Here is a 60,948-nt window from a genome sequence, read left to right on the forward strand (position 1 = left end):
TTAATGCACCGCTCTGTATTGCACTTTGTCTCCCTCCGGTGGACAGAAACAGCAATGCAATGGGCTTTGCGCTCGCTTTAATGCACCGCTCTGTATTGCACTTTGTCTCCCTCCGGTGGACAGAAACAGCAATGCAATGGGCTTTGCGCTCGCTTTAATACACCGCTCTGTATTACACTTTGTCTCCCTCCGGTGGACAGAAACAGCAATGCAATGGGCTTTGCGCTCGCTTTAATACACTGCTCTGTATTACACTTTGTCTCCCTCCGGTGGACAGAAACAGCAATGCAATGGGCTTTGCGCTCGCTTTAATACACCGCTCTGTATTACACTTTGTCTCCCTCCGGTGGACAGAAAGAGCAATGCAGTGGGCCTTGTGCTCGCTTTAATGCACCGCTCTGTATTACACTTTGTCTCCCTCCGGTGGACAGAAAGAGCAATGCAGTGGGCTTTGCGCTCGCTTTAATACACCGCTCTGTATTACACTTTGTCTCCCTCCGGTGGACAGAAAGAGCAATGCAGTGGGCCTTGTGCTCGCTTTAATGCACCGCTCTGTATTACACTTTGTCTCCCTCCGGTGGACAGAAACAGCAATGCAATGGGCTTTGCGCTCGCTTTAATATACCGCTCTGTATTACACTTTGTCTCCCTCCGGTGGACAGAAACAGCAATGCAATGGGCCTTGTGCTCGCTTTAATGCACCGCTCTGTATTACACTTTGTCTCCCTCCGGTGGACAGAAAGAGCAATGCAGTGGGCCTTGTGCTCGCTTTAATGCACCGCCTCAGGGGCTCAGCCCTGTCTCCGGTACTTGGGATGAGGCCCCGCCCTTCCTCTGGTCCCGCCCCCAAAACCACCTGTGGCTATCACTGCCCCCCTGGATCGCTGCAGTGCCCACCAGGGGACGGTAGTGCCCACTTTGGGAATCACTGGTGTAGATGCACCCTAACCCAATCTGCAAAACAGAGAGTGGAGTTAGAACCTGGCTACCTGGTTATGGAGTGGGAGCTCTGGTGGCACAAACTTGCGGACGAAAAGGTGCCAGGTTAGAATCCTGGGAGCGGAATGAACGCCCGCTGTTAGCCCCAGCTCCTGCCAACCTAGCAGTTCGAAAACATGCAAATGGTAGTAGATCAATAGGTACCGCTATGGCAGGAAGGTAACGGTTCTCCATGCAGTCATGCCGGCCACATGACCTTGGAGGTGTCTACGGAAAATGCCGGCTCTTTGACTTAGAAATGGAGATGAGCACCAACCCCCAGAGTCGGTCACGACTGGACTTAACGTCAGGGGAAACCTTTACCTTTACCCTTACCTGGTTGTGTGACAAGAAATACCTGATATTCCCTCTTCTATACAAGATACAGAGGCCCTCCTCCTCCTCTTCTTTACAAAAATGGTATGGTTTGAGCTACTTAAGATTCCACTTTTGGAAAAATGAGACTATTTTTTACAGTATAATTGTACCCACATAACTCATGTTACAAAATATGAGGGCTAGTGGTAGCTAGTATGGCAAATATGTTTTCCTTGCTGAAAATTGTAAACAGAACCATAAATCAATATGAATAAGATGCAAAAAGTATATTCATTTTCTATTTATATGGGAGATTTACTTTTTCACAACTAGCAGACAGCAGATAGGGCATGTTCTATCAGTTTACGTGAATTAGGCTTATTTTCTTCAGCTATGACATGGATGTTCCACCCAGACATTATTTATTGCTTCATTCGTGGTCCAAAGAGTTTGTTCTCTATTTAGCCCCAGGCTATCTAGGCTGAGTTATTTTCTTAATGGAACCGGTTACAGTTGCCACTTTATTAATTCCTTAGGCTTTAAACAATTTCACAGCTAGGAAAACATCTCTGTGCTCCTGGTATATAAGCAAGTGTATAGTTTACTCCTGGAACGGTGGTGTAAATGTTCTTAAATGTGTCACAAGAGCTGGGATGCATGTTGTTGGGAATCTATTGAGCGGTTAGACTCAAAATAACTGTTAGGGTGATTTCACCAAAAATATAGCAAAGTGCCAGAAGCACACTTCACAACCAGCAGAAACTTACTTGTGGTGAGCTGTCATAAGCCTCTGTTACTCAGGATGTCACAGGATTGCAGAGCCAAAATATAAGTTCAAAAGTATTTATTGAAGTGAAAGAAATACATTCTGGATAGGAAAGTTCTTGCAGCTAACTAACTTTCTAACTCTCATATTCTAAGGAAGGCAAAAGATAAAGGTATCAGAAGAATATGCATGCAGCTACATCCTCACAGGAGGAGGCAAAAGGCAGAAGAGGAAGGAAAAAGGAGCTCTCACTTATCCAACATAAACGGGCCGGCAGAATGTTGGATAAGCGAATATGTTGGATAATAAGGAGGCATTAAGGAAAAGCCTATTAAACATCAAATTAGGTTATGATTTTACAAATTAAGCATCAAAACATGTTATACAACAAATTTGACAGAAAAAGTAGTTCAATACGCAGTAATGCTATGTAGTAATTACTGTATTTACGAATTTAGCACCAAAATATCACGATGTATTGAAAACATTGACTACAAAACTGCGTTGGATAATCCAGAATGTTGGATAAGCGAGTGTTGGATAAGTGAGACTCTACTGTATACAACTGAAGGACCGATTTGATCAATACAAGAGAAATGCAGCCATAGAAATTAGAGAAAAAGAGTTTTCTTTTGTCTTGTAAAGATATTGACCATATGATTTAAAATGTGTATGGGTGGCTTTTGGAACTAAAGGCCTTTGACAAAGTCCCCCACGACCTTCTGGCAAACAAACTAGTAAAATGTGGGCTAGACAAAACTACAGTTAGGTGGATCTGTAATTGGCTAAGCGAACGAACCCAAAGGGTGCTCACCAATGCGTCGTCTTCATCTTGGAAAGAAGTGACAAGTGGAGTGCCGCAGGGCTCCGTCCTGGGCCCGGTTCTGTTCAACATCTTTATTAACGACTTAGACGAAGGGATAGAAGGCACGATCATCAAGTTTGCAGACGACACAAAACTGGGAGGGATAGCTAACACTCCAGAAGACAGGAGCAGAATTCAAAACGATCTTGACAGACTAGAGAGATGGGCCAAAACTAACAAAATGAAGTTCAACAGGGACAAATGCAAGATACTTCACTTCGGCAGAAAAAATGGAATGCAAAGATACAGAATGGGGGACGCCTGGCTTGACAGCAGTGTGTGCGAAAAAGACCTTGGAGTCCTCGTGGACAACAAGTTAAACATGAGCCAACAATGTGATGCGGCTGCTAAAAAAGCCAATGGGATTTTGGCCTGCATCAATAGGGGTATAGCGTCTAGATCCAGGGAAGTTATGTTCCCCCTCTATTCTGCCTTGGTCAGACCACACTTGGAATACTGTGTCCAATTTTGGGCACCACAGTTGAAGGGAGATGTTGACAAGCTGGAAAGCGTCCAGAGGAGGGCAACTAAAATGATTAAGGGTCTGGAGAACAAGCCCTATGAGGAGCGGCTTAAAGAGCTGGGCATGTTTAGCCTGCAGAAGAGAAGGCTGAGAGGAGACATGATAGCCATGTACAAATATGTGAAGGGAAGTCATAGGGAGGAGGGAGCAAGCTTGTTTTCTGCTGCCCTGCAGACTAGGACGCGGAACAATGGCTTCAAACTACAGGAAAGGAGATTCCACCTGAACATCAGGAAGAACTTCCTCACTGTGAGAGCTGTTCGACAGTGGAACTCTCTCCCCTGGGCCGTGGTGGAGGCTCCTTCTTTGGAGACTTTTAAGCAGAGGCTGGATGGCCATCTGTCGGGGGTGCTCTGAATGCGATTTCCTGCTTCTTAGCAGGGGGTTGGACTGGATGGCCCATGTGGTCTCTTCCAACTCTACTATTCTATGATTCTATGATTCTATGATTCTAAAGACAAAAGGTAAGCCTGTAAAAGAGTACATGGTTAGGTGGGCATAACATTTTGTGCATGATGTCCATATCGATGTATGGGGAAAATGTGTTTCAAATATATAAAAATTACATTGTGCAGTAATTTAAAAGAAAATGTGTATAAGATGATATATAGATGGCATCTAAGCCTAAATAAAGTGTTGAAGTTGTGCCAGACTATCTCAAACCAGTTTTGGAGATGTGAATCTAAGAAGGGTTTTTGCGCCATTTTACTGCTTGGAATATGAGAAAAGAGGATACAATTGAGAAAACTGTAAGTCCCATCATCGGTGATTTCTTGTGTTTGAGTATGATTGTCTTCCAAGTGTAGTGTCTTGGCTGTGGGTCCATAGGTGACTGTAGAGACCTATCTTGATTCTCATGTTCTTTCACAGTGAGGACATCAAATTCCAGATTGAAGGCAGCCCTGGTCAGGGTTGGCTTGATGCGCCTTCCTCTTGACACGTTTTTCCCTTTCGCCTTCCATTCGTGCCTCTTTGAATTCCACAACACTGTTGGTCACAGCTGACCTCCAGTTAGAATGCTTGAGGGCCAAGGCTTCCCAGTTCTCAGAGTCTATTAACAGTTTTTAACACTGGCTTTTGGCCCATCTTTAAATCTCCTTTCTTGTCCACCAATATTCCATTTTCCATTCTTAAGTTGGGAGTATAGTGTCTGCTTTGGGAGGTAGTAATTGGGCATTCGGACGTGCCAATCCAATGAAGTTGTTGGTAGAGGATCATCGCTTCAGTGCTGGTGGTCTTTGCTTCTTCCAGCATGCTATTTGTCTGCCTGTCTTCCCAAGAGATTTACAAAAGCAACGCTGATGGAATCATTCCAGAAGTTGAGTGTGACGTCTGTAGATGGTCCATATTTTGCAGGCGTATAACAGGGTTGGAAGGAGAATGACTTTATAAACAAGCACCTTGGTTTCTCTACGGATGTCCCAATCCTCAAACATTCTCTGCTTCATTCGTAAAAATGCTGCACTCTTGGAGCTCAAACAGTGTTGTATTTCAGTGTCAATGTTGACTTTTGTGGAGAGGTGGCTGTCAAGGTAGCGGAAATTGTCAACATTTTCTAACATTACACCATTAAGCTGTATTTCTGGCATTGCAGAAGGTTTGGCTGGTGCCTGCTGAAAGCGCAATTTGGTTTTCTTGATGTTCAGTGAGAGGCCAAGCTTTTCATATACTTCTGCAAAGGTGTTTAGAGTGGCTTGTGGAAGTTCAAGACAGGGCTGTTGGACACATCCCTTTCCCAGATCTTGGTACCTGAAGTTTTGGGTAGGAGACTTGAGAATAAATCTGTCAACAACTCTTGACTTCTACTAATGCAGGTGGCTGGACTAGATTCTGATATTGTGCCTATAATAATAATAATAATAATAATAACAACAATAATAATCACAAACCTGCAAAAGTATTGGAAAATGAGCACGCAAAGATACTGTGGGACTTCCGAATCCAGACTGACAAAGTTGTTCTGGAACACAACACACCAGACATCACAGTTGTGGAAAAGAAAAAGGTTTGGATCATTGATGTCGCCATCCCAGGTGACAGTCGCATTGACGAAAAACAACAGGAAAAACTCAGCCACTATCAGGACCTCAATATTGAACTTCAAAGACTCTGGCAGAAACCAGTGCAGGTGGTCCCGGTGGTGATCGGCACACTGGGTGCCGTGCCAAAAGATCTCAGCCGGCATTTGGAAACAATAGACATTGACAAAATTACGATCTGCCAACTGCAAAAGGCCACCCTACTGGGATCTGCACGCATCATCCGAAAATACATCACACAGACCTAGACACTTGGGAAGTGTTCGACTTGTGATTTTGTGATATGAAATCCAGCATATCTATCTTGTTTGCTGTGTCATAATAAAATAATAATAATAATAATAATAATAATAATAATAATAATAATAATAATAATAATAATTCTGCGGTTTTCTGGCATTGTGTATTTCTGCCGCTTCTGTGACTGTTCATTTGGGGTTTGATGATTCCGTAGCCCACTTGTCAATGGATGTCCAGAATCAGCAGCATCCACCGCGGTCCTTTTTATCCTGGGCGACGACCGAGCCAGTATAGACTTCGTTTGGGTTTGTTTCTCCATAATGCTAATGGGTTAGGTGCTCTTAGTTCTGCTCCTCAGCTGAGGCCTCTCTGGCTTGTTGGACCTACCGGTAGTTACACTACCGCCAGCACAGCCCTCAGTCATCATTGGAGAAGTTAAGCCCCCCCACCACGTCAAGGTGGCACCTGCGGGGTGAAATGATCAGCAAACGAGTGCAAAAAGTCAAGAACTGGACATCGCCTGGTAGTGATCAACTTCATGGATTTTGGCTCAAACATCTGATTAGTTTACATGGAAAAATGGCCCAACAATTCAATGAGATGCTGCAGAAAGGAAGTATCAGTGAATGGCTAACAACTGGAAGAACATACCTGATACAAAAGGATCCAGCAAAAGGAGCAGCACCAGGAAACTACAGGCCAATAACGTGTCTGCCCACTATGTTTAAACTACTGACTGGCATCATAGCTGACAGAATTCAAGACTATCTTGAAGAAAAAAACATCTTGCCAGATGAACAGAAAGGCAACAAACGGAAAAGCAGGGGCACAAAAGACCAGTTATTGATTGACAAAATGATTCTGGAGAACTGTAAGAGCCGAAAAGCTAATCTTCACATGACGTGGATTGACTACAAAAAGGCCTTTGACTCACTCCCACACAGCTGGATCATCAAGTGCCTGGACGCCATCGGGATTAGTAAAAACGTTGGCACCTTCATTGAAAACATGATGGAGCACTGGAAAACTGAACTGTTTGTTGGAAATGAAAGTTATGGACTTGTCAACATCAGGAGAGGAATTTTCTAGGGAGACTCATTGTCCCCTCTGCTTTTCATTATTGCCATGATCCCTCTGTCAACAATCTTACAAAAAACAAATCTCGGCTACCAAACATCTAAGAATTCTCACAAAATTTCACATTTGATGTACATGGATGACCTGAAGCTATATGGGAAAACGGAAACTGAAATCCAATCTCTGATCAACACTGTCCGAATTTTTAGCACTGATATCAACATGGAGTTTGGTTTGGACAAATGTTCGACAGTGGCATTGAAGAAGGGAAAAATCATTGAAAGTGAGGGCATAAATATGCCCAATGGCCAAACAATAAGGTGTCACCAGCCAGAGGCCTATAAATATCTGGGCATATTACAGCTGGACAACATCAAGCACGAACATGTGAAAACTGTGGTCAGTAAAGAATACACACAAAGGGTCAGAAAAATTCTCAAAAGCAAGCTCAATGGAGGCAACACCATCAAGGCCATAAACACCTGGGCCATACCTGTCATAAGATATACTGCTGGCATTATAAACTGGACACAGATGGAACTGGACAATTTGGACAGAAAAACAAGAAAACTCATGACCATTCATCATTCACTGCACCCTTGCAGTGATGTTGACCGGCTGTATCTGCCTAGAAGATCAGGGGTCAGAGGACTCTTACAAGTAAAACAATCAGTCAAAGAAGAAGAACATGCCCTTGACAAAATTACGATCTGCCAACTGCAAAAGGCCACCTTACTGGGATCTGCACGCATCATCCGAAAATACATCACACAGTCCTAGACACTTGGGAAGTGTTCGACTTGTGATTTTGTGAAACGAAATCCAGCATATCTATCTTGTTTGCTGTGTCATACAATGTCGTTGTGTCAATAATAATAATAATAATAACAATAATAATAATTTTATTCTTATACCCCACCCCATCTCCCCGTAGGGACTCGGGGCGGCTTACATGACAATATAAAAGCAAGCAGTAAAACGAATCAAACAACAATAAAACAAGTTATAAAAACACATACAATGTGATGGAACTTCATAAATGCAGACTCAGAAACACAATCCATAGAACTCTGCAATGTAATAAAAGTAATTCTGCAAATTACTTTTTAACAGTTACAAATGTGCTATTAGTAATTGCTGGTGCTGGGGTAGCAAAACTTCAAGAACAAAGGGCACCCTGAATCCAGCTGCTGAAATACACAGATTTTAGCCACATATTTGAAATATGATGGGCCCTCCAGATCATGTCCAACCCTGAGAGAACATGTTATAGCTGCGCAATGGAATCCTCCCTCCATTTGAAGAACAAGGAGGGAAGAAAAGGGGGCAAAGAAATGGGCAAAGAGAAAAATAACAGCCTTTGTAGTTTATTCAGCTTATTTTGGCAACCAGTCAAACCAAGATATTAATAACCATTTCAGTCATAGCTCTTTACATGGCGATTAATCAATCAGCAGCAAGCTTTCTTCAGCTTTGACAGTTCTTTTGAAAAGCCCGTTTAAAAAGGAACCAAGTCTTCTAATGTATATTAGGGAAAAACCAGTAAAATCCTATTTTAGACAGACAGACAAACAGACATACAGTAGAGTCTCATTTATCCAACACTCGCTTATCCAACGTTCTGGATTATCCAACACATTTTTGTAGTCAATGTTTTCAATATATCCTGATATTTTGGTGCTAAATTCGTAAATACAGTAATTGCTACATAGCATTACTGTGTATTGAACTACCTTTTTTCTGTCCAATTTGTTGTACAACATGATGTTTTGGTGCTTAATTGGTAAAATCAAAACCTAGTTTGGTGTTTAATAGGCTTTTCCTTAATCTCTCCTTATTATCCAACATATTCGCTTATCCAACATTCTGCCGGCCCGTTTACGTTGGATAAGTGAGACTCTACTGTATTCACAGCAGACCCAGGGACATTATTTATAACCAATAATTTATTGCTTTTTCTTACCATAGTATTAGTTGTAATACAAATATGTTTGTTAATTCTTTGTTGTTTAAAAGGTAGTCTACTGGACTCTACACAGATATATATTTACTGTATATACTCGAGTATAAGCCTAGTTTTTCAGCCCTTTTTTTAGGACTAAAAAGCCCCCCTCGGCTTATACTCGGGTGAGGATCCTGGTTGGCTTATATTTGGGTTAGTTTATACTCGAGATATATGGTACATATATTATTTTTCTCTATTATTATTGGTAATATCACATTTATTATTTTACTCTATTATTATTACATTTATTATTGCACTCTATTATTGTTGTTACTATTACATTTATTTGACTCTTTTTATTATTATTAATACATTTATTATTTCACTCTGATCTTATTATTACACTTATTATTCTACTCTATTTATTATTACATGCATTATTTTCCTGTATTTATTATTATTATTACATGTATTATTTTACTCTATTATTATTAAAAGGATACATAAGCACATTTACATTGAAGAAGATGAGAATAATGATTTGATCAGAGTTGGACAGGCTTATCTTAAATTAGAGCTTGATGTAAATATTCAAAAACATTTAACCTATTGATGCCTCAATGAATGTAATTTTTTGGGATCTATTTTTATTTCTGAAATTTCCCACTCTTGGCCTATACTTGAGTCAATGATTTCCCAGTTTTTTGTGGTAAAATTAGATGCCTCGGCTTATATTCGGGTCGGCTTATATTCGAGTATATACGGTACCTTCCTTGCCTAGTTTATCCATGCCTCACAACCTCTGAGGATGCCCGCCATAGATGTGGGCGAAACGTCAGGATACTTCTGGAACATGGCCACACAGCCCGAAAGACATACAACAACCTTACTGCTAACACATTACTTGTGCATTTCTTTTACTTCTTATGTTAATATACAAAAACAAAAATTTGCTTAAAATGGCTCAAAATGACCCCTCAAAAGCTACGGTCCAGGAGTAATAATCCAACACAACTTGTTGCAGTAGGAAAATAATGATATTATCAGTTGCTTCCTTATTTTGTTTTAATAGCTGCCCCGTAGATAATTTAGTGGCTTAGAACAAGAAGGCATGAAAGGAACAAATCAATTTTTTAAATTACACCACGCTAAAATTTTCTTACCCAACAAAATACAGAATTCTATCAATGCAAATGCTGACCTGGCTACAGGTGTGCAACCTAGGAGAAAGCAACAGCCATTGCCATACTAGACATTTGCCATATGCTAGAGCCGTAGTACTGAAAGTGGTGGTCCATGGATCAGTTCTGGTCTGTGAGCTATTTGGTTATTGGTCCGTGACAAGGTATTTATTTATCATGTCAGAAGCGAACCAAGGGTACAAGTTGTAATGTATTTGGGAACACAAACAAAGTTTTAAAAACTTTGCATTATACTAAATATCCTTTGAACCAGTAGCTGGCCACTTGGAGTGCCTCTGATGTTGCTATAAGAAGGTCCTCCACTGTGCATGTGGCAGGGTTAGGCTGCATTGTAATTGGTGGTTTGTGGTTTGCTCTTCTCCACGCTCGCATGTTGTGGATTCCAATTTGTAGCCCCATTTCTTAAGGTTGGCTCTGCATCTCATTGTGCCAGAGCAAAGTCTGTTCTGCGCCTTCCAAGTCGCCCAGTCTTCTGTGTGCCCAGGAGGGAGTCTCTCATCCGGTATCAGCCACTGATTGAGGTTCCAGGTTTTGGCCTGCCACTTTTGGACTCTTGCTTGCTGAGGTGTTCCTGTGAGTATCTCTGTAGATTTTAGAAAACTATTTTTTGATGATGTAAAGTGTTGGCATGCTGGCTGATATCCAAACAGGGATGGGCTGGAGATGTCAATGCCTTGGTCCTTTCATTGCTGGCTGCTACTTCCAGGTAGATGTCAGGTGGTGCAGTGCCAGCTAAACAGTATAATTTCTCCAGTGGTGTAGGGCATAGATATGTTGTGATAATGTGGCATGTCTTATTAAGAGCCACATCCACTGTTTAACGTGGTGAGATGTATTCCATACTGGGCATGTGTATTCAGTAGCAGAGTAGCAAGGGCAGGTGTCTTCACTGTGTCTGGTTGTGATTCCCAGGTTGTGCCAGTCAGTTTTCGTAAGATGTTATTTCTAGCGCCCACTTTTTGCTTGATAGTTGGCAAGGTTACAACATAGAAAGAAACAGTTGTAGGCAATGGTCGCAAATATGGTGACCATCCTGGCACATTAGCAAAGAATCCCTACAATTTCCTCCATCGGATAGCTTAAGACACACTGCACTAGAACACCTTTAGTATATTGACTGGTAATCCAGAAATCCAATGCTTATTCATTTCTATTAGCATTCAAGTGTGATTGAGCTTTGTTGCACTGAGGCTACCAATGGAATCCTAGCAAGCAGATACAGCTTTATATTCTGCCAGTGTGCAACTGGATCTCATTCTAAACGCACAGAGTGGTTGGAAACTTTTATTAGAGAAAACTCAGGAGTGATTTGAGAAACTGCACGTTGCTTCTGGTGGGAGAGAATTGGCCACCATGTGCAGGGACATTGCCCAGGCGAAGCCTGGATGTTTAATGTTTTACCATCCTTGTGGGAGGCTTCTCTCATGTCCCCGCATGGGGAGCTAGAGCTGACAGAGGGAGCTCATCTGCACTCTCCCTGGATTCAAACCGTCAACCTTCAGGTCAGCAACCTAACCCATCGGAGCCTCTGGTGGCCTAGGGGATAAAAGCCTTGTGACTTGAAGGTTGGGTTGCTGACCTGAAGGCTGCCAGGTTCGAATCCCACCCGGGGAGAGCGTGGATGAGCTCCTTCTATTAGCTCCAGCTCCATGCGGGGACCTGAGAGAAGCCTCCCACAAGGATGGTAAAAACATCAAAAGATCCGGGCATCCCCTGGGCAATGTCCTTGCAGACAGCTAATTCTCTCACTCCAGAAGCAACTCCAGTTGCTCCTGACACGAAAAAAACAACAACCCAACCTTCAAGTCAGCAGTCCTGCCGACACAAGGGTTTAACCCATTGCGCCACTGGGGGCTTATGCATATGAAAGAGATAAAGGCAGAGTGGGGGGAGAGAGACCGTTATGGTTTATATACATATAATTTTCCAAGACAAATGTACAAATCCTTCCAAATGCAGTAAAAAGTAAAAGGTCTTTTATTGAATTGGATTTCATAATCCACACTTCAGATCCTTCAGTCACTCTCGGAAGAGGGCTCACAGGGGCCTTTTGGAAGTATCAGCACACATCACTTTGATGTGACAGTCCTACTTCTGCTCATTCTTCAAAAAATGTCATGGTTGGCAAAGGTGAGACAGTGAAAAAGTGAAAGGGCTTGAAAATGGTTTAAGTTATCTTAACAGTAAGATAAAATTGAAGAACTGGAGTTTTTTTGATGCCACAGGTTCAGATACAACAGTGTCAGCAAGATATAGCATGATAACTAGTTCCAGGAATAGGTCTGATTAAACCGTATGCACATTAAATCATATGCATAAACTGTCTGTTTGTGAAGCTGATGTTGTTGTCTGTTTTCCGGGTTGTACGGCCATGTTCCAGAAGCATTCTCTCCTGACGTTTCGCCCACATCTGTGGCAGGCATCCTCAGAGGTTGTGAGGTATATTGGGAAAAACTAAGCAAGGAAAGTTTATATAAACCAGTGGAATGGGAGATAAATATACCTGAGATATATAAGCCTTCCTTGCTTAGTTTTTTTCCAACCTCATAACCTCTGAGGATGCCTGCCATAGATGTGGGCGAAACGTCAGGAGGGAATGCTTCTGGAACATGGCCGTACAGCCCGGAAAACACACAACAACTCTGTGATTCCAGCCATGAAAGCCTTCGACAACACATTTTTTTAATCCATAGTCCCTTCATGGAATGCAGTGTGGTCGGTGCCTGTTGTGACAGGCTAACGCTCCACATCCACACCCCACCCCTGAGATTTCATTAGTATTTAGACAGATAGAAAGTGAAGCGTCCGCCACACCTGGCCCAATTATGTTTTAATTGTACATGGCTTGATGGAAGTAAATGGGATTCTTAATCTTAAACTACACAGTACTTTGAGACGCCAAATACATTTGGAAGGAAGACTTACGCCAGTGACAGCCTATCTAATAATTTCACACTTCATGCTTATTATCGACTATTTCCTTTAGCTCTATTAAGCTTCCAGCCAAGCACTTATCTTACATTTTAACAGTACAGCAGAGCTTATAAGAAAGGCAGATACCATAATGAATTTAATTCAATAACAGCTTAATAAAAGTTTACAATACAGACGGATTAACAGAAGAACGTACTTCGTTTTCTTCATCATCATCATCTAATTATTAACAAACTAAAAAGGAAATGCAGGTTCATTAAAATAAACAGAATTTTGTGGTTGACTTCAGTGGAACCTGTACTGTATACGTAGTCGATTCATTATTTTTACTCTGATTTTCTCTCTAAGGAGATATGAAATGGCATATGAAATTAGCCAAAACTTAATGATAACACAGAAACAACAGGCAATTATAATCTAAAATGGTGTTATGAAAGTTTTAAATTTAGGTGGCAACCCATACTTGAACACATACTTGAGGAGAAGTCAAATACCAATTGAATTCACTGGGACACATCTCTCCTGTGCTTCAGTCAGCAAATGGCCCAGGAGCCAGGTGGCTAAAGTGTAAGAGGGGTCAAGTATTTAATTCAGTCCTGGTCAGTTACAGGGTACTTACTTACTTAGGCGATCCCTCGTAGTTCGAGGAGGATTGTCTTCCATCTCTGGTGTCTTGGGGGTGGGTTCTTTGGTGGCTGAAGAGACCTATTCTTGATCTGCATGTTTTCCCGCAGTGAGGACTTCGGTTTCCAGGTGGAAGGCGGTCTCGGTCGGGGTTGGCTTGACGGGCCTTCCTCTTGGCACGTTTCTCCCTTAAGCCCTCCCTTCTTGCATCTTCAAGCACTGCTGGTTGCAGCTGACCTCCAATTAGAGCGCTCAAGGGCCAGGGCTTCTCAATTGTCAGTGTCCATGCCACATTTTTTAAGGTCGGCTTTGAGCCCATTTTTAAATCTCTTTTCCTGCCCACCAACATTACGTTTCCCATTCTTGAGTTCAGAGTAGAGTAACTGCTTTGGGAGATGGTGATCGGGCATTCGGACAACATGGTCAGTCCAGCGGAGTTGATGGCATAGGAGCATCACTTCAATGCTGGTGGTCTTTGCTTCTTCCAGCACGCTGACATTTGTCCGCCTGTCTTCCCAAGAGATTTGCAGGATTTTTCTGAGGCAACGCTGATAGAAACGCTCCAGGAGTTGAGTGTGATGTCTGTAGACCATCCACATCTTGCAGGTGTAGAGCAGGGTTGGGAGGACAATCTATATATATAAAAGAGTGATGGCATCAGGGCAGCGGACAAAACAACAAAACTACAGGCCCCCCAACCTCAAAATTTGACAACACAACCCATCATTCACGGCTCTAGGTTGATACAACAAAAAGGAAAAGAAAAATAAAGTCCTAATTACAGGGAGAGGAATAATAGTTTTTATCCAATTGCTGCCAGTTTGAAGGCTAAGCTCCACCCACTTGGTCTCCTAGCAACCTACTCAGCCCAGGGGACAGGCACAGTTAGGCCTCATTTAGGCATCTTCCACAGATTATCAGATTTTAACTGGATTATATGGCAGTGTAGACTCAAGGCCCTTCCACACAGCTATATAACCTATTTAGAATCTTATATTATCTGCTTTGAACTGGATTATATTGACTCCACACTGCCATATAATCCACTTCAGTGTGCATACTAAACATAAAGACAACCATACAACAGACATTCAATACCACCACTACCTCAACAATTTCTCACCAACACCACCAGACAACGCCACAGCAACGTGTGGCCGGGAACAGCTAGTGGCTTTATAAACAAGCACCTTGGTATCTCTACGGATGTCCCGATCCTCAAAACTCTCTGCTTCATATGAAAAATGCTGCACTCGCAAAGCTCAGGCGGTGCTGTATTTCAGTGTCGATGTTGACTTTTGTGGAGAGGTGGCTGCCAAGGTAGCAGAAATGGTCAACATTTTCTAATGTGACACCATTAAGCTGTATTCCTGGCATTGCAGAGGGATTAGCTGGTGCCTGTTGGAAGAATACTTTGGTTTTCTCAATGTTCAATGAGAGGCCGAGCTTCTCGTATGCTTCTGCGAAGGTGTTTAGAGTGGCTTGTAGGTCTTCTTCTGAGTTCGCACAGACTACGTTGTCATCAGCCTATTGGAGTTCTATAATGGATGTTGTGGTGACCTTGGTTTTGGCTTTCAATCTGCTGAGGTTAAATAGCTTGCCATCTGTCCGATAGATGATTTCCACTCCGGTGGGAAGCTTCCCATCAACAAGGTGAAGTATCATAGCAATGAAGATGGAAAATAAGGTTGGGGCAATAACACATCCCTGTTTGACACCTGATTCTACCTTAAATGGGTCACTTTGGGAGCCATTGCTGTCCAAGACTGTTGTCATCATGGAGGAGCCGCAGGATGTTCACAAATTTGTCAGGGCACCCGATTTTTTGGAGGATGGTCCAGAGAGCGCTGCGATTCACTGTGTCGAATGCCTTTGCAAGGTCAATGAATGCCATGTACAGAGGTTGGTTTTGTTCCCTGCATTTTTCTTGGAGCTGTCATGCAGTGAAGATCATGTCCACTGTTCCTCTGGAGGGATGAAGAGGCTGTCTGGAAGGGCCCCGAGTTGTTTGAAAGAGGCTTTACTTTTCATCTACACATCTCTCTCTCTCTCTCTCTCAAATACTCACTTTTGCCTCTGATCCAACACGTTTTGTTGATTATTGAAACAATATGTAAAACCTGAAAAATATATTTGCCAGAGGCAAAAGGCTGGATGGAACTGTACATCACAAGCCTCTTTTAAAAGCAACTTTGACTCTTGGGTCCAAAAAGGTGTTTTTTCTCATTCTTACATTGGTCTTTGTGATGCTGTTGTTTGATATTTCAAACGTGAACTCTCTTTACTGTTTTCTAATATTCAGCCAGAAAAGAAATGATATGGATGTTTTTTTAGTACAGCAGGGATCTAATGAATCTGCAGGCGTCTCTGACAAAGCTTCTTTTTAATGAACTAATTAACAGCCTGTTAAAATTCAGTGAAAGTTTTCACCAGATTTTTTTTCAATGCAGTGTTTGCATTATAATAGATAACAATAACTGAAGCATATATATTGCTACATTTAATAATCATAATCATCAAAATTCAGTAGGGTGCCCCATCAAGAGTTGTTTATTAAAACTCCACATTTGTTTGCAGCTAGATCCAGGAGCAGCTTACGAATGAATCATATTTGGTCAATGCAGCATTAGATCTTTTCAACCCTGAGGGGGGAGAAAATGAATTATATTCTTCATTACTATTTCAAGGAAAAGTATGCCTACTGAAACTAATGGTAAATAACACCTGCTTGAAGCTGTTCCCCCTTCCCTGTACTTGTCTAAATATTTTTTTTCTTTTTAATTTTTAAGAAAACAAAAATATAAATACAATGGCAGTTAAAATATTCTCTGTGTGTATGTGTATGAAAGGACTGGGGGAAGCTTCACCTTCAGCAAATTTGCCCACAAGAAGCTATGGAAATCTTTCAAAATTGCTACTTGATTTCTGTGATTGAGGGCCTTGATGGAGTAGTGAGTTAAACCGCTAAGCTGCAGAACTTGCTGACTGGAAGATTGGTGGTTCAAATCTGTGGGACATGGTGAGTTCCTGTTGTTAGCCCCAGCTTCTGCCAACCTTGCAGTTCAAAAACATGTAAATGTGAGTAGATCAATAGGTACCGCTCCAGCGGGACGGTAAAGGCAGTCATGACCTTGGAGATGTCTACGGACTATGCTGGCTTTTCGGCTTAGAAATTGAGATGAGTGTATATCTATCAAAAGTTTGCCAAATGCACTTAATAAACATTATTATTAAAAAGGGAAAAAAAGAAATGGAGATGAGCAGCAATTCCCAGAGTCGGACACGACTAGACTTAATGTTAAGGAGAAACCTTTACCTTTACCTTCTGTGATTGTGTCCCACTTCTTACTATTCAACACAACATATCTACAATTGAATCTTTATATATCTATATACAGTCACTTAACCAACATAAACGGGCTGGCAGAACGTTGGATAAGCGAATATGTTGGATAATAAGGAGGGATTAAGGAAAAGCCTATTACACACCAAATTAGGTTATGATTTTACAAATTAAGCACCATAACATCATGTTTAACAACCAATTTGACAGAAAAAGTAGTTCAATACCCAGTAATGCTATGTAGTAATTACTGTATTTACGAATTTAGCACCAAAATATCACGATGTATTGAAAACATTGACTACAAAAATGCGTTGGATAATCCAGAACATTGGATAAGTGAGACTCTACTGTATCTCTATCTCTATCTCTATATCTATATATATTTACTAATCCAATAAGCAAGCCAAGCTGTCTTCAATTTCACTCACTCACACCCTATATCACAATCATCATTCAACATTCAATGGCCACTTATAAGATGTTTGTTCCTTTGTGATATTTGGGGTTCCCAAATATTGTCTCTTTGGGTGTGTTTTTCTCGGCATAAGCAATTATCCTTGTAAGTTGGAAATAGAAGGAAGGATTGGGCAAATCATTGGCTGGAATTATGTTTCACAATAATGGTCTTGTAATTGAGGCCGCTGCTACACTGTCATAGAAAATCCAGATTATCTGCTTTGAACTGGATTATATGGCAGTGTAGAATTATATATACCAGGTCAAAGCAGATAATGTAATAATCAGTGTAGGAAGAGCCTTAGAGTGATGGATCTGCATAACTCAGTAAGACTACACGGTTACCATTTAGTGTAGATCTAACAGGAAATTCTGGACTCGGTAGACAAAAAAAACCACACACACAAAAATAAATTTTCCAAACTTTTCTTTAATGGGATTTATCTACACTGCCATATAATGAAGATTATCAAAGTAGATAATCCAGATTATTTTGTTTGAACTGGATTATTTGAGTCTACACTGTCATATAATTCAGTTCAAAGCAGATAATCTGGATTTTCTATGGCAGTGTAGACTCTGACTTCAGTGGTTGCAAGGGACATCATTTCAGACTGCCATTAACATTTTCAAATGTTAAGGTGATCATTAGGGGGGCTGCTGCTTTTGTGGGATGTATATCTGAAATCCGATTTACAGCCAGAAATGATAAATTAGCCCATAATTCCACAACATATGCAAGTTTATCCAGTCAGTCTGGAAACTAGGAGCCCTCAGTGGCATAGTGGGTTAAAGCCTTGTGACTTGAAAGTTGGGTTGCTGACCTGAAGGCTGCCAGGTTCAAATCCAACCCGGGGAGAGTGAGGATGAGCTCCCTTTATCAGCTCCAGCTCCATGCGGGGACATGAGAGCAGCCTCCCACAAGGATGGTAAAAACATCCGGGCGTCCCCTGGGCAATGTCCTTGCAGATGGCCAATTCTCTCACTCCAGAAGCGACTTGCAGTTTCTCAAGTCGCTCCTGACACGAAAAAAAAGGTCTGGAAACTGTTAACTATGGATCAAAGGACCTGACTACAGATTTATAGCCTGTCCTTATGAAAAATCATGTTATGCAGTGAAAACAATACAGAATAGTCCACATTTTGGCTCTGTGATACTGTACTTGATGCTGAGGTTTAAAATATTCATTTTTTATGCAACAGAAGTTGGTTTTTCCAGGCTTGCATTTAGCCACTAGAGGGCATAGGATCCCCTCTAACCCATTGATAGTGTTTATTTCGGGAGCCTTGCAGGAAGATAAACAGTTTGTGTAGTAATTTGTGATGGTTGCAAGTTGCTCCCAAGCTATGCAAATGGCAGTGGAGACTCCCCTGTTTCTTGCAGTGTACATTTTGGGGGACCAACAGCTGAATAATTAAAATATAAACTGACATGTCCATTTGGCTCTAGCTGAATTGCTTGCTACCTTTTTGTGTTTTGTTGTTGTTGTTGTTGTGTACCTCAAAGTCATTTCTGACTTACAACAACCTTGCTGTAACCTTGAACTCTGGTCTCCAGGGTCATAATCCAACATTCAAATCACAACATCATGCTCATTCTTTATATTGTATAATAACATCATCTGGTAACACTAACACAAGCCTGATCTATACTGCCATATAAAATCCAGGTTATCTCCTTTGAATTGGATTATATGGCAGTGTAGACACATACAATCCTGTTCAAAGAAGATAATGTGGATTATCTGCTTTGATAATCTGAATTATATGGCAGTGTAGCTCCAGCCATAGACATACGTGCTCTCACATGCACACACAGGAAACATTTGCTAATTTTTCCATGTTTGGTTTTAGTTGGAATTGTTGGAGGAAGCAACCTTCTCAAGCCTCCTCTAGTTGATGTTTGTTTGTTTTATTAGTATGTCGTTTTGTATCATGAAGTATATGTCTATTTAGCTTGCTATTACCTCATCTCTATATACTTAAAGCAGTAGGAGGGGCTGCAGGTCATATGACTGACTCAGTGATGGTTTAAATATTTAGTTTTAAAAGGATGACAGAGAAGTCAGTTGAGCCTTGAGTCAGTTAGAGAAGTCAGTTGAGCCTTGAGTCAGTCAGAGAAGTCAGTTGAGCCTTGAGTCCGTTAGAGAAGTCACTTGAGCCTTGAGTCAGTTAGAGAAGTCACTTGAGCCTTGAGTCAGTTAGAGAAGTCACTTGAGCCTTGAGTCAGTTAGAGAAGTCACTTGAGCCATGTGCCTGTTAGAAGTCAGTGCTGAGCCATGAGTCAGTTTGAGTATATAAGTCTGTTAGAGTTCAGAGGCAGTGATAGGAGTTAGAACTGTTGAGGCTTGTGTTTTCTTTGAAAGTTTTTTTTCATGTCAGGAGTGACTTAAGAAACTGCAAATCACTAATGGTGTGAGATAATTGGCCGTCTGCAAGGACGTTGCCTAGAGGATGCCCTATGTTTTTACCATTCTTGTGAGAGGCTTCTCTCATGTCCTTCTCTCATGGAGCTGGAGCTGATAGAGGGAGCTCATCCGAGCTTTCCCCAGGTTGGATTCAAACCAGCAACCCATAAGGATGACTACATATTTCATTTTTCTACTGTAGAAAATACATCCAAGTAAAGTACATGTTAGAATAAGGCCAGGCATTCTGTTTTTAAAACAATAACATTCTCAAGATCGGCCTCAAATATATAACATATTCCATTAATTTTTTTTAAAAAAATACTACATTTTGTTTTGGTTTTTTTAATACTGGAAAGTGTCGTTCCCTAACATTGACAAATATTCCTTATTAGATCATAGCTGTGTGCCAGATATGAAGCTGCTGTAATGTGGTAAATGAAATCTCTGCTTCAAGTTAAGTTTAGTACCAAACTCACTGGGTGGCCGAAGGTAAGTAGATTGTTTCAACTGTTTTCTCTAACAAGCATCATAATCTGAGGTTTTAACTGCAGCCGATGTAGTTTATGCATAAATCCAGCAGCAGGAAAGAAATGAACACTTTTAAATTAAGCCCTTCCAAGTGCTGCAAAACTATCACATTGTAGTTAGGTTTGTGAATAGGACTGCTGAAAACAATGTTCATTTCTCCCATTAACAATAAAATAAAATACTTGATACAAATGCTATTCACAATGACCTCTATCAGAAACACTTTCAGTAAAAACTTAATTTGCCATAATAATCTCATAGCAATATACGAGGGTTGAATGAAAAGTAATGCCTCCACCTTCGTAACTCCTCAACAGATGGTAGTACTGGTATGCGGCAGATACTGGCTTGTTCAGTAGACTCTCCTCTACAGTTCCATTTGGCGAGAAGCCTTAGCATTGAATGGTTGTGTTGTTAAAGTGCCAAGTATGGAACCCTGCACAGATGGTTGGTCAATGTGACATAAGCAATGTGTAGTCGTTGAATTCTTGACAGCAGAAGGTGTCACCCCAAAGGAGAAAGGCGTCACCTTCATTCATGTAACGTAAGAGGAGTTCCTGACAAATTTCAAGTCTGTGCACTTTCATTTCTGGTGTCAGCATCCTGGGTACCCATTGTACACAGATCTTCCGATAGCCAAGCAAAGCTATAATGTAACCCAAACGTTCTTGTGAAATGCTGAGTGATATGATGATCATCCTGAATCAATCTGTGAACCTTTTGCTTGTGAAACTCTGTGGTTGCTGTCACAGGACGTCCAACTCTTTGTCACGCAAGTCAGATGTTCCCACCTCAATATCTTCAAACTTATTTGCCCAACGACACATAGCACTCACATCAACACAATCACCATAAACAGCTTCCATTCTCTGATGAATCACCTTTGGGATGACACCTTCTGCTGTCAAGAATTCAATGACTGCACGTTGCTTAAGTTGCACTGACCGACCGTCTGCGCAGGGTTCCATACTTCGTACTTTAACAACACAACCGTTCAATGCTAAGGCTTCCTGCCAAATGAAACTGTAGAGGAGAGTCTACTGAACAAGCCAGTACCTGCCGCATACCAGTACTGCCACCTGCTGAGGAGTTATGAAGGTGGAGGCATTACTTTTCATTCAACCCTTGTAGTAATGTTGTTAAACCACGATGACCCCCCCAAAGATTTATAGTTTACCGAAGGTTATATTATTATTATTATTATTATTATTATTATTATTATTATTATTTTATTATGACACAGCAAACAAGATAGATATGTTGGATTTCATATCACAAAATCACAAGTCGAACACTTCCCAAGAGTCTAGGACTGTGTGATGTATTTTCGGATGATGCGCACAGATCCCAGCAGGGTGGCCTTTTGCAGCTGGCAGATCGTAATTTTGTCAATGTCTATTGTTTCCAAATGCTGGCTGAGATCTTTTGGCACGGCACCCAGTGTGCCGATCACCACCGGGACCACCTGCACTGGTTTCTGCCAGAGTCTTTGAAGTTCAATCTTGAGGTCCTGATAATAATAATAATAATAATAATAATTATTATTATTATTATTATTATTATTTTAAATACTTTTTTGAACTTTTACTGATCCACAGCAGGAGAGATCAGGAATGGACCAGCAGCAGCTTCATGCCCCACCACCAAAAACTATTGTTCTAACCCTTTAAAAAACTATCAATTTTCCCTGACTTTCTCTATAATTCGTATCTTTCTGCGTACTGTATCTATTTCTTTTATATAATATGTATAAGCTTCCTTATAAAATGTAGCAAAATGTAGCCCAGAGACACTAATCCTTATGTAACCCCACTGAGGTATTTCCTGAAACAGGAAGGTTGGGCAAATCCCTCTGGCTGTTTCCCAGACAGGAAATCACCACAACCCGTTGTTTATGTATGCAGAGATAAACCCATACTAGCCCAGATAAGCCAGAAAATATTTGTCTAGTCACTTGAGATAGAGAGTTTGCTGATCGCAGAAACAGAGGCTAAGAGTATGTACATTTGTTAAACCTCTTTATTGGCAGCCCAACCCTTGATGGCCGAGATCATCACCTTTTGTCTCAAGAGCCTTGTGCCTTTGTTAATATGGAACTGGACAGTTAAGCTAATCAAGAGCTCATTATCATTTCTTTAACACTGTCTTTACAAGTGGTATTTCCTCTCAAGGAGATTTTCCACCAGCTGATTGGCTCACTGGCTGGTGAATCCCTGGCTGTCTTTTCTCCCGTGAAAGGGAATCCCCATCTGGAGCTGCCAACATTAGCAGAGCTCTCAGCCAATCAGAGAACAGATCCAGACCAGCCCCCTACTCTCAGCCAATCAGGGAAAAGTACGGGAGTTTTGAATAGCTGTCAAACTGTATAAGATTTCTTGCTTTCTCTGTTTGTTTTATGCTTGTGCACTTTGAAGCATTCACTTGTACTTGTATCCCTTTTGGCCAGATTGAATAGAACTCTGTGGCCTGTCTTCAACCTGGTGTTTCTCTGACTTTGTCCATTCAGCTTGTTTTGCGCTCAATGGGCATGGATCCTTTTATCCATGGTCCTTGTTATCCACAACAGTCACACACCACATTCGTTGAAAATAATGATAGTGAAAGTCAATGAGTATTACTCATAAACAATTCCAGTCCATATGCCTGCACTTCTACTTTTGATTCTCCTTCCCTCTTTGAGCAACAGCTCCCACCCACCTCTACTAAGCACTCATTCATTTCTCAAAATCAAATAGTATTGATTTTCTCTTTTCAGACTTTCTGTTTTTGGAAAGGGCTGAGGCTAGTCTGCGTTCACTTCAGGTCCAAAAGAAATGTGTAGCAAACCAGAATTTCTAATATGTATCCGAGGTGAACAAAGGCAAGAATCAATGAACGGATACACAAACAGTGCCTTTATATCACCCAGTATCGCATCCAACAAAATGGGTATATATCTATGAAAGCTCATGCGAAAATAAAAACCAATTCATTTTAAAGGAGCCCCAGTGGCGAAGTGCGTTAAAGCGCTGAGCTGCTGAATTTGCATATCGAAAGGTCCCAGGTTTAAATCCCGGGAGCGGCTTGAGCGCCCGCTGTTAGCTCCAGCCCCTGCCAACCTAGCAGTTCGAAAACATGCCAATGTGAGTAGATCAATAGGTACCGCTCCAGCGGGAAGGTAACAGCGCTCCATGCAGTCATGCCGGCCACATGACCTTGGAGGTGTCTATGGACAACGCCGGCTCTTCGACTTAGAAAGAGAGATGAGCACGAACCCCCAGAGTCAGACATGACTGGACTTAACGTCAGGGGAAAACTTTACCTTTACCTTGCCATCTTTCTTTACTTCTCTCTCCCTGCTTTCTTCCTCTTTGTACTGCAGAAGATCCAGGCTGGATCTGCACAGCCAAATATTTGCAGTTTGAATTACATTCTATGGTCATTGTAGACACATATAATGCAGTTCAAACTGCATTATTTGGTGGTGCAGATCCAGGCTAACATGGTTAGGTAAAAGTAAAGGATTTCCCCTGGCGTTAAGTCTAGTCATGTCTAACTCTAGGAGTTGATGCTCATCTCCATTTCTAAGCTGAAGAGCCAGCATTGTCCGTAGACACTTCCAAGGTCATGTGGCCGGCATGACTGCATGGAGCACTGTTACCTTCCCCCGGAGTGGTACCTATTGATCTACTCATATTTGCATGTTTTTGAACTGCTAGGTTGGCAGAAGTTGGGGCTAACAGCGAGAGCTCACCCCGCTCCCCAGATTTGAACCGCCAACCTTTTGGTCAGCAAGTTCAGCATCTCAGTGGTTTAATCTGCTGCGCCACTGGGGGCTCCACTAACATGGTTACTTCTCTGAAAAGTGCACTTTTTAGCATGTCTACACAGAAGTAAGCCCCACTGAACACAAATATTCCCAGATAAGAGTGCACAGGGCTACAGTTCAGATATATATTCAGTGAATAATATTAGATGGCAAATGAGCCAGATTCAGACTTATATGGCTTTTTGACAGTTGGTAAGCAGTCTTGTGCTTATTTCATTGCAGACAACAATAACTGTGCATAATCTAGATATACTTTCGTCCATCAAGGCAACCCAGTATCCTAATATGATTGACAGTTTCAGACAGGTTCTGGATCAATAAGAGCACCTTGAGGAGAATATTAAAGCTGAATAGAAAGAAATATACATTTTGTTCCCATGTCAACCACTCATACAGTAAGATTGATTTTTTCCTCTTCATGTCAAGAGTAATTTAGGCTTTCATGAGAAGATAATCTCAAACTTGTCTGCCTCTTTGGTCATACCAGTTCTAGGGATAAATTAACGATTGGAATCATTTCAAGAGGTGGACAACGAATAATTGCACTCATCCTAACAAACTGATTGTAAGCCTTTGAAGAGCCAATGTGATGCCTTTCCATTTCTATCTAATTGAGATCAATCCTGTTTTCTTCCATGTGCACACAGTTTGTGTGCGAAGGAAATTAATTCTGTCCTAGCAAATCTCTCCCAGTTCAAGGGGGCAAGAAATGGATTGAGCCTTCCTAAGTGCAACTCAGACAAGTAAAATGAAAATGACTTGGGTAAAAATCTTCACTCATGTTCAAGAATCAGGGATACATCAATGAAAGGGGAATGAACACAAGTCTCATGTTCCTGTCTGTACACTTCTCGTGTTTCTGGGGTTGGGAAGAGATCCAATCTGTGTCCCTACTGCTTATGATCATAATATTAGGAAATCGTAGGGAAAACATCTTGATAGTAAGAGCTGTTTGATAACAGAAACGAAGATGGTGGAATCTAATTATTTGGAAGTTTGTAAAAATGAGTTAGTGGCCATTTCTCTGGGATTCTTTGTCTGTGGATTCCAGCACTGGCAAAGGAAGGTTGGATGAAATGGACCTTCCAGCTTGATAACTATATACCGCATATACTCGAGTATAAGCCGACCCGAATATAAGCCAAGGCGCCCAATTTTACTACAAAAAAACTGGGATAACTTATAGACTTGAGTATAAGCCAAGGGTGGGAAATGCAGCAGCTACAGGTAAATTTCAAAATAAAAATAGATACCAAAAAATTTCATTAATCGAGGCATCAGTAGGTTAAATGTTTTTGAATATTTACCGTATTTCAAAGAAAAACAATAAACTAGCTCTATAAGTGGAAAAGTAGGGGCAACAAAACAATAAAGTAACAATAACCTAATAATAATAATAATAATAATAATAATAATAATAATAATAATAATAATAAAAACTTCATTTGGATCCCACCCTATCTCCCCATGGGGACTCAGGCTGGCTTCCAACATAGTAACAGGCAAACATTCAATGCTTATATAAACAATGGAGAGCTAGATATATATCTATAATTATAGATACTAATTTCACATATGCATTTCCCCCTAAAACGTTTGCAAATCCCCCCTCTCTCTGTGTGTGTATGCATTTCCCCTACAATATTTGCAAGCCATATATATATATAGACATGTCTATATATATTTGTGTGTTCATTTCACCCCTGTAATATTTGCAAGCCCTATGTATAGGTAGGTAAGAATATATTCATATCTATCCAGACATCTCTCTTTATATAGATATTTGCAGAGACTTGCAAACATATGAGGGTAAATTCATATATAAAATAATGTATATTTATGGCTACAGATACATAGGTACATGGATCTATATGTATAAAGGATTTGCAAAGACCTGAAAACATATGAGGGGAAAATTCATATATAAAATTAATGTATATAGATAGATACAAATATAAAGGTGCATAGAGATTGCAAAAGCTTGCAAAGGGTTAACAAATATTTCAGGGGAAAATGCTTTCATAAGATTAATGAATATATATTTTTCTTCTTCCTGACTTGCAAGGGCATCTTTCTCTTTTCAAAACATTCCCTTGATTAAGAGCGAGGTAGGTTTTGCAAAACACACTGATAAGGGAGGAGAAGAGAGAAATAGATCACATATTGCAAGCAACAGTGCAGGCTCTGTTGCCAGCCTTGACCTTGACCCGATTATAAGCCGGGGGAAGCTTTTTCAGCTCATAAAAAGGGCTGAAAAACTCGGCTTATCTTCGAGTATATACGGTAGTTCTATGAGACTTTCCATCTAATACAGCGTTTCTGAACCTGGGGGTCGGGACCCCTGGAGGGGTCGTGAGAAGGGATGCCAAAAAAACATCAGAAAACACATATTTCTAATGTTCTTAGGAACCCAAATCTCTCCAATATTTTCTACTAGTCATGGGGTTTCTGTGTGGGAAGTTGGGCCCAATTCTATAGTTGGTGGGGTTCAAGGGGCTCTTTGATTGTAGGTGAACTACAAATCCCAGCAACGACAACTCCAAAATGTCAAGGTCTATTTTCTCCAAACTCCACCAGTGTTCATATTGAGTATTCGTGCCAAGTTTAGTCCAGATCCATCATTGCTTGGAATCCACAATGCTCTCTAGATGTAGGTGAACTACAACTCCGAAACTCACGGTCAATGCCCACCAAACCCTTCCAGTATTTTCTGTTGGTCGTGGGAGTTCTGTGTGCCAAGTTTAGTTCAATTCCATCATTGGTGGAGTTCAGAATGCTCACTGATGTAAATATAAATCCCAACAACAATAACTCCCAAATGGCATAATAAATCCCCCCACCCCCGATAAATATCGGGTATTTATGCCAAATTTAGTCCAGTGAATGAAAAAGCATCCTGCATATCAGATATTTACATTACGATTCTTAACAGTAGAAAAATTACAGTTATGAAGCAGCAACAAAAATAATTTTATGGTTGGAGGTCACCACAACATGAGGAACAGTATTAAGGAGCCATGGTATTAGGAAGGTTGGGAAGGTTGGTTCTCAACTTGTGGGTTTCCAGGTGTTTTTGCCGACAACTCCCAGAAATTCCAGCCAGTTTACCAGCTGTTAGGATTTTGGGGGCTTGAAGGTCAAAACATCTGGGGATCCACAGGTTGAGAACCACTGTAATAGATCATTCTTGCAATTTCGCAGAGAGATCTGGCTGCTTCAGGGAACTGATTTGGGGTGCCATGAAAAGATAGGTTGAATGGTTATTATTGCCGTATTTTAATTGCCTGGACAGTGGAGAGATACTTTTCTTTGTAGGATTTTCTGCCTCAGATACCCAAGTAACAAAACAGTGTCCCTTTGATTTTGGAGCATCTGTTATTTGCTATTCTGTCCCATTAGAGCGATTTCAAATTGAACTCCAATATTACTGCAATAATATGTGAACAGGGCTTTAATTTCTAGAATATACTCACAACAGTCACATCTGTATATGCAAACACAGATATAACACTGGCTCAAATAACACAAGCATACAGAATTTAAGCAGCTTCCTCCAGCATTACCACTATCCTTTGACCTTTGAAACTGTACCTTGTGGTTCCTTTTTAATGAATTTCTGTTACTTTTCTATATTGCTGTTGAAATATGAATTGCAGCCTCCCAGTTTTAAGGAAATGCAGGGTCGTTTTCAATCTATTTTTTAATCTTACATTCGATGATGGTTTAAGATTATTATACTTATATTAAATTTTCTTCATGGCCTTGGAAAGGCAATGGTGGCTTGTAAAGTGACCTATATGTCAGATAATAATAGGAAACAAAGAATTGGCATGCACATCTGCAGCTCACTGAATGAATAAAGTGGCTACTGGCTGCATCCAAAAGAGACAGAAGGAATGCTGAGAGAAACTTCAGAGACTTTGGGACTTACACAATTATCTTGACAGTGATGTTGTTGTTGCATTTTGTAGAAAACCAAAACATTCATTTGGCTCTGGCCAAGATGCTGTTCCTAAGTTTGCAGGATTTATAATTATCTTTAAATTCATAAAGATATAGAATGATTCCACAAGGGCAGGAAACAGGGCTTTTCCACACAAATGAACACGAATTGTACTACAGTAGAGTCTCACTTATCCGACACTCGCTTATCCAACGTTCTAGATTATCCAACACATTTTTGTAGTCAATGTTTTCAATACATCATGATATTTTGGTGCTAAATTGGTAAATACAGTAATTACTACATAGCATTACTGCGTATTGAACTACGTTTTCTGTCAAATTTGTTGTTAAACATGATGTTTTGGTGCTTAATTTGTAAAATCATAACCTAATTTGATGTGTAATAGCGTTTCCTTAATCCCTTCTTATTATCCAACATATTCACTTATCCAATATTCTGCCGGCCCGTTTATGTTGGATAAGTGAGACTCTACTGTACTTTTGAACCCAGCAGTGGCTGTCTACATGACTCATGGTGACTTCTGATGAGCTTCTAAGGTGATCTGTCCTTCACCCAACTTTGCTCTGCTTTAGGCAAAATAGGGGCCCCTTCCAGACAGATCCTATATCCCAGGATCTGATCCCAGTTTTTGTTTTTTTTGCTTTAAACTGGATTATTAAATCCACACTGCCAGATAATCTGGGATAAACAGAAAACCTAGAATCAGAACCTGGGATATAGGGCCTGTCTGGAAGGGTTCTTAGAGACACAGGTAAGCCTTTAGCTCAGTAGTGGGCTGGGGAACTGCCAGGTACAATCCTGTTTAAAGCTTTATTTTAATTGTGTAAAGATGCCCCTGATTGCTCAGCGGGTTAAACTGTTGAGCTGCTGAACTCGGAAGTACGAATCCGGGGAGTAAGCTCCCGCTATTAGCCCCGGCTTCTGCCAACCTAGCAGTTCAAAAACATGCAAATGTGAGTAGATCAATAGGTACCGCTCCGGCGGGAAGTAATGGCGCTTCATGCAGTCATGCCAGCCACAAGCGGTGACTATGCACAACGACAGCTCTTCAGCTTAGAAATGGAGATGAACACCAACCCTTGGAGTCGGACACAACTAGACTTAATGTCAGGGGAAAACCTTTACCTTCATCTTAAAGATGATTACCATGCAATTTTAAAAAAAATATTACATGATAAGTGGATCCCAAAATGTGGACATTATGGATTAAAAAACTGGAGAATAAATTTGGATGACTTATTCAATACAGTGTTCCCTCACTTATCACTGGGGTTAGGTTCCAGGACCACCCGCAATAAGTGAAAATCCACAAAGTAGGGACACTATATTTATTTTAATATTTATACATTATTTTAGTAGTTATACACTATTTTAAGTCTTTATCAACCAATCGGGTGTTGATAATTTGCCTCCCTCTCCTCCTGTTGCCGTTTGGGCTCCTTTTCTCTCCCTTTGGCTTCTCATTCCTCCCTTCCTTAGGCTGTAAATTGTAATTTTTTATGATTTATAATATTCTTTTAGTGTTTATTGAAAAACCGTGAAACAGCGAATCCGCGAAAAGTGAACCACGAAGTAGTGAGAGAACACTGTATATGATATCAGCAGTTTGCTCAAACTTGGAAATGCACTGAAGTTGTTGGAAATAACATTCTTTAAGCCTCCACTAGTAATTTGTTTGTATATGATTCTGTTTGCTTATTGTATTGCATGTTTTGGTATGCAGCTTTCCCTTTATGTTTTCTTGAGGTTGTGAGAGAGGCTGCAGACCACATGATCTGGTGAGATCTGAGACTCCATTTTAGAACACAGAAATGCTTTAACCATGAGATGACTTAAGACTCCATTAGAACATAGATGCCATCAGATGCTACATAGACTATGGACTGTTAAGAGCAAACTCATGTTGCTCTTGATTATAAAAAAGATGCCCTGTGTTATCTGCACAGAAAAACTACTTCAAATCCTATATGTAACTGGATTGACAAGCTATGTACCTGTATGCTGAATACATGAAGATTGTGAGTAAACCAGATATGTTACTTTTAATGGTCTACTTTATTTTGTTTCTTGCAAGCATGATATAGAAATAAGATATTTTATGGGAGGGTAGATTTTTTTTGGGCACTGAAAAGAAACACTTCTGAAACTGCTGTTTTTGTGCATTGGTATAATCTCTGTTCCTAACAGATCAGAGACAATTAGGGGCCCTTTCACACAACCTTATATCTCAGAATATCAAGGCAGATATTGTAGGATTTTCTGCCTTCGTATTCTGAGATATTGGTCTGTGTGGAAGGGCCCTAGGTTATCAGACTAACAGCTGAAAATCAAATTGCATAAGTACATGTGGATATATACCACTGAAGACAAGATATTACTCAAACAGGTTTTTGGCTCTTCTCTGGAAGATCATACTTCTACAAAAGGTTATGATTTTCAAATGGTTGTGAATGACATTTTTCTCCAAAAGGTTATGGAGATTCTGGTTTTCCAAAAGGTTATGATTTCTAAAAAGGTCATGCCTTTCCAAAAGAAGCACTAATGATGGAAGAATGGATTGTTAAGGTTGCTGGGTTTTTTCAAATGTCCCAGTTAACATAGGGTCAAAGGGATAATCCATTTGGAAATCATTTATGGCTTTTTTGAACAACAAGAAATGGAATGATCTGTGGCTAAGGTTGCTAGTAATTTTAGTAGGATTCTTTAGTTGGATCTATATTTGTGGATTTTTTTTCTTTTTCTTTTTTATCAAATTTGGGATGGAGAGGGTCAAAGCCCTACTGTGTATTAGTTGTATACCTTTTTTCCCCTCCCTCTTTTTCTTTATTTTGTTTCTTTGTTTTGATGCATATTATTTTTATTGTAAATTAGATTGTTCATGCTAAAAAGTAAATAAAAGATTACTGTATATACTCGAGTATAAGCATAGTTTTTCAACCTTTTTTTTAGGACTGAAAAAGCCCCTCTCTGCTTATACTCAAGTGAGGGTCCTGGCTGGCTTATACTCGAATATATATGGTACATTTATTATTTTTCTCTATTTTTATTGGTATTATTACATTTATTATTTTACTCTATTATTATTGTTAGTATTACATTTATTTTACTCTATTTTATTATTATTAATACATTTATTATTTCACTCTGATATTATTATTGTTATTACATTTATTATTTTACTCTATTATTATTATTAAAAGGATACATAAGGGCATTTACATTGAAGAAGATGAGAATAGTGATTTAATCAGAGTTGGACAGTCTTATCTTAAATTAGAGTTTTATGTAAATATTCAAAATATTTAACCTACCGATGCCTTGATTAATGTAATTTTATTGGTTTCTATTTTTATTTCTGAAATTTACCACCCTCGGCTTATACTTGAGTCAATGTTTCCCCAGTTTTCTTGTGATAAAATTAGGTGCCCCGGCTTATATTCGGGTCGGCTTATACTCGAGTATATACTGTAATTAAAAAGAAAGAAAGAAAGAAAAAGGAAAACATCCTTCAGGATTTAACTGCATAATAACCAACCTAAGAATGATGTCAGTTGTTGAAAATTATTGAATGGCCCTTTGTAGAAATGAGTTTATTCGGAGTTTTGCTCCGTATGCATCTGCCATTCTTCTAATTGGCGCTTTCAGATTCTATGCAAATAACAGGAGACATTCTTTTATTTGATTCTGTAAATCCTCTCACATTACAAGCCTTGGGGTAAACCAAGTCTGCCTCTTGGGAAATAACAGCGTCAGTGTCTTACTACAGCTAATGTGGAAAAGGGAGGACATTTACTCACAGCAGGTTCTTTAAATGGAGCATTTAATTCTCTGCATTGCAAGAGTTATTGTGAAATCAGAACCTTTTTATGCTCTTTTCCTTGGAATGCCTTCTCAAGCACTGGCCAGACACGGGATCCTCGTTCCCTGAGGAGGTGAAACTCTTTTTCTACATTCCCATTTTGTTTAATCCGAATTAGGTTGTTAATGTCATTACAGAATCATTTATGTAAATAGCTAGAAGGATGCCCAAAATGTTCAAATAAGCAGGGTGAAGAAAATGCTTCAAGCACAGTGTGCTGTTGGCATAAAGCTGATCAAGGAAGAGCATGCAGGCTGACATCACCACTGTGTAACACTAGCTCCAAGCAGTTGCTTGTGGGGAGGCAGCAACCTTGTTAAAGCCGCAGGTGGAAAAGAGACTTCAAATGCTGTCTTTCAAGCTCACATTCAAACTTTGGATAAGACAAGACTGAACAAAAAAACCGTCATGAGGAAGGCTATAGTTCAGTAGCAGAATGTATGCTACTTAACAACAACAACAACTTTATTCTTATATTCCGACCCATCTCCCCGAAGGGACTCGGGGCGGCTCACATGGGGACCAAGTCCAGCAATACACAATAAAATACTAACTAACAAAATGAAGTTCAACAGGGACAAATGCAAGATACTCCACTTAGGCAGAAAAAACAGAATGCAAAGATACAGAATGGGGGATGCCTGGCTCGACAGCAGTACGTGTGGAAAAGATCTTGGAGTCCTCGTGGACAACAAGTTAAACATGAGCCAACAATGCGATGCGGTGGCGGGAAAAAAAGCCAATGGGACTTGGCCTGCATAAATAGGAGTATAGTGTATGGGAAGTCATGCTACCCCTCTATTCTGCCATGGTCAGACCACACCTGGAATACTGTGTTTAATTCTGGGCACCACAATTGAAGGGAGATGTTTTTTAAAAATATATATTTTATTAAGTATTTTTGCATAGAGGTTTAAGGGAGATGTTGACAAGCTGGAATGTGTCCAGAGGAGGACGACTGAAATGATCAAGGGCCTGGAGAACAGCCCTATGAGGAGTGGCTTAAAGAACTAGGCATGTTTAGCCTGCAGAAGAGAAGGCTGAGAGAAGATATGATGATGGCCATGTATAAATATGTGAGGGAAAGTCATAGGGAGGAGGGAACAAGCTTATTTTCTGCTGCCCTGCAGACTAGGACGCGAAACAATGGCTTCAAACTACAGGAAAGGAGATTTCACCTGAATGTTAGCAAGAACTTCCTCACTGTGAGCGCTGTTCAGCAGTGGAACTCTCTGCCCTGGACTGTGGTGGAGGCTCCTTCTTTGGAGGCTTTTAAGCAGAGGCTGAATGGCCATCTATTGGGGGTGTTTTGAATGTGATTTTCCTGCTTTTTGGAAGGGGGTTGGACTGGATGGCCCACAAGGTCTCTTCCCGCTCTATGATTCTCCGACAAATGCATTTTTGGGCACATACAAAATCACTTAGCAAAGAAGAAAAAAAGGACAACTAATTGAGCATTTCTAGTATCATTGCCAGGACAATGAGGGGTGAGATTTGACTACAGCTCAGTAGGACCTAAGCTGGAAAAAGGGTGTGTCAGTAGTATAAATGTTATATTCACAGAATTAATATTTATTTTATAAATCAAGTATAGAAAACCTTGGAAGATAACCTTGCAATCATATTAATTGAACATGTTTTAGGTTGTGAGGTATGGTTAGATTGTATTAGACCCCACATATCTACTAGCCAGTCTAGTGTGAAAGCTACACTATTACAGAATTCTGAGCCCAGGCTTTAAAAATATTTTCAGTTGAGTCTAAATACTCTAAACCAGGGGTCCCCAAACTAAGGCCCGGAGGCCGGATGCGGCCCTTCAAGAACATTTACCTGCCCCCCGCCCTCAGTTTTAGACTTAGGCTTGCCCAAAGTCTGAAATGACTTGAAGGCACAACAACAACAACAACCCTTCTTAACTTGACTATCTCGTTGGGCAGAAGCAGGCCCACACTTCCCATTAAAATCCGAATAGGTTTATGTTGGTTAAAATTGTTTTTATTTTTAAATATTGTATGGTTCATTCATTTACTAAAATTGTGCTATGGTAATAATATAATATATTGTGTATACATATAATATTGAGGTGGTGCAGTGTGTTAAAGCGCTGAGCTGCTGAACTTGCAGACCGAAAGGTCCCAGATTCAAATTCGGGGAGCAGAGTGAGCACCCACTGTTGGCTCCGGCTTCTGCCAAGCTAGCAGTTCGAAAACATGCAAATGCGAGTAGATCAATAGGCAGGAAGGTAACAGCGCTCCATGCAGTCATGCCAGCCACATGACCTTGGAGGTGTCTACGGACAACGCCGGCTCTTCGTCTTAGAAATGGAGATGAGCACCAACCCCCAGAGTCGATCACGACTGGACTTAACGTCAGGGGAAACCTTTACCTTTACTATAATATTGATAATAATATTATAATGTAATACAATATAACATTTATTTATTTATTACAGTATTTTTACCCCGCCCTTCTCACCCAGTATGGGACTCAGGGCGGCTAATAATAATAATACAATGTAATAATATTGTATAATATAATAATATTAATTATATATTATATATTAAATGTAATATTACTAATAATAATATTAGTAATATTACATTTACTATATAATATATAATTAATAAGAATAATAATATGGTATAGCGGTATAGTACAATATAGTAATATATAATGCTAATATTGTGCTATGCTAATAATATAATATATTGTATGTCCATACAACTTGTAAGCCGCTGAGTCCCCTTCGCGGGGTGAGAGAGGGTGGAGTACAAATGCAGCAAATAAATAAGTAAATAAATAAATGATTGTTGTTGGGGGGGGGGGTTGCACTACAAATAAGACATGTGCAGTGTGCATAGGAATTTGTTCATTTTTTTTTCAAATGATAATTCGGCCCCTCAACAACCTGAGGGACCATGAACCGGCCCTCCACTTTAAAAGTTTGAGGACCCCTGCCCTAAACTCACCAGATTCTGTCTGATCTTGAAAACTAAGTAGGGATTATCCTTGTTAGTACTTGGATGGGAGACCACCAATGAATACCAGGTGCTGTAGGCTAGATTTCAGAGGAAGGAACTGGCAACACCACCTCTGAGGACTCCTTGCCTAAGAAAATCCTATGAAATCCATGATATTACTTCCAGTCAACAAGTGGCTTGAAGGGAGAATCAGAACTGAATGGTAACCACAACTTTTCCATGAAAAAATAAAATGATTTGCTGACTTCAATCATTCTTCTTAGCGGGATTATCTACGAAGCAACAGCAACCGGAATGTCCCGCAGACAAGCTGCAAATCACATTGAGATCTGCCAAAAGATCCAGGTTTGCTTTCTTGCTATCCTTGTTTTAATTAATAAAATGAAAGTGAACAGGCGCCATTTCTTTTTCTTAGATCAACAAATAATATTTGCAAGATATTCTCCAAGCTCCCCCATCTTTCAGAAGAATGTGCTTCCATTGTTATTATTTTTTATAGTTTCCAAATGTTTCTTTACTTTGGAGAAAGGGGGCAATTTAAAACATTTACCAAACCTTCCTGCTGAAGAGCAAACATTTGGCTTTCTACTCTGAGTGCTCTTGAGGTTATCTTGCTGATAATTTCTTTGAGAGATCCGCTATTTAATTTCCTGGGGAAACATTGCTGCCGCTGACTGGCAGGTTTTCATTGTTTTATGTTAGATTTCCTTGTGAAAAAACAACATACTGCTACAGTTTTTTCCCACCATAATGACATCTCATACGCAATAATGGCACAGGGCTACCATGGTAACTTATGATATAGTAAAGGCTACCTATTGTGATTACAGTCATACTTCCATTTTAGTAAGAATGGCTTAATTTTCAGTAAGTCAGAAAGTACTATTACTTTCTGGGTTTTTTTGGACTGGAGGTAAGGACATAAGCCCTTGGATTCATACTCTTACAGTGAATTGTGTCTTTGCTCTATATTTTAAGAACAGAGGCAGGATCTAAAATTTTAAAGATGTTCATGAAAAAACAAAGCTGTCTTAAATGTTTTTGAAAAATATGATTTGCTGCCCAAAAGCCATAGCTTCTGTTCACAGTTTTGAAAAATATTGTTATGGACTTTGGATCCCAGAAGATCCTAGATTCTGGGAATTACAGTTCAAAAGGTAATATATCCAACATCTAGGTAGACTAAGGACTTCTTCACATGCAATAAAATCAGCAGTTCTATACATTTAAGAAATTGCTACTGACAAGGCTCATCACAAAAGCTCGTACAATGGGTTCTGTTGGACTAGGGGCCTGGAGCCTCTTTTCACCACAAACCACACACTGTCCATATAATCCAATATAAGAATTCATTAAAAGCAGAGTATAATAAAAAAAACTGTTTATATGACAAGCAAGAAATAATAAAAAGGTTTGCCAATTTTTGTCCATGAAAGCCCACAAAAATCCCACCAAATATATAAATCCAAGGCAGGGAAAACTATGCCTCACAAGATCAGAACACAAGAACAGCTTGACACTTGATTATATGAATTACATGGCCCTTGACACCTTGAGGTCTGTACTTGAATGCAGTGTTGCTCTCACAACGATTGTATCATCCTGAACCACTTTTAAAATCCAAAAATCCCTCCCATGAGATCATTTCTTTTGCACCTGGTCTCCTTATCTCAGAGCCAACGGGAGAAGTGAGTCCTTAATTGCCGACCCTGTTGTCTTAGTTGTAATCTCTCTGACCTTGACAGACACTTGTCTTCTCCAATTTCCTCGGACTGCACTTTTGACAGGTTCCCATGGGAACAACCTTCACAGGTCTCCTGGGAATCGTCAGGAGAGTCCAAAACATTTATGACAGGAGATTCCACAATATTTTTTTCTGGGCCCTTTGAAACTCTGCCAGCATCCCCAGCCTCATCTTTTGAACACTCAGAATCTGACCAGGCCACAACAGGTTCCAGGTATTTTGCCATTTCTAGAGTGCAGTTTTTTCCTATGCTTCCTAAGTCAATTGGCAATTGACTTTATCAATTCCCTGTGTAGAGACGTGTAAAATCGCCCAATTTACCATGTAAACATAGTGACGACGTCATCATGGAGGGAGGAGCCGAGATGGGCAGTATTGATTCTGCCAGTACCATTTTGGGACCAAGGAGGAAGGAATGGTAATTTATATCTCTTTTTAAATGTAAAATAAATAGACTTAACCATATATACTCGAGTATAAGCCGACCCGAATATAAGCCGAGGTACCTAATTTTACCACAAAAAACCTGGGAAAACACTGACTCCAGTATAAGCCGAGGGTGGTAAATTTCAGAAATAAAAATAGATACCAATAAAATTACATTAATTGAGGCATCAGTAGGTTAAATGTTTTTGAATATTTACATAAAGCTCAAATTTAAGATAAGTCTGTCCAATTCTGATCAAATCATTATTCTCATCTTCTTCAATGTAAATGTGCTTATGTATCCTTTTAATAATAATAGAGTAAAATAATACATGTAATAATAAATAGAGTAAAATAATAAATGCAATAATAATAATAAGATCAGAGTGAAATAATAAATGTATTCATAATAATAATAAAGATAGAGTAAAATAAATGTAATAGTAGCAACAATAATAGAGAAAAATAATAAATGTAATAATAGAGAAAAATAGTAAATGTACCATATATTCTCGAGTACAGTAGAGTCTCACTTATCCAACGTAAACGGGCCAGCAGAACGTTGGATAAGTGAATATGTTGGATAATAAGGAGAGATTAAGGAAAAGCCTATTAAACATCAAATTAGGTTATGATTGTACAAATTAAGCACCAAAACATCATGTTAGACAACAAATTTGACAGAAAAAGTAGTTCAATACGCAGTAATGCTATGTAGTAATTACTGTATTTACGAATTTAGCACCAAAATATCATGATGTATTGAAAACATTGACTACAAAAATGCGTTGGATAATCCAGAACGTTGGATAAGCAAGTGTTGGATAAGTGAGACTCTACTGTATAAGCTGACCCAAATATAAGCCAACCTGGACCCTCACCCAAGTATAAGCCTCGGGGGGCTTTTTCAGTCTTAAAAAAAGAGCTGAAAAACTAGGTTTATACTCGAGTATATACAGTACCTTTTGAATTGAGAGCCATCTGTACTTATCGAAAGAAATTGTAAAATCCAAAGAAAATGGTGGAGGAGACAGTGGGAGGAAAAATATGGCTCCTGTGTGATGAGAAGGCAAACAGATAATTAGAAAATAAAGTAGAAAGAAGGAAACCATGTGATGGGTGTAAAGAATCATCATTTTAATTTCAAAATGGGGCTTTGTGAAGCTTAAGGGAAAAAACAACAATCCGAAATGATTTAATTATCCCATGGGATGAAGTCCCTAGTGTCCTAGAGTGGGTTTACATCTGAAGCAGACATGCCTTTTCCTTAACATTTTGACACATTAATGAGAGACAAAATGGTTTCAAGTAAAACACATAACATGGCAACCAAAAGCTTGACATTCTCAACTTCAGCACTAACAACCAAGCAACCAAGTAGTTGGAATGATACCCAAAAATATTCAAAGAGAAAGTTCTCGGACAATGTGATGTTGGTATAGAGCCACTGACACTTCCATTGTTGTTTAAATAAAAGATCCCCCCCCCCCCACAACTGTTAAAAGTAGATTCTCTCCCCCTTGCCATGTCCTACTTGGAAGCAATTGAAATACTTTTGAACACATCTATTGTGGCTCTGATGAAACTCACTGTGGTTTTACAGCCCTTTTGGCTTTTTGCCTTTTCTCTTTATTACATTGAGGTTTAAAGTGCATTCCTCAGCTTTACTTTCCCTGTGACCAAGGCTCCTGGCATTTGCAGGGCACAATCAATCATGTCAGCCTGCCGGAGTTTGCATAAAAGCAAGGAATGTGGCTCTTTAAAACTTTGAAAGCCAGTGGGAGAAAAGAAATCAGGTGGAGAAATTATCATATTTCAAGATGTTTTATTGTGCACAGGTTTTTGAATTCACTAATTTCGAATGCATACCTACCTTCCTGACATATGCAGCTCTTTTTTTTTCATTCCTTCCCGAGTCTCCAAATTAAACCTTCCCCCTTAGGACAATGTGAATAGTGAGCATTGCTAAGAAGGCAACCATTTCGTTACCCCAAGCATTCAGAAATTTCAGAGGCGTGAAAAGCAGAGAAATACAAATACATGGACCATGGTGGCTGGAGAATTTGGATGTTGTCATGAAAAATAAATAAAAGCATACATGCAGTCCCCAAGTTATGCAAGATAAGTTCTGCAGGTTTGTTCTTCGGCCGAATTTGTATGTATGTCGGAACAGTGTAACTCCAACAAAAAGTATTTTTAAAGCTTTGAATAGCATAGGGAAGGGTCAGGGCTGTAGCCAAGGCGGGGTGGGGGGGGGGTGTTTAACCCCCCTCCCCGAAAATTTTCTGGTTTTTTTTTAAACCTTGTTTATTCATGAATTTTAACTGATTAACCAAATCCCCATGAGTGTCCACTGAAGGTAATCAATGGAGCCTGATTTCTAAATTGTTTTGTGTTATGGAACTACTCCTCATGACTCACTAAAAAAAAAAAGATTCAACCCCTCCCCACCCAATTTTTTTTCTGGCCATGGTCCTGGGAAAGGTTAACACCGCTGTGGGGTTTGTTTTGCTGTCTGTGCCCCATTTCAGAAGATTTCCCCTCCCTTATTGTCCTGGGATAATTACATTTTTGAAAAATTTGACTTGTTGTGGAAACAAGGATTGGTGAGAAAGCTTCAGTTGGGACACTTTTTCCCCATGATAGTAACTTTTTTTGAACTGGATTTCCCTTCTTAGTGGTGGATTTCTCTCACTTTCTGTTGTCTCAGCCCCTTTCTTAACTCGGAATCGTTTATAAGTGGGATGTTTGTAACTTGGAGGCTGCCTGAATAGGGTTGTCATTCAGAAAAGTGACATTTTCAAGTTCTGATGATGGGCCAGATGAACAAATAGTGTGACCTGATACAAGACAGCTCCTTAGGCTAAAACTCCAGTTGAAAATCCAGTAGAGTCTCACTTATCCAATATAAACGGGCCAGCAGAACATTGGATAAGTGAATATGTTGGATAATAAGGAGAGATTAAGAAAAAGCCTAAAAGGTAAAGGTAAAGGTTTTCCCCTGATGTTAAGTCCAGTCGTGACCGACTCTGGGGGGTTGGTGCTCATCTCCATTTCTAAGCCGAAGAACCGGCGTTGTCTGTAGACACCTCCAAGGTCATGTGACCGGCATGACTGCATGGAACGCCGTTACCTTCCCGCTGGAGCGGTACCTATTGATCTACTCACATTTGCATGGTTTCGAACTGCTAGGTTGGCAGGAGCTGGGGCTAACAGCGGGTGCTCATTCTGCTCCCTGGATTTGAACCTGGGACCTTTCGGTCCACAAGTTCAGCAGCTCAGAGCTTAAAGCACTGTGCCATCAGGGCCCCCAAGAAAAAGCCTATTAAACATTAAAATAGGTTATGATTTTACAAATTAAGCACCAAAACATCATGTTATACAAGAAATTTGACAGAAAAAGTAGTTCATTACACATTAATGCTATGTAGTAATTACTGTATTTACGAATTTAGCACCAAAATATCACAATGCATTGAAAACATTGACTACAAAAATGCATTGGATAATCCAGAACATTGGATAAGTGAGACTCTATAACAGAAAGCTAGAAACATCTCTAGCTGGAAATGTGTTACTTAATACATCACATACTAACAAGCTTGGAAACAGCATTCTACAAAATCAACTAAATGATTGAATGCAAGGACAATCAGCAGGCCAATTTTGGCTAAAAACAGACAAGTCTTAAGTGGCCATTGGAATGCAAGAAGAGAAGATTCCAAAATATGCCTTCAGACTAGCAATTGCTCCAATCTGCAAGAGTGAAACATGCAGAGCGTACAATTTAATGAAATACTCAGCACAAGAGTATACCCATTGTGCGCATACTTACGGGATTTCTGCCAGGACTTGAAAAATGTCTAATGACGTGTTTTCATGCTCATTACCACTTCACTGATTTCCAGGATCAGCGTCTGGAGGTAATATGTTAGGAAAGGAACTTGGCTTTTTTAAAATACATACAAGTTCTGCTTTGCTTCTGTACCTAGGACAGACGGGATAAGGAGAGGTCATTTAGGAACAATACAAGGACATTCATATGAAACTGAATTGTTTGTTTCTGCTTGTACACCAGTGGTTCTCAACTGGTTGCTCAGTAAATTACATCCAGTCTCAAAGGCTTTACTCCAAGATAACTGATCACATTTTCTGTTAAAATGTGTGTGAAGGGTAACACACTACAAGGATAATAGGTTTTCAAATATTAATATATTTACATTTATTTTAACCTTTCTTTTAATGGGATTTTGTTGTAGCAATTTTCATTGAAAGGGCAGCATGGCCACATATATGAAATGGAAGAATATGTACTCCCTCCGGCCTACTACCTTTTACTTTAGTGACAAAATGCAAACATTTTAGACAATGTTTGTTATATTTCCTTATATTTCTTGATTAGATGAAGGTGCAGGTAATTACCTCTCACAGTTAAAATGCTTTTTAATAGCCTTTGTGTTTGCAAATTTGGCATTACAGTTAATTTTCCAGTACCACTGCTTTAAATAACCAAACTTACCTATGCAAAGAGAAAAAAAACCCTTAATTTTGGAAGTGGATGGTACCTCATTCCTCTGCTGGAGTGGAAAAGACACAGTCTTTTCCTGGACATTCAAGATCACTTTTACAAGTATGGTAGAGTCTCACTTATCCAAGCTAAATGGGCCGGCAGAAGCTTGGATAAGCGAATATCTTGGATAATAAGGAGGGATTAAGGAAAAGCCTATTAAACATCAAATTAGGTTATGATTTTACAAATTAAGCACCAAAACATCACGTTATACAACACATTTGACAGAAAAAGTAGTTCAATACGCAATACTGTTATGTTGTAATTACAGTAGAGTCTCACTTATCCAAGACTCGCTTATCCAAGGTTCTGGATTATCCAAGCCATTTTTGTTGTCAATGTTTTCAATATATCATGATATTTTGGTACTAAATTTGTAAATTCAGTAATTACAACATAACATTACTGCGTATTGAACTACTTTTCCTGTCAAATTTGTTGTATAACATGATGTTTTGGTCCTTAATTTGTAAAATCATAACCTAATTTCATGTTTAATAGACTTTTCCTTAATCCTTCCTTATTGTCCAAGATATTCGCTTATTCACGATATATTGAAAACATTGACTACAAAAATGCATTGGATAATCCAAAACCTTGGATAAGCGAGTTTTGGATAAGTGAGACTCTACTGTAGATGTTGTCAAAACTGTTGCATTCTAGCAGAGAAAACACCTTTTCACTCAGCACCATACCAGAATCTAATAATTTTATCTAAAATGTTTATTGAAGAAAGCAGGTAAAAAGGGGGAAAGAGCATTTCAAAAGGGATCAGCAGAATAGGAAATGCAAAACAGTAGAAATCTAAAAATGCCAAAATACATAAAATCAAGGGAACCAAAATCAAGCTTCATTTACTTACCTTTTTTCTATGCTAAAATTTCCAAATAATGTAACCTACTGTACAATGGGTCATTAAAAAACAAACAAACCAAGACCGCTCTTCTGGTCTGGCACTGACAGTTTAGATGCCTTCCCCTGCATATACTTGTTTTCTCAAAAGTCTGATAGCAATAAGACAGCTGGGACTGCCACATCTGGCCAGGCAGCAGCTGAAGATACATTCCCTGACTTTGTCACATTTTTCACTTTGAACTATTGCTCAACTGATCTTAATGGGGCTGTAGCCTGAGTTTCAATTCTCTCCTGGTGCCCAGTTATATATCCATTCATGGAGCGCTTCGGGCTTTCATGCCATCTTTAGTTTCTCAGTTGGTTTTAAAAAGTCCCAGGTTTCCATTTTTAGCAATTTGTTCCTTCTTTTTTCTCTCTCTAAATAACCAGCTTTCATGATTTTCCATTTCATTCTCCCCCAATTATTCTCCTCTTTTTATAGATACTTCCTCCTTCAAAGTCATATGTGACTAAGGCCCATGAACCCAGTCGGGCTCAGTGCCAGGTAGGAAAAAACAGGACATTTTTTGGATTATCACAGTTTAATTTTTGTATGACAATTCTCTCAATCTCCAGGTAGCACATGGCCATGCAAATTGGGGGAATATGGGAGGGCAAAACATTCCCTCTCCCCATTTTTATGAATAGGAGCCCAGCCTTAGTCAGCTGGAGCTTTCTTCTTGTAGAGGGGGAGGCAGCATTGTTTCCTTAGCACCATTCAAAAGTAACTTCTGTTTGCAATCTGTGAAATTTCAGAGGATAAGCCAATAAACTACAGCCCGTTTTCTTAACAATGCCTTTTCATATGTGAGGCTTAACCTGGCTTTTAACTCCTGTTGCACTATTTATATTTGTGGGGCGTGGATTATGTTATTATCATATTGCCATATTCCGCTCAAAGGTGGCATAACTAAAAAGGCTTAACCGTCCTAGAAAATGTTCTCAGCAGAGAGAAAGCACTGTTGCAGATAGATAGCTACAGTAGCTGTTTAAGGCATTCAACTTTTCACTTAACACTGTTTCATGATGAACATGCTGCTGTTTAATCACAGGTTGAACACCTGGTTCTTCCAAAGGTTGGTCTCTTGGGTGGCTTATTCATTAGGCTTTCTCAGGAAGACATTAATTTACAGTGCAATCCCCGCATCCGTAGGACCGGGATCTGCGGTTTCATTTTTCCATGTCCAACAAAATATATCCACTCCAAGCATTTTCTAGGTTCTTCACCAAATTCTGTGATATTCTTCGGCTGGAAGTCCTTCCATTGGATTTGCTCATCTCCATGATTTTATCCATACATGCAAAGTCTGAGATAAAGGTAAAGGTTTTCCCCTGACATTAAGTCTAGTCGTGTCCGACCGCGGGTTGGTGCTCATCTCCATTTCTAAGCCGAAGAGCCAGCGTTATCCGTAGACATCTCCTAGGTCATGTGGCTGGCATGACTGCATGGAGGGCCGTTACCTTCCCGCCAGAGCGGTACCTATTGATCTACTCACATTTGCATGTTTTCGAACTGCTAGGTTGGTAGAAGCTGGGGCAAACAACAGGAACTCACCCTGCTTCCCAGATTTGAACCGCTGACCTTTTGATTGTCAAATTCAGCAGCTCAGTGGTTGAACCTGCTGTGCCACCGAGAGCTCCATTAGCCCAAGTACCTGAGATAAATTGAATGCTCTACATTGTATAAAATTATCCAAAACAGTGGGATCCAATAATGCAGGAGCAGGAAAACTCCTTCAACCATGGATTTGTATTTCAATTTCGAAAGGGTTTTAGGACTGTATTCTAGTGGTGGCAGAACTATGACCATGAGAAATGGAGTAAGGTCAGTGTAGCTCTACACAAGGTAAAGTGAGTTAGTTCTGACATAATGCTTAGCAAGGGGGCTTTCCTCCCACAAAACATACAAACCACAGCACAAAAGCTTTCAGGCATTCAAAGCACAGCTCGGTGTCTACTCAGACGTTTAAACACTGAGCTCTTTAAAATTTAAAGGTGTTAAAAATTTAAATCTCTCTTTATTTCAGGTCACTGACTAGAGAGAACAACAGAGGTTTCTCAGTGCAAGGTGGCAGAAGGCTGTTTTGCTTTGGTTTGGAGGCGAGGGAGACACCCCAAATGCCACCAGAGCCTAGGAGCACGCACTATTCTGGGGGAGGGGGGGATGAGGAGGAAAATCATTGATTCGAAAGGAAGCTTATGAGCTGGATGTGGATTAAGGACCTCATCGGATGGACTTTTGTAAAGCAGGGAACAGTCTGGGAAATTGTCGGGCAGTGTAGGGAACCCGTCTGTCTGTGTTCCCTACCGTCATTGTCCATCCTCTGCCTTCCCACGACATTTCCCCACTGTCCCCCGCTTCCTCTTTGGCTCCTTTGACTTTTTTGGATGAGGAGTTGGGTGTATACCCGACTCCTCTGAACTCTGCTGCTGCAACACTGTCGGCACAGAGCTCCACCAGAAGTAGCCCTGCATCATGCAATGGGCTGCGGTGGAGAAAAGCAGGGATAAGAAACTTCTCTCCTTGCATGTGATTAGGCCCATAATCAGGCCTGTAGTGAGGGGGCGGTTTTAGGGGTTCAACCCCCCCCCCCCGAAATTTTTCAGGTTATAAAAAAACCTGGTTTACTCATGAATTTTAACTGGTTAACCAAATCCCCATGCTAAGTCTATGAGACACAAAACATTAAGAGTCCCTCCAGGCACTATCTCAAGCAGATATTGACAGGTTTGTAGCGGGGAGGGGTGTGTGCTAGGGGTTAAACCCCCCCGAAATTTTCAAACCCCCCCCCGAATTTTTTTTCTGGCTATGGCCCTGCCCATAATACATGGTGTCAGGGTTTTTTATTAGCAGGTGGACACAGAGCTGTCCCGAGGTAATTTTCGGGAGTAGGCGACCTGTATTTTGGTGCCCCTCCTGAATTTTGGCGCCCCCCCCAACAAATTGCTGATAAATACCAGTGCCGCCGGCGGCTGCGGAAGGCCCAGCTACCTGTCCACGTGGCCGCCCTCCTGCTCTCCCTCACTCTCCGAGGACTCCTCACCCGTCGATGGGTCTGTGCGTGTGCGCAGGTCTTCCAATCGACCGTGCGGTCGATTGGAAGGCCTGTGCACACGCACAGGCCCAACGCCAGCTGAACCACCTGTCCGCGAGCGATTGAAGCCCTTTGCATGCCACAGGAGTCCCATCGGCCATTTTGAGCAATGGGACTCCTGCGCGCATGCGCAGGGCTTCAATCACTCACGCGGACGGGTGGCTGACGTGCCTTATGCGCGAGTGATTGAAGTCCTGCACATGCGCACAGGAGTCCCATCAGCCATTTTGGGCGATGGGATTCCTGTGCGCACATGCAGGGCTTCCATTGCCTTGAGGCAGAAAAAAGCATGGGCAATGGCGGTGGGCAATGGCGGCAGCACCATGCTTACACGGGGGCACCTCGAGTGTGCCCCCTGTTGGTGTGCGCCACAGGCGACCGCTTAATTTGCCTCTGGGTGGACATAGCACTGAACAAAACATGTAGAATAATCACAAAATGCCTTAAACCTACACCTGCTGATAAACTCTATAAGCTATCTGGCATTGCCCCCCCCCCCCCGATGTGCGACGGGAAGTTGCTGCTAACGGTGAGAGAAATAAGGTCACACTTTGTGAAAGCCACCCACTGCATGACTATCAGCCTCCTCCCAGTAGACTGAGGTCAAGGAGGAGCTTCATGAGAACCAGCACTCCTCTTGATGTTTCCCCAGCAACAGCAAGGGTGTCCCTCTGGGCAGCTAAACCAGGCAATTCTAACTGGATGGCCCCCCATGAGGGCTTCCTCCAGGGGCAAACCAAGAATGGGCAACTTGGAAGTCCCTAAATTGACTGAGAAGCGGAGTGGGCAGATCAAAAGACAACCTGGCAAGATGGCACTAACCTGGAGGAATCCTTCACCTTGTGTGATTGTGGAACAGAACAAACAACTCCTCATATGTATGCTTGCCCACAATGCCCTGCCTCATGCATGGAGGAAGAGTTGTTTAAAGCTACAGACAATGCGATTGCTGTTGCCCACTTTGGTCTAAAACTATTTAGCTATTTGTGATTCCTTTATTTTATCGCTTTTAAACTTATTTATTATGCAATGCTTTTGACACGAAATAAAAAAAAAATCCTTGACTTTTTTGGATGCATCTATACTAGGCATGGGGGCCCCTAGTGGCACAGTGCGTTAAAGCGTTGAGCTGCTGAACTTGCGGACAAAAAAGGTGCCAGGTTCAAATCCCGGGAGCGGAATGAGCGCTCACTGTTAGCCCCAGCTCCTGCCAACCTAGCAGTTCGAAAACATGCAAAATGTGAGTAGATCAATAGGTACCGCTCGGGCGGGAAGGTAACGGCACTCCATGCAGTCATGCCGGCCACATGACCGGCCACATGCAAATGTGGCTTAGAAATGGAGATGAGCACCAACCCCCAGAGTCGGTCACGACTGGACTTAACGTCACGGGAAAACCTTAACCTTAGGCCCGGGCTGTGGCGCAAGCTGATGAGCAGCCAGCTGAGACCAATCACTCTGACCAAGAAGTCATGAGTTCGAGGCCAGCTCGGAGCCTGCGTTTGTCTTTGTTTTTGTTCTATGTCAAGGCATTGAATGTTTGCCTTATATGTGTAATGTGATCTGCCCTGAGTCTCCTTCGGGGTGAGAAGGGCGGAATATAAATACTGTAAATAAATAAATAATTTAACCTTAACCTATACTAGGCATGGGCAAACCTCAGCCCTCCAGGTGTTTTGGACTTCAAATCCTACAATCCCTAACAGCTGGTAAGCTGGCTGGAGAGCCGAAGTTTGCCCATGTCTGATCTACACGATAGCATTAATGCAGTTTGACACAATTCTATTTTTTTATGTCAGGAGAAACTTGAGAAACTGCTAGTCACTTCTGGTGTGAGAGAATTGGCCGTCTGTAAGGACATTGCCCAGATGATGTCCGGATGCTTTTGATGTTTTATCATCCTTCTGGGAGGCCTCTCTCATATCCCCGCATGGAGCTGGAGATGACAGAGGGAGCTCATCTACGCTCTCCCCGGGTTGGATTCGAACCGACAACCTCAGATCAGCAACCCAACCTTCAAGTCACCATACTATGGAATCGTGGGAGACAACAACACTCTTTGGTAAAGAAGGCTAAGGACCTTGTAAACCTTAAAATCCCATGATTCCATAGCAATGTCAATAAGATGTTCCCCAGCCTTGGATTGCATATGTAAGAAAGGAAAAACACACACAGAGGCATAAAATGGGTAAGGATCACTAGGTCCACTAGAGCACCTGGTGGCGCAATGGGTTAGACCCTCATTCGGTCAGGACTGCTGACCTGAAGATTAGGTTGCTGACCTGATGGGGTCCACTGCGATTTCCACTTCTTGGTAGGGGGTTGGACTGGATGGCCCATGAGGTCTCTTCCAACTCTATGATTCTATGAAGGTTGCCGGTTCAAATCCAACCCAGGGAGAATGTGGATGAGCTCCTTCTGTCAGCTCCAGCTCCCTATACGGGGACATGAGAGAAGCTTTCCACAGGATGGTAAAATATTAAAACATCCGGGCATCATCAATTGATCTTAATGGGGCTGTAGTTTGAGTTTCAGTTCTCTCCTGGTGTCTAGTCATATATTCATTCATGGAGCGCTTCGGGCCTTCATGCTATCTTTCATTGCATAATCTTAGCCTCTGTGAAAACACTGATAAGAAACAAAATGCTAACTTTTCCTTGCAAGTTAACATATATACCTGTAGGTGGCACACAGATACAATTTACAAAGAAAGAATGATGAAAGGAGGAAATTAGGAAGTATGTGCAGTATGTCCTTTTTGGTCAGAAAAATACATATATACAGCAAAGGCAACTGAGAGCGAGGTCTTTACATTGAACTAGAAATAATCCCTCTCTGTTTCCTTTATCCTCTTTGCTGCTGGCAAGTATGCCAAAGCCATTACGGTGTTTCCTCACTACTTCGCGGTTCACTTTTCGTGGTTTTTCAATAAACTCTAAAAGATTATTATAAATCATAAAAAATTACAATGTACAGCCTAAGGAAGGGGGGAAGGAGAAGCCAAAGGGAGAGAAAAGGAGCCCAAGTGGCAATGGGAGAAGGAGGAGATTTATCAACACACAATTGGTTGATAAAGACTTAAAATAGTGTATAACTACTAAAATAATGTATAAATATTAAAATAAATATAGTGTTCCTACTTCACGGAACCTAACCCCAGCGATAAGTGAGGGAACACTGTACATGAAATTAGTGTCTTTGTAAATGAGACAACATATGAATTAAATTTAGACAAACCTGTACCTCTATTGCCCCTTGTGTAATGACCCTAAATAAAGAGATCAATAGGTACCGCTCTGGCGGGAAGGTAACGGCGCTCCATGCAGTCATGCCGGCCACATAACCTTGGAGGTGTCTATGGACAACGCCGGCTCTTGGGCTTAGAAATGGAGATGAGCACCAACCCCCAGAATCAGACATGACTGGACTGGACGTCAGGGGAAACCTTTATCTTTACCTTTAAAGAGAATGAGTGTTAGCATGCTAGGGCCAAGCGGATAATTGTTCCCGTTTCTTTTGCACAGACAGAGTTTCCTTATGAGCTTTACTATAAACATGTGCGCAAAGCAAACAACAAAGATTTTTCATAAAGGAAAAACAGTTCCACGTGGGAAAAATTATACATTATATATCTAGTGGAGCAAAACCAATATATGTATTGGCTGCTTCAAGGCATACATAGGAAAGAGCCAGTAACAAATTGCCACTTGTCTTGGCTCTCACCTGGACTAGATACGGTAAACTAGATGTGTGCATTTATTACACTGTAATTTGCAGGGATCAATGTCTCTGAAGGTGACATTCTAAATACACACTAGAGATTAAACCCACCAAACACAAGGGGATTTACTGCTGAGGGAATCTGCATAGAATTGTCTTGCAAACCTTTGTTGACTTTGCTGCTCTTTGTGTATCAAAGCTTTGGATGCTACGAAGAAGCACAGAACTTACCCCAGTAAAATCAGTATTCTCTTCCTTGTCCGTCTCTATGTTGTCATTTATATATCTAAAAGTTGGCATCTTGGTAGTGCATAGCAGGAAAATGTGTATTATAGCACAGGCCAGTAGCTTATTTTTAAATGATAACAAATGCATGTTCCACTTATTTAAAGGAAGCAGGCAAGTAAAGAGTATTGCTCCCCTTCACATATCTGCTGTTCAATTCTACTGCTGAAGTGTAATAGTCCAATGGCAGAGAGAGGTTCTAAATACTTTGACAAAACTAGATTACATCTGATCTTGAAGCCAAGCAAAGCCAGCTCCATTTATTACTTGGATGGCAGATTGTGAGGGAATCGTAGACACTGTTAGCTATATTTCAGAGAAATGCAATGGATCTCTATAGGCCAGGTGACTTGAAGGCACACCCATCTACGAGGGCTGAATGAAAAGTAATGCCTCCACCTTCGTAACTTCTCAATAGATGGCAGTACTGGTGTGTGGCAGGTACTGGCTTGTTCAGTAGACTCTCCTCTCCAGTTCCTGTATTCTTAGCATTCAACGGTTGTGTTGTTAAAGTGCGAAGTATGGAGCCCTGCGCAGATGGTCGGCCAATGTGACTTAAGCAACGTGCAGTCATTGAATTCTTGACAGCAGAAGGTGTCACCCCAAAGGAGATTCATCAGAGAATGCAAGCTGTTTATGGTGATTGTGTTGATGTGAGTACTGTGCGTCGTTGGGCGAGTAAGTTTAAAGATGTCGTGGTGGGAACATCTGACTTGCGTGACAAACAAAGATTTGGATGTCCTGTGACAGCAACCACCAAGTTTCATAAGCAAAAGGTTGACAGATTGATTCAGGACGATTGTCGTATCACTCAGAGAGAAATTTCAAGCATGATCAGCATTTCACAAGAACATGTGGGTCACATTATTGCTTTGCTTGGCTATTTGAAGATCTGTGCACAATGGGTACTGTGAGATGCTGGTTGCAGACACAGAGTGTCGACTTCTTCCGTGGCAGCTTCAGAAAACTTGTTCATCGTTGGCAGAAATGTATCCCATTGTCTGGTGATTATGTGGAAAACTGAATAGTGGTAGTTAAAGAGCACATTCTAAGGATTATTTCTGCGTTTGATTTATTAAAATATTCCCATCCAAACCCAAGTAACGAAGGTGGAGGCATTACTTTTCATTCAACCCTCATACAGAAGGCAACACATTATCTAAGAAAACCCAAGGAAATTCATGGGGCCAGCATACGTTGACAGGTAATGTGAAGGTCGATACACACACAATGTCAGCGAGAAAGTAAACGTATCTTTTGAAAGACAATATGTGGGGAATGTGCATCTTGTTAACAAAATTAGTACTGTGGTATGCCTCATGGAAATACCAATTATCTAAACATCAAGTGCTAAAGAAGACAAGCACTTTCTGTGGACCTTGTTTAGAAGTCTCTTTTGATGGGTGTCACAGCCAAACATCTACAATTCATTTTTAAAACAAGGTTATGCAGGCAGCATGTATCTTGTTTATAAGTGGCTTGCTACTTCTTTTGGGGGAAAACATGGTATTCCCTCCTGTATTCTAATGTTTGGACAATAGAAGGTCCAGCTTCTGGTGGGTCCAGCAGGGGCAATGCAGTTCTGTCTGTTGGAAATAACCACCCAGCCTCTGGGCACATATCCCTATGGAAATAAATGGTAATCATAATCTTATTGCAAAGGAAAAAATGATGCCATATCCGTTTGGCAAATGTGAATCTCCATGAACATGTGGAGACCACCTTGTGAAAACCACTGAAAAGCATGGCCCTGTTAGAAGTCAACTCTTTGAACAAGTAATATTTATAAGCATTCATGCAATGGCACATAGGTAACTCAGCTGTTAAACTGAAGAACCATGTCTTTAAACTGCCAAGGATAAAGACATGCCACTACAAAAATATATTTGGTTAGCAGAGGATGGTTGCTTCTTTGTTGCTCAAAAGATATACACTTTTGAAACCTCTTAGTTTAAAATATGCACTCAGAGATAAAAACAAAGTCTTCTTTGAAAATAAACATATCTTGTTTACTCACAAACATCTTGTATTAATTCACCATACAGGCAGATTTCTTATTAAAGTTCATTTATGGATAGGATGTTGTTCCTCTCTGTGTTGGGTACACAGGATATCATTCTTAAAAAATAGTCCATAGTTTATAAGTATAGTTGTACTCACTGAAGTTCATAAGCAAACATGCATCCACCTCCACTGAGGTCTAAAGCAAACACGAATCCACCTCCCCTGAGTTGTGATTCAAAACTGAAAACAAAATGGAGTCCTGAGTCTGAATATGCTCAGTATAATCACATGTCTATAACCCCTCCCACACCAAAGAGGTACAGTCAAACAGGCAAATCAACACACACATAGAATACAGGTTAGTATATGTATGTATATACAGTAGAGTCTTGCTTATCCAACCTTCACTTATCCAACGTTCTATATTATCCAACACAGTTTGCCTTTTAGTAATCAATGTTTTTGTAGTCAATATTTTCACTACATTGCAATGTTTTGGTGCTAAATTCATTAATACAACAATTACTACATAACGTTACCATGAACTACTGTTTCTATTTATTGTAAAACATGATGTTTTGGTGCTTAATTTGTAAAATCATAACGAAATTTTATGTTTAATACATTTTTCCTTAATCCCTCCTTATTATCCAACATTTTCGCTTATCCAATGTTCTGCCGGCCCATTTATGTTGGATAAGCGAGACTCTACTGTGTATATATATATATGTGTGTGTGTGTGTGTGTGTGTGTATGTGTACACACACACACACACATACAAATAAATAGTGAAAGGCTTGGGAGGTTGATATTTCCAACACTATCTTGTCCCAAAACTTGCCTGACCCTGTATGGAAGTGTTGCATTTTGAGGATGGGTGTGCCTTCAATAATAATATAATAATAATAATAATAATTTTATTCTTGTACCCCATCTCTATCTCCCCGCAGAGACTCAGGGCGGCTTACAAATGCAAAAGAGTATACATACAAAATCATCAAATACCGAAAACGCACAAATGAAAAATTAAAACATACGATTAAAATCAAACCATTAATAAGACAAAGTTAAAAACGCAGCAATAAAACGTAAGGATGGGCTGATCAAAGTGCACTAAGTGAAACTTGTAAACATGGAGGAAGTTAAAAGTGCTATAAGAACATTGGGGGAGAACCCAAAAGTGAGTTGAACCCAAAAGTGAGTCACCTGTCCTACGGAGAGCCTATTAATTTCACAAAGTTTTCTTAGGCAAGGAAAACTCAGAAGTGGTTTCAGATGAGTTCCTTCCTCTGAAACACTTGGCATTTGTCTTCCATTCACTTTTAATCAGGACTGATCTTGCTTAGCTTCTGAGATCAGACTGGATTTGCTGCTCTTGGGAGTATTTTCTCAAAGCAAAAAAAGGATGTATGCAGAGGGAGGCACAAAAACTTTCACTGCATGAAAACTGAAATGTAGATTCCAAATCCACCTTGAACTATGCAGGTGGGAAATGCTAAAAAGCTGGCTGTCACTGGCTGAGATTGGCTTGTTGGCCTTTGCATAAAAGGTCAGCTGCACTCAGCACTTTTATTGGTAATGGACAGGTGTCTGCTTTGCAAAATCTGTCACAATTTGGCATTTACTTTCCGGGTCAGCAGAAAAATCGAGGACTGCATACAAAGAGTGTTAACCTCTAGTTTTGTTCCCTCCTTTTCAGGTCTAAGGCGTCTCTGAAGGGCAGATCTAAAAGCTTGATGAACCTCTGTAACAATTTTGATGTCTCCTTTCTGATGAACACAGCAACACTTTTAATATAGTTCTGTGCGTACAGTATTATATCCACAATGATGTACAAGTAGTGCTAATGAAGCCAATTTGATAACAGTGGGCCAGTTTGGTACTTATGCATAAATTAATATTAGCCATTTGGTGTAGCAGTAGTGATTTGAATAAGTATGGTACTTATATGAGTCCCATGGGCAGTTTCAAGTGTTTTGTTTACAGTCTGGTGTCATTAAAGCAAATGGGACCTGAAACAAATATTGTAGCATGGAATACTTTTTTTCAGAAAACTCCATTCTATTTCCAGTCCCACCTGGATTTCCATATTCCTCATGAGATTGAAAAGATACACTCATACAGATACCTGGGTCTGTATTTTCACTCATTTGTTCATTACCTAGTATTAAATATTGTTTACATATGATCTAATGGAAATATATAAAGGCCGTTAACCACTTTTAGCTGTTTGGTTGCCAAGTCAGTCCCTGAGATTTTCAGTAGCAAAATCTCAACCTGACCACATTGCATTGCGATGTCAACAAGCAGGACAAATTTAGCATAAACCGCAGCGACACAGAGCACACCATTAAATTTGGAAGACAAAAATCCAGTCTTAGGCCCCTTCCACACAGCTGTATAAAATCCCACATTATCTGCTTTGAACTGGGTTATATGACAGTGTGGATTCAGATAACCCAGTTCAAAGCAGATATTGTGGATTATCTGATTGATATTTTGTGTCATATGGCTGTGTGAAAGGGCCCTAAGAGTGCATTTGTAGTGTAGAATTAATGTAGTTTGTCAGCACGTTAACTATCATGTTTCAATGCTATGGAATTCTTCCACATTTGCTTTCTATAGAAGTGAAGAATTGCAAATTAAAAATTGTGGTTTTTTTTTTAACCAGAGAGAACACTTCTTTAGGAATCTCTAGGTTTTCCAGCATATTTATGTGTTCAACTTCCGCTTGAAGCTGGACATAGTATAATATTGTAGAACCTAGAAGTTATCCAATTCCCAGAATCCTCTGGCCCACTATTTCTTATGCTGGGTGTCCAGACCAAAAATGGAGACCCGTTAGCTCAAGGTTGGGGCCATGAAAAATTTGAAAACTGTAAAAGTTTTTTTGGGCTCCTGGTGGCACAGTGTGTTAAAGCACTGAGCTGCTGAACTTGTGGACCGAAAGGTGCCAGGTTCAAATCCTGGGAGCAGAATGAGCGCCCGCTGTTAGCCCCAGCTCCTGCCAACCTAGCAGTTCGAAAACATGCAAAATGTGAGTAGATCAATAGGTACTGCTCCAGCAGGAAGGTAACGGTGCTCCATGCAGCCATGCCGGCCACATGACCTGGAGGTGTCTATGGACAACGCCGGCTCTTCAGCTTAGAAATGGAGATGAACACCAATCCCCACAGTCGATCACGACTGGACTTAACATTAGAGGAAACCTTTACCTTTACCTTTTAAAAGGTTTTTGAATGCCACCTAGTGGCTGTTTTAGATATTTACATGAATCTGTTGTACAGTGTTTACAGTGGACAGAAGATATTTTGCCTCTGCACCATAAAAAGGAAAATCAGCTTTTTAAGCAAGTTTTTAAAATGCTGATTTGTTATCAGTAAATGTTTTATTTTTATACCTATTTTATATACCTATATTTCACGCAAAAATATCTATGGCCAAAAGTGAAAAAGTTTAAGTTGCTCAAGGCAAACATAACTGGATTACTATCCAAAGGACCCTTAGAAGTTAGTTAAAGTGCCCCACATCTTTCCAGCTTTGCTGTTTTATTCCCTCTCCGAATGAATTCTTTTCAATACATTTCAGAAGCAAGTGCTTGAAGAGGAGCCTTAAGCATCGTGCTAAGATCTAGAGAAAAAGAATAGCTGTTGGCATTGAAAATGTGTGAAGATGAGCAATGATTTCAAATGTAAACACTTCACCTTCTTCACAGCACAAAGAAGCACCTCCATTGTTGTTCCCTTGTACTTTTTAACATCCCCAAAGAAAAACTGATATGTGCTCTACATAGCCAAGGTTAGGTAAAGGTTTTCCCCTGATATTAAGTCCAGTCATGTCCGACTCTGGGGGTTGGTGCTCATCTCCATTTCTAAGCTGAAGAGCCGGCATTGTCCATAGACACCTCCAAGGTTTTGGCCGGCATGACTGCATGAAGTGCTGTTACCTTCCCGCTGGAGCAGTACCTATTGATCTACGCACATTTGCATGTTTTCAAACTGTTAGGTTGGCAGAAGCTGGGGCTAACAGCGGGTGCTCACTCCGCTCCCTGGATTCGAACCTGCAACCTTTTGGTTTGCAAGTTTAGCAGCTCAGTGCAAAAAATATACATTTTGTTCTATTCTCTAGTACTCAAATTATGTGCTAAGCAATTCTCGCTTTCTGCTGGACCATTGCCATAAAGAACATGAGTATTTATCTAATCATCAGAGATAAGCATACCTGCTCACACAATATTCCAGTTCCCCATAGAAAAGCAAACTTCAGTCTTAACTTTCCTTCAAAAAATATTAATGATTAATGGAAATTCTTATGAGGGAAAACATATAAACGATAAAAATGTCTAAAGCATACACGCCAATTTAAAAACCTTGTTAGAAACTGACAAATGTCTTGTGGCAAAGGTAGGCATTAAGTACAAAAGGTTTGTCATGCTAAACCAACAATATTTCCCGCAGCACTTCTTATCTTCATATATGGTTTATTTGACATGATAATACTTTCTCCAGAGATAAACGTTGCTTCAGCATTGCAAAAATAAATGTCTGTATGCCTTGGGAAACAAAATTATATTTTGTCGTTTTCTTGCAAGTAAAGAATTGAAATGATAATAAACTGAAATTATAAACACCTAGCCATGTTACTCAGAAGTGAAAGAAATCTCCTTCCAAAAAGTAGGCACTGGAAGTGTTTATATTCCCAGGCTCCTTTCTGCAATCTTGGAAAGTCATTTCTAATGAGCAAACAGCTTGGTGAAAAGTAGTCAGCCATAGTATACAAATATAAACACATGATCAAAATTAATACTGAGCAAACAATCAAAATGGCAGGCCTTTTATCAGAGCTGGAATATAAGGTTGTATGCTGAACTCCAGAGGTGTTATACAGAAAAATAAATCTTCTCTGTAAATACATTTTCATAGCTACTGGTGTGAAGGAAACCAATAATCCCTTAAAAGATGTATGCCTTGGAGGAATCAGACTCGATACAGCTGAAGAGATGCTGCATTACTTAGGAATCCTTCTGTGGTCAAAGAAAAGACACCAGCCATGCATAGGCTTCATCCAACTGTGAAGAAGCAGTAGGTTTGGGTGAAATAAGAGACAAGACCATTTAGCTTAATTTTCAATGCCAATTTACCATGCATTATTATTTTCCTCCTCCTCCTCTTCCTCCTCCTCTTCCTCTTCTTTGATACACAACAAGACTAGTACACAGCAAACAAGATCACTATGCTGGCTGTTGTATTGGATCACGCATTGGACAATTCCCAAGTGTCTAGGACTATGTAATAAATCGGCGAATAATGCATGCAGATCTGAGTAGGGTGGCCTTTTGCAGCTGACAGATGGTAATTTTGTCAGCGCTGATTGTTATTAAGTGCTGGCCAAGGTCTTTAGGCACTTCACCCAATGTGCTGATCACCATTAGGACCACCTTTTACTGGCTTGTGCCAGAGTCTTTGCAGTTCGATCTTTAATTCCTTGTATCATGTCAGATTTTCCAGTTGCTTCTCGTCAGTTCTGCTGTCATCTGGGAATGCAACATCGACGATCCATACTTAGTTTTTTTTCCACAATCGTGAGGTCAGGAGCATTATTATTATTATTATTATTATTATTATTATTATTATTATTATTATTATTATTATTATTTTATTGTACAACACAGCAAACAAGATAGATATGCTGGATTTCGTATCACAAAATCACAAGTCAAACACTTCCCAAGTGTCTAGGACTGTGTGATGTATTTTCAGATGATGCGTGCAGATCCCAGGAGGGTGGCCTTTTGCAGTTGGCAGATTTTGTCAATGTCTATTGGTTCCAATTATTATTATTATTATTATTATTATTATTATTATTATTATTATTATTATTATTAAATTATTATTTCAAACAGCTATGACTTTTCAAGTATTTTTGGCCTTCCAGACCCAGCAGCCCAAGTCAGCATAGGTATGAGGATAATGGGACCTGAAGACCAATAGTATCAGGAGACTTACAAGAGTCCAATCCTTTCCTTGGTTCGTAAAACAAAAGGTTGCTCAAGCAGAAAGAAAATGCAACTTTCTTTTTTGTTGTCAGAAAAGGTAAGATATTTTAGATAAAAAAGCTTGGAGACATGCGTGCCTCAAGGCCAGAATTTATTTTATTTTTTTTACAAAAATAAGAGGTATTGGCTTGAATGGCATCCCATTAATATCACTGAAACATGCCCGTTTTTTAGATAGTGCGTGGTTCATTTTTACTACATGTCTTATTTTGGAAGCTGGAGGCTGGTGTCTCAATGGCATATATTCCATCGAATTTCGGGCTGACCATTCATATAGCTACGGAAAATGATTTCACAATGACCCACTTAGATGCCCAAATTGCAAATCGTTTGTGGCGTTTAGTGGCTTAAAGGTAGCCGTCCATTCTATTTTTAGAAGCTGCTTTTAGCCAACTTTAGAGAACTCTGATATCGACTATTGCAGATGCCTTTCTGGCAATATTTACTGGAGGGTTAAAATCAATGCTGAAGTTTCTCTGTGTTCGGAGGATCTTTCTCTGGAGCCAAATGGTTGCTGCCTCTCGGCAACTCTAACTGCATTTCTTTTCTTAGATCTTTCATATCTCACAAATGGTATGTATATGGATGCTAGCATTTATTTTCCTCTTGTAAATTCCTTTGTGTCTTAAAAAATGTTTATTCTGTAACAAGGCCTATTTGGGACTAGTATTAAAATCTTGCCTATTCAGCTAATTTTTCAGTTTCTCAAGGCTGTATAGAATCCCTATTCAGTCCTGGGAAAATATACCAAATATAACCCAAGTTCAGTTTTCAAAAGCCTACACCCCAAATACCAGAGCATACTTTTTTGTCTCTTCTGCTGAATTGTAACATTAATCAATTACAGTAACAAAAAGAACCTGTTCAGTTAGAAATACACTGCCCGATTAACTCGAAAAAGAATTAAAAGTGAAATTTTGAACTCGGGATGTATGGCAAATCCAAATGTTAGTAGCAACAGAGCAGAGTAATTGAATTAATGGAATGTGAATCAGTGCTGACTTAACAGGTTTCTACTGGTTTATGGGGTTTAGAAATTGGGTTTATGCCTAAGTTCTTACAATAAGCATAGTGAGATCTCTTAATAAAGACATTTCACCCACCCATGAAAGAGAAATGGGCAATGCTTATTTAGAGATAGTACCTGATAACAGATGGTCATTAAATAAAAACAGTATTTCTAATTCAGAATTATTATGGAGTTGATAATTTAGTTGAGCCATCAGTTCAAACCTATACAACTTAAATAGGTTAATATGGCTTAACTGGGCAACAATCCTAATTTTTTGTTGCCATTATCGTTTGTGTCTTCATATTTCATATCCAATTTTCTCTCAGTTTGGGACTCAAAATAGATTAAATTATAACATACTAGCTGTGCCCCGCCACGCGTTGCTGTGGCCAGGACTTAATTTTTCTTTTCTTTTTGTTGTATGAATGTAGAGGCGTGGATGAGAGGTTGTGCTGTCAATCTTTGAGGTTGTGGGGCATTTAGTTTAGTTGTTTTGTCTGGTGACGTGATTCCATTACCCTTATATATATATAGATATAGCTTTAAATTTCGTATCATGTAAAAATTAAAAATGCAGTAGATTCTCAGTCGCAGCGAGATAAACTGCTGAGCTGCTGAACTTGCTGACCAAAAGGTTGGCGGTTGGAATCTGGGGAGTGGGGTGAGCTCCCGCTGTTAGCCCCTGCTTCTGCCAACCTAGCAGTTTGAAAACATGCAAATTTATTTATTTATTTACAGTATTTATATTCCGCCCTTCTCACCCCGAAGGGGACTCAGGGTGGATCACATTGCACATATAAGGCAAACATTCAATGCCATAACATAGAACAGAGACAGAGACAGACGTAGGCACGGGTGGGCCTCAAACTCATGACCTCTTGGTCAGAATGATTTGTTGCAGCTGGCTACTAACCAGCCTGCACCACAGCCCAGCCTACACATGTGAGTAGATCAATAGGTACTGCTCTGGTGGGAAGGTAACGGTGCTCCATGCATTCATGCTGGCCACATGATCTTGGAGGTGTCTACGGACAACGCTGGCTCTTCGGCTTACATTACTAGGCTTAATGTCACGGGAAAACCTTTACCTTTTATTACTCTCAGTTAACCAGAACTCAAGCACTTGGTACTTTCAAGCAACCAGCAAAAAAATTGAATAGTTGTTTATATTCCACTAAAACTGTGATACAGTAAGTTAAGTTTGTCTTTATTTGCTTTTAATTACTGTATTTCAATATTTATATCAAATCAATACAGAGTTTATGGTATGGTATAGTGTGGCGTATAGTATTAGATCTATTTTTCATACCATAATAACTCTAAAGCAACCAGAAACCACATTTATCTGAAATTTACCAATCCCCATGGGTGCCAGTTAACTGAGAGTCTACTGTATAATCAAACTATTATAGTTTAAACCAAAATGCCTCAATCTGGTTTCACTGGAACCCTACAGTTCCATGGGAGTTGCCCAATATCCTGTAAGAGAATCCTGGGTGAACATTTTACTATTATTAACTATAAGGATTACATTTTACTAGGGTGAATCCCTCTTGTGGTATTCCTATAGTATTTTTATGCTCAGCTCCCAAAATGACCTTGGGAATGTGTATTTTATCACCACAGGTGTAGACCATACTGAACTATGTGAAATGATCAATCATTGGTTTGGTATAGGGAAGATTTTTACGCTTACTGGAAATCTTTAGTGCCTTTCCTTCCCATTCTTTCCCTCCAATAGTTTTATGAGAGCTACTTGATCACCTAATTACCCTAATTTTGTTACATCCGACTTCCTATTTTTAGGAGAGATAATTGAAGTGCTTAATTTTTTTTATTGGGTCAAAATGTTAGTGGTTATTTTTAATTTGCCATCTCAAGTTTTCTCGTTACAGTATAGACTCTTTGTTCACTGGCATCCATGCAGATTGGTAGATGTTGGGTAAATGTATTTTCTCGTTGCTTTAGAGTTACTATGAAAAATAGGCCTAACTTATAATATATAGGAGCCCCTGGTGGCATGGCAGGTTAAACCACTGAGCTCCTGAACTTGCTGACCAAAAGGTTCGAATCTGGGGAGTGAGGGTGAGCTCCCATTGTTAGCTCCAGCTTTTGCCATGCAAATGTGGGTAGATCAATAGGTACCGCTCCAGTGGGAAAGTAATGGCTGTCCATGCAGTAATGTCGGCCACATGACCTTGGAGGTGTCTATGGACAACACCGGCTCTTCGGCTTAGAAATTGTGATGAACACCACCCCCCAGAGTCGGGCACCAC

The 60,948-nt window shown here is 40.2% G+C and overlaps 1 long non-coding RNA gene across 1 annotated transcript; it reads right to left on the reverse strand.

Annotated features, from left to right (window-relative positions):
* Window positions 1-11,481: 11,481 nt before the first annotated feature.
* Window positions 11,482-43,351, reverse strand: LOC134294411 (uncharacterized). The gene is made up of 3 exons (XR_010001323.1): window positions 42,470-43,351; window positions 40,873-41,025; window positions 11,482-14,143 (listed from the first exon to the last, which is right to left on the reverse strand). It is a non-coding gene; the product is annotated as an uncharacterized LOC134294411 (long non-coding RNA).
* Window positions 43,352-60,948: the final 17,597 nt, after the last annotated feature.

The sequence above is a fragment of the Anolis carolinensis genome, chromosome 1 (genome assembly GCF_035594765.1).
Source record: "Anolis carolinensis isolate JA03-04 chromosome 1, rAnoCar3.1.pri, whole genome shotgun sequence".
Taxonomy (NCBI): Eukaryota; Metazoa; Chordata; class Lepidosauria; order Squamata; family Dactyloidae; genus Anolis; species Anolis carolinensis.